General features: G+C 44.4%; 4 protein-coding genes and 1 long non-coding RNA gene across 8 annotated transcripts; 2 read left to right on the top strand and 3 right to left on the bottom strand.

Annotated features, from left to right (window-relative positions):
• Positions 1-5,651: 5,651 nt before the first annotated feature.
• On the bottom strand, positions 5,652-9,859 carry LOC118350897 (uncharacterized). Its single transcript, XR_004805573.2, has 3 exons — positions 9,711-9,859; positions 9,181-9,437; positions 5,652-7,158 (listed from the first exon to the last, which is right to left on the bottom strand). It is a non-coding gene; the product is annotated as an uncharacterized LOC118350897 (long non-coding RNA).
• GIMAP6 (GTPase, IMAP family member 6) lies at positions 6,972-13,135 on the top strand. The gene is made up of 3 exons (XM_025453003.3): positions 6,972-7,357; positions 10,217-10,301; positions 11,401-13,135. Exons 1-3 carry the CDS (start codon positions 7,184-7,186, stop codon positions 12,165-12,167), a joined length of 1,026 nt encoding a protein of 341 aa, XP_025308788.3. The 5' UTR covers positions 6,972-7,183; the 3' UTR covers positions 12,168-13,135.
• A 13,859-nt stretch (positions 13,136-26,994) lies between these two features.
• GIMAP4 (GTPase, IMAP family member 4) lies at positions 26,995-59,647 on the bottom strand. 3 transcript variants are annotated; one of them, XM_049094937.1, is made up of 4 exons: positions 59,586-59,647; positions 34,088-34,133; positions 30,884-30,953; positions 26,995-28,774 (listed from the first exon to the last, which is right to left on the bottom strand). In XM_049094937.1, the coding sequence occupies exons 1-4, from the start codon at positions 59,630-59,632 to the stop codon at positions 27,843-27,845; spliced, it is 1,095 nt and encodes a 364-aa protein (XP_048950894.1). In that variant the 5' UTR covers positions 59,633-59,647; the 3' UTR covers positions 26,995-27,842. The 3 variants fall into 3 exon arrangements, with proteins under 3 accessions (XP_048950894.1, XP_025308799.1, XP_025308809.1); XM_025453014.3 differs by lacking the exon at positions 59,586-59,647 and adding an exon at positions 47,965-48,058; XM_025453024.3 differs by lacking the exons at positions 34,088-34,133; positions 59,586-59,647 and adding an exon at positions 47,965-48,044.
• Positions 39,063-48,089, bottom strand: GIMAP7 (GTPase, IMAP family member 7). Its single transcript, XM_025453061.2, has 2 exons — positions 47,965-48,089; positions 39,063-40,946 (listed from the first exon to the last, which is right to left on the bottom strand). The coding sequence occupies exon 2, from the start codon at positions 40,905-40,907 to the stop codon at positions 40,032-40,034; it is 876 nt and encodes a 291-aa protein (XP_025308846.1). The 5' UTR covers positions 40,908-40,946; positions 47,965-48,089; the 3' UTR covers positions 39,063-40,031.
• A 1,434-nt stretch (positions 59,648-61,081) lies between the features above and the next one.
• Positions 61,082-66,066, top strand: GIMAP1 (GTPase, IMAP family member 1). Of its 2 annotated transcripts, none has more exons than XM_025453039.3 (3): positions 61,082-61,558; positions 63,789-63,837; positions 64,800-66,066. In XM_025453039.3, the coding sequence occupies exons 2-3, from the start codon at positions 63,795-63,797 to the stop codon at positions 65,642-65,644; spliced, it is 888 nt and encodes a 295-aa protein (XP_025308824.1). In that variant the 5' UTR covers positions 61,082-61,558; positions 63,789-63,794; the 3' UTR covers positions 65,645-66,066. The 2 variants fall into 2 exon arrangements, with proteins under 2 accessions (XP_025308824.1, XP_025308833.1); XM_025453048.3 differs by having other exon boundaries at positions 61,082-61,634.
• Positions 66,067-69,943: the final 3,877 nt, after the last annotated feature.

The following is a 69,943-nucleotide window of genomic DNA, read 5'->3' as shown; positions in this document are numbered from 1 at the left end:
TGGTGTGTGTGTGTCTCTAGTGAATAAATAAATAAAATCTTTGAAAAAAAAATAGATGCAGAGAAAGGGGACCTCTCTACACTGTTGGTGGGAATGCAAGCTGGTGCAGCTGCTCTGGAAAACAGTACGGAGGATCCTCAAAAAGCTAAAAATAGATCTACCCTTTGACCCACAATTGCATCACTGGGTATTTACCCCAAAGATACATATGTAGTGATCTGAAGGGGCACTTGCACCCCAATGTTTAGAGCAGCAATGTCCACAAGAGCCAAACTATGGAAAGAGCCTGGATGTCCATGGACAGATGAATGGATGAAGGAGATGTGGTCTATAAATATATACAATGGACTACTACTCAGCCATCAAAAAAAAAATGAAATCTTGCCATTTGCAATGACATGGATGGAACTAGAGAATATTATGCTGTGAAATAAGTCAATCAGAGAAAGACAATTATCATATGATCTCACTCATACATGGAATTTAAGAAACAAAGCAGAGGATCAGAGGGGAATAGAGGGAAAAATGAAACAAGATGAAATCAGAGAGGGAGACAAATCATAAGAGACTCTTAATCATAGGAAACAAACTGAGGGGTCCAGGAAGGGGGTGGTGGGATGGGGTAACCGGGTGATGTAAGACCACTGGGTGTTATATAAGGCTGATGAATCACTGACCTCTACTTCTGAACCCAATAATACATTGTATGTTAATTAATTGAATTTAAATAAAAAATTTAAAAATAATAATAACATAGAATTTAAAAATCAAATAAATATAATTAGGGGGAAAAATGGAGAAAGGGTGTGCACAGCCCCTCCTTCTTAAATAATAGGGAATTGGGAACAGCTTAAATTTTCCTTGTGATTCCCAGAGGCAGAAGCAAGAAATGACCCATGTCCAGCATCTTGGAAAATAAGCCAAGTTAAGCTTTGTTTGTGAGACTACTTGTTTTTGCCTAGTTTTGCTGAGGGAATTGCCAAGCTTGTCTCCGTGTTCTACTTCAATGAGATGATGGGGTTTTTGTTCTTGTGCATCTCCAGGAAGTCTGTGGTATATACTCGATGTCAGCCTATTTCCCAGAAACGTCTCGAATGGTAAGAATGATAGCGTTTGTCACTTGTCTAGACGTGCAGCAACACATTTTCATTTCGTACCTCACCTCCTCCATCTCTGGCCTTCCCTGTCACAGAATGCCATGGTCACCTCACAGGACAGAGCTGGGATGTTGGGCCATTGGCACTTGGAGGGTTTAGAGGGGCCAGGGAGGGACAAAGAGAGATTGCCCTGATCCCCCACGCTGGCCTGGCGAGGGTGAAGCAGGTGCATTTTGCCCTCAATCTCACACCCATGCTAGGGCCTTGGGCACAACAGGTGCAACAATGAGCCGTTCTGACTCTCTAGTGAGCAAACAAGAGACCACTTTAGTGGGCACAAGTGTTTCTGCCCTTCCTTTGCCTTCCAGCTCAAGTGCAAGGTGTGGGCTCGTGTGAGTGACACCTGAGCTGTGGGCAAGCATGCTGCACAGGAGAGCCGCACCTAGCACATGGGGACCCTCCACCACTGGGTGATGGTAAGAGTTTGGGTTGGGCTCTGTGAGTCAAGCTTCTGGGAAACGAGTGCTTACAGGAGGCCCAGGAAATGACAGTGCCTTTGGTGTGTGACTGTTTCTTTCCGTGTCCTTGCTGAAGGGTTTGCCATTGCCCTTTCCACGTCCCACTTGATCTTCATGAAATGACACAACGCAAAAAGGGGCAAACGTGAAAATGGGACCAAAACTGGCAAATACTGTCGGAAGACCAGAAAAGCCAATTTCCCCAATTGTTCCCTGTACAGTTTTCCCCACCTAAGCCCTCACTATTCAACTTTCCATGTCCGGGTGGCCAGAGGGACCCCCGCCCACCTCCCCTCGAAGACTGGGGTGGGGGTGGGGTGGGGGACATCCACCTCTCACCCAGCCTGGCACCCACCCACCTGACTTCAGGGACTCCCTCCCCGGCCCTGGGGGACTGTGCTTGGACCCTGGACCCCTGCCCTCTGCCCTACAACCACGTCTCTGTGAGGCAGATTCTTAGAGGAGATGCTTTAGAGGGTGGAGGGGGGGAGAGTTTAAAAAGTTGGCTCTCAAGTCCCGCATAGACGTTGTGCCGTTGGACTGAAGGCAGAATCGGCAGCTCCTGAGCCAGCCATGTGCCCCAGCAGTGGTTCCCCTTGCTCTTCTACAGAAGCGCCCACCTCTTCCTCTCCCTGCTCATGATTGAACCCACAGGGCAGTCCAAGCTCTCTGTTCCAACTCCAGTTTGGATCCCTTTTCCATTTTTGGACACCTTAGTTAGATTTTCCTCTGTGGTGAAGAAATCCGGAAATACGTGCCCATTTGTCTGTTCTCAGCATTACAGGTCAACAGACAGTAAATTTCATCCCATCTGTGTAATTGCCAAGCATGTTCTCTTGAAATTTTTATTCGATTCCTTCATCATTTTCCCTATAATCATTTTGCACAATTCTTTCATAGTCTTTGCTCTGAACGCTCCACATTGGCAATTCCACCCTCCACCCCACCCCCAAGTCTAGTCCCTGGAATTGGCCACATGCTTGTACCTGCTGCCCAGACCCTGGATGTCTGTTAATAAAACCTCAGTTAAAGGGGCTTCTATTTGGTGATTGCTTTTTTTGCACCATTGGTTCATATTGATTTTAAGCTCCACTAAGAGCTCTAGATTCTTTTCTACTTAAATTATCCTATTTAGAACACCTCTAGTCTAGTTTTTGAAAATTTATTTTTGGAGGAACTCTCATTTAAGAATTTTCAAAATAAGGGGCGCCTGAGTGGCTCAGTTGGTTGAGTGTGCATGCCTGCAGCTCAGGTCATGATCCCAGAGTCCTGGGATCCAGCCCCACCTTGGGCTCCCTGCTCTGCGGGGAGCCTGCTTCTTCCTCTTCCCCCTGATTGTGCTCTCTTGCTGTCTCTCTCTCTCTCAAATAAATAAATGAAGTCTTTTAAAAAAATAATTTTCAAATTAATTATCCAGCTGGTTTGCTGGTTTTAGTGCAGGGTTCTAGCCTGCCATTTTGTTTCCTAGCCTTAGAATGTCTCCTGGCAAGTATTATTTAGAATAATAGTTTTCTCTCTGGAGAATTAAGAGTACATGTGAAAAATAGAAACTTGACTTAGTCTTATTATCCCCAAGCTGCACAGAAAGAGGAAGATAAATTTGATGTCATTATTTTAAAAATACTCCAATCTTTAGAAACAATGAGTCCCTTATGATTAATAATAACATAAGGAGTAACCAGCACTTGGATAAAGAAACAGAAAATCCCAGAAGTCCTCCTAATGCTCTTCAGGGGTGACCTTTAGCTGAACCTCTAATAGCATAGATTAATTTTAGCCATTCTTGTACTTTACATAAATTCTTGTCTCTGGTTTTTGTTTTTTAATTTTTTTTTTTTAATTTATTTACGATAGTCACACACACAGAGAGAGAGGCGAGACACAGGCAGAGGGAGAAGCAGGCTCCATGCACTGGGAGCCCAACGTGGGATTCGATCCCGGGTCTCCAGGTTCGCGCCCCCCGCCAAAGGCAGGCGCTAAACCGCTGCGCCATCCAGGGATCCCTCTGGCTTTTGTTTTTGATTTTTACTTACCATTATGTTTGAGCTTTATCCCTATTATAATATGTAGCAATATTTTGTGCATTCTCATCATTGTATATAAATTGTATTTTCACACTACAGACTATAACCCAATTTATATATGTATAATTTATAATTTACGAGTGAATATATAATCAATACAATTACTCCAATTAATGTAGTCTACATTGTTTTTGCATTTTTGTTTTAAAAACACTTTTTCAGCTCTTTTACTTTATTGTATTTTCCACTATATTGAGGTATAATTTTGACAAATAATAATAACCTACTGACAAGATAAATTGACAAATTGACAGAATTGTATCTGTTTAAGGTCTACAACTTGATGATTTGATATAGGCATACACTGTGAAATATTCACCACAATCAAGTAATTGACATATCCACTGTCTCACAAGGTTATGTTTCCTTCCTTCCTTCCTTCCTTCCTTCCTTCCTTCCTTCCTTCCTTCCTTCCTTCCTTCCTCCCTCCCTCCCTTCCTTCCTTTGTGAGAATACTTACCCCTTGGTGGGCATTTATGTTGTTTCCAGGTTTGTGCTATTCTGAGTGTCACTATAAATATCACAGGCATTCCTTTTCAGGGAACACAGGCACCTATGTCTGTTGGGGGTGTGCTTTCTGGTAGGATAGCTTGGTATTGACTCTATTCCTGGGTACTGCAGACTTTTCCAAAGGGGTTCTACCAACTTCTGAGTTCTATTTCCATAACCTCAGAAGTTTCCTTTAAATAGAATGTTTACACGATTTTCAAGTCTATTCTTAGGCATTTTACTTTTTGTTGTTATTTTTTAAATCACAAGTTATATCTAGTTGGCTATTGTTTTTATGTTAGTCAGTTTGTATGGTTTTTATTTAATTTTGCACTCATTAATTTATTTACTGCTCTTAATAGGAGCTTATTGTGATGTAGGAATGAGTCAGAGACAGATGGCACCTGGCAGGGAAAGATAACGGAATGGCCCAAAGTCAGGCTCCCATAGATCTGTAGGCTCCCATAAACCCCAAGGACACCAAAAGACCCAGAGTCAGGCTCCTACCCATCCCAAGGAAACAGAGATAAGTAAAAAAGTAAAAAAAAAAACAAAAAACAAAAAACAAAACAAAACAAACAAAAAAACCCCCCCCACACACAGAGAGAAAGAGGGACGCCTGGGTGGCTCAGCAGTTGAGCATCTGCCTTTGGCTCAGGGAGTGATCCTGGAGTCCCAGGATGGAGTCCCACATGGGGCTTCCTGCATGGAGCATGCTTCTCCCTTTGCCTCTGCCTCTCTCTCTGTGCCTCTCATGAAGAAAGAAAGAAAGAAAGAAAGAAAGAAAGAAAGAAAGAAAGAAAGAAAGAAAGAAAGAAAGAAAGAAACCCAGCTCCCTAGCTCTAAAATGTTAGGGAGTATCCCCCTTTAGTGGCTACTAAGTAATCACAGAAACTCACCAAACCACAAAGAATATGTCATTAAGGTATTATCAATAGTCCCCGCTCACACCAAGACTGTACAAGAATCCCCAGGCCGTGGGCTCCCTGGCTAGGTTCTCAATAACAGATTGCCACTAAAAGCCCTCACTGGCAACCCTGTTGGGAGCCCTTTCACCTCTGAGAGCTTCCTCTGTATCTTTGCTTAATAAACTTCTATCGCTTTACTCACTCTCCGTTGTCTGCGCGATTCATTCTTCGACTCTGTGAGACAAGAACCTAGCTCTCACGTATCAATTGGTTTATTCATGTTTTTAAGATTTATTTATTTATTTGAGAGAAAGTGTGTGTATGAGCAGGGGGAGGGGCAAAGGGAGAGGGAGAGAAAATCTTAAGCAGACTCCCTGCTGAATGTGGGGCCTGATGGGGGGGCTTAATCCCAGGACCCTGAGATCATGACTTGATCTGAAATCAAGAGTTGGGTGCTTAACCAGCTGAGCCACCCAGGTGCCCTTTGGTTTATTCTCTTGATTTTCTCAGACATATAATCACAACCTTTAGAAATAATGATAATTTTACATCCACTTTATGTTTTTTATACATGCGATTTATTTGTTATTTCTGGTTTTAGTGTATATTTCCTCAAAACATTTAAAATAGTGTTAACATTTTAAACCTCCAGATCTCCATTAAACCTCCGAAATGCTTATCAAAATCTTTTGATTAACAGAACACCTTCCCTGAGGAGCCTTTCAGCTCTAGCTCTTCACAGCAGTTCCTGAGAAAAAAGATGGGATGAAGCATTCAAGTAACCAAAGGAAGTCCATCAAGGCGGGAGCAGAGGGGAGAAGAAAGAGGCTGGAATGAAGTGGTGAGAAAACAGTACAAAGTGACCATATCACCTGGGTCATCCAAAGCAGCCATGGTGGGGAGGAAAAGCTAAATAAATTGTGATGATCACAGACCCACTCAGAAAGGGTGATTTAATTTCAAGATCATGCTTCCCCCTCCCACTCCTACCACCACATTGACAGGGCCTCGGTATAAAAACAGTGAATTAAAGCCAAAAGAACAGCACTGCACAAACTCTATTTAAGAAGGGCTTCTTAGGGAAACCCACAGACAACAGAGAAACGAGACAACAGGAGCACTGAAGGAAACTGAAAACTCTGGCACCTACATCCATGGGAAACATGAACACAGCCCGACTCCTAGACAGATGGACATGAAACATCGCACTACAGCCCTAGTTACCTCAGTTCCTAAACTCTGATAGATCACGTTCAGCTTGGCATGTCAACACAAGCTGTGCTAAGAGGCAAGAAGCACAGTCTGGAGGGGCACCTGGGTAGCTCAGTGGTTGAGTGTCTGCCTTCATCCCAGGTCGAGATCCCAGAGTCTTGGGATTGAGTCCTGCATGGGGCTCCCTGCAGGGAGCCTGCTTCTCCCTCTGCCTAGGTCTCTGCCTCTCTCTCTGTGTCTCTCATGAATAAAAAAATAATATCTTTTAAAAAAAAGCACAATCTGGAGACACAGAGCAAACTAGACTCAGCTATAAGTCAGATATTAGAATTGTCAGACGTGTGTGTACACACATATATAAAAAGATTTATTATAAAGAATTGGCTACAAGGTTTACTCTACAGGATGGGCTCAACTGTGGTTCAGCTGACAAGTCCCAAGGCCCCATAGTCCCAGAAAGAAAATGTGTAAAGGGAGTTGGAATTGAGGAGGGAGGAGGAGATGCCAGGCACCTGCCACTATGGTAAAGGCATGGGGTCTCTGTAGCAAGCAGGCAACTCGCAAAGAAGGGACATCTGTAAAAAATCATTCCCCTGGCACAGCATTTTCTAGAGAATCTGCTGCTTCTTTCTAAGCCTCTGAGATCTCAGTGTCCTAGTGCAGGATCAAAATCATAACAACACGGGTGTTCATGTTTTTCCTGTTTCTACTACCAAAGCCGCAGACAAAATGCAAACGGTGGCGAGTGTCTTCTGATGGAGGAGGGGCTGCCCTGGGTGTTCCTGTTCACTTCCTGACAGCTGCTCTCTCAAGGGCACTTCTCGGAGCTGAGCTTTCTGATCCCATTTTGCTGGAAAAAAAAAAACAAACAAGCCATGTCCTTTATCTATTCCTACACCGTGGACACTTTCCTCCACCTCCTTCAGTCAAGGTCCTCAAAAGTCCACAATGCGTCGGCCCCAAAAGGAGAAACAAAGAATTCACAAGAGCATGTGGCCCCAGGAGACAGAGAACATCGCCATTCCTCCTGCCCAGCAGCTGACAGCGTGGTAAGTCCAAGTGTGTGGGGAAGTGTGTCTGTGTGTGTTGTTTGTGTGTGTGTGTCATGTACCTATGTTCCCGTGTGTGTTGTGTTTTTGTGTTTGTGTGAATATGTGTTGTGTTTGGGAGTGTATGGGTGGAGTGTGTGTAAAGGGTTTGTGTATATGGGTGTGTTTATGTATATCATGTGTTTGTGTGGATGTGTGTGTTGTGTATTTATGTTTCCATGTGTGTATGTTTGTGTGTACGAATGTATGTGTGTTCATTATGTTTGTGCATATATTTGTGTGTTTATGTATTTGTATGTGTATGTGGTGTGTTTTGAGTGTATGTGTGTAAGTGGTATGTGTGACATGTTTGTGTGTATGTGTGTATGTTTGTGAGTGTTGGTGTTGGTGAGTCTATGGGTGTGTGTTGTGTTTGTGAGCCTGTGGGTGTGTTTGTGAGTGTATGTATGTTTGTGAGTGTGGGTGTTTGTGAGTCTGTGGGTGTATATGTTAGTGAGTGTGGGTGTTTGTGAGTCTGTGGGTATGTGTATATTTATGAGTGTGGGTGTTTGTGTGTGTGAGTCTATGGGTGTGTGTATGTTTGTGAGTGTGGGTGTTTATGAGTCTGTGAGTGTGTGTATGCTTATAAGTGTGGCTGTTAGTGAGTGTGGGTATTTGTGAGTCTGTGGGTATGTGTATGGTTGCGAGGGTGGGTGTTAATGAGTCTGTGAGTGTGTGTGTGAGTGTGGGTGTTTGTGAGTGTGTGGGTGTGTGTATGTTTGTGAGTATCTTGTGGCTCTGTGGCTGTGGGTGTGTATGTTAGTGAGTGTGGGTATTTGTGACTGTGGGTATGTGTATGTTAGTGAGTGTGGGTGCTGGTGAGTCTGTGGGTGTATGTACGTTGGTGAATTGGTGGGTGTGTGTATGTTAGTGAGTGTGAGTGTTTGTGACTATGGGTGTTTGTGAGTCTATGGGTGTGTGTATGTTAGTGAGTGTGGGTGTTTGTGACTATGGGTGTTTGTGAGTCTGTGGGTGTGGGTATGTTTGTGAGTGTGGATGTTTGTGACTATGGGTGTTTGTGAGTCTATGGGTGTGTGTATGTTAGTGAATGTGGGTGTTGGTGAGTCTGTGGATGTTGGGGAGTCTGTGGGGTGTGTGTTAGTGAGGGTGGGTGTGGGGGAGTCTGTGCGTGTTGGTGAGTCTGTGTGTGTGTGTTAGTGAGTGTGGGTGTTGGGGAGTCTGTGGATATTGGGGAGTCTGTGGGGGGGTGTGTTAGTGAGTGTGGGTGTTGGGGAGCCTTTGGGAATGTGCTGTGCGTGTAGCGCATGCACGCGCGTCTACAGTGGAATAGAAAGAGCCGTGACTAGGAGGTCAGGAGAACCCTTGCCCTACGTGCCCTGCCGCGAAGTCACTGCTCAATTCTGGGCAAGACGCTTCTGCGAGCTGACCTTCCTGGGAAACATGAGATGACAGGCTGCTCGTGCTCATGCTGGAGGCAAAAACTGCCAAGTGTGGCAAACATGTGAGGTGCTGCTCAGGGCCGGCCGTGGGGCGAGGCGGCGCGGGGCGGGGTGCGCACTCCCTCGAGGTGCCCGGCTGCAGTGCCCGGTTCAGATTCTCTGCCCAGGTGCCTCCCCCGCCTTGCCCACCAGCCCTGCTCATACCTTCCAGGAAGCCTCGCTACAGGAGCCACCAGATTTCCCTGGTGAAGCGCTGCCTCAGTTTCCACCGAGGGTGTAAGGGAGCCAGGGGCAAAGAGGGTGGGGGTCTCCAGGTGCAGAGATAGGAGCGCTAACCTCCTTGTTCCAGAAGCCCCTGGGAGAGGATCAATGCTGTGTCCTCACCAGAATGTTGCTGACCGGTCTGGGGGGAAGCTGTTCACCTGGGCCGGTCACTTTCTTGTCCTGGAAACTCCCAAGACTCACTGGCGGTGTCCACTCTGAGCCTGGGGCCTTGGAGCTGGCAGGGCTGCACACGGCTGACGGTCACGAGGAACGGCCTCAGCGGCCTCCCACCGGCCAGCTGCTGGGACCCGGGCAGCACCGAAGTCATCGCCAGGCCCACAGACCAGGCCCAGTAGCCTTTCGGGGCTGTCCTCATCCTAAATGACGGTGATGGGAGATGAGCTCTGAGGTCCCCTGGCTCCCAGCCAGACTCTGTCCCTGTTGTTCTCACACAGAACCCGGCCACCCACCTCTTGCCCTCTGCAACCCTCACCGCTGAGCCTTTCCCAAAGGTCAGGCATGGATCCCTCTTCTTGGTCCAAGACCCACGTGTCCCCCCACCCCCACCCCCAGCCCAGCCAGCCTGTGGCTGCAACCTCCTGCCAGCGCCCTCCAGATCTTTCCACTGCTCTCAGGACCCAGTATCAGACCTGCCTCTGCTCTCTGCTCCTCCCTCTCCTCGCAAAGCATGTTGTTCCAGGTCCCTGTCTATAAAACGCCACCTGCTCCTCAGCCTGCCGCTGAGGCCATCCCCCTTTTTCTGTGAAGTCTCCTAAACAGACAGTAGAAACCACAGTGGTGGGGGGGCGGGGAGAGAGGAGGGGAAAGGAAGACAGAAAGGAAGTGGGAAATACCAGAAAGGGAGACAGAACGTAAAGACTCCTAACTCTGGGAAACGAACTAGGGGTGGTGGAAGGGGAGGAGGGCGGGGGGTGGGAGTGAATGGGTGACGGCACTGGGGGCTATTCTGTATGTTAGTAAATTGAACACCAATAAAAAATAAATTAAAAAAAAAAAAAGAAAGGAAGTAGAGACCCCTCGGGCCCCCTCCTCTTTCAGGCTGCTCCCCCTCAAACCAATGCTTCTGGCAAGAGAAAGGCAACGCCTCTCCGAACTCTGCTGAGAAACTAACAAGACGCATTATGGTTATCTCTAGCCGGAGGAAGAAGAATGGGAACATATTCTGGAGGAGGACCCTGCAGGAGAGCTGAATCTCGATCCTAGACCAGGCATTTTAGGAGGTAAACCACTTTCTAACAGGAATGAACTTGAGAGAGGTGCGGATGGCGGCATTCAATGTGTACGTGGGTGTGTAGGGACCGGCGGCAGGGCTCATCCTGGTCAGAGATTTGCCCACCTGGGCCGCCATCAAAGGGTCTTTGGGTGGGGGCCCTCCTCTACTCAGCCAAGTAAGAGGGAAAGGTCCCTGACAGGCAGACGAAGGGAGAGAGAGTGCCAGCCACCACCTTGACTAAATCTCTGTGCCAGGCCCAAGGGAAAGGGCCTGTGCCTTCTGGGATTTCGTCCTCAGGAAGGAGGTGCTGATGGTCAGTGTGACCAAATGACTTGCCCAGACCTCGTACAGGTGTCTGGATCCGATGGGAGAGCTCCTGGGGTCCTATGGGCTGCAGAGCACCACCAGCACAAGCAGGATATCCTAGGCCTGCACTTGGCCTTCTCAAGGGCTTCTGTCCCCCCAAAAGTTATGGCATCAGGGTCAGGAGCTGAGCTTCTGAGGGCTCAGTGTGGCCACTAACCTGGGGACACAGAATCTGGGACTGCTGGAAAATGAATGGATTTCATGGCAGCACTGTTCACAATGGTAAAAGGTGAAAACAACCCAAATGTTCATATATGTGTAGGAATAATCAAGAAGCGCCATATACCTACAATGGAGTATTATTCAGTCTTAAAAAGGTGGGAAATTCTGTGCTGGGCTGCAACATCCATGCCCTGGGAACCACTGTGCTAACTGAAATAAGGCCGACACAGAAAAACGAATGTAATTACAATTTGGAAAATGAAATAAAATAATTACAATTTGGGATGATGAAAACATTCTTGAGAGGCACCATGGAGATGATTGGACAACAGCGTGAATGTCCTGGGCGCCACTGAACTGCGCGCCTAAAACTGAGGACAGTGGATAAGTTTGATGTTATACTATACTTTTTATGCTATATAAATACCATGATAATAATAATAAGCGGAACAAAAGCAAGGCAGAAGGGGAGCCCCGCAGGTCACAGTCCAGGGCGAGACGCAGGTCTCCGCGCTGCCCGTGGACCCCAGGGCACGGCTCTCACCCCCGCTCCCTCTGCTTTGTCCCCCTGCTTCCAGGCCTGTGGGAGGCCCCACGGACCCCGCAGAAACTGCGACTGCTCCTGGTGGGGAAAAGCGGCAGCGGGAAGAGCGCTACAGGGAACAGCATCCTGGGCAGGAGAGAGTTCCCGTCCCGACTCAGCCCTCAACCGGTGACCCGGGACCTCCAGCGGGGCAGCGGCGCCTGGGCCGGGCGGGAGCTCGAGGTGATCGACACGCCCGACCTCCTGTCCCCGCAGGCCGGGCCCGAGGCGGCGGCGCGGGCCATCTGCGAGGCGGTGGCCTTCTCGGCGCCCGGGCCGCACGCGGTGCTGCTGGTGACGCAGCTGGGCCGCTTCACGGAGGAGGACCGGCAGGCGGTGCGGGGCCTGCAGGAGGCCTTCGGGGTGGGCGTCCTGGCGCACACGGTGCTGGTGTTCACGCGCAGGGAGGACCTGGGCGGCGGCTCCCTGGAGGAGTACGTGCGCCGCACGGACAACCCGCACCTGGCCCGGCTGGACGCGGTGTGCGCGCGGCGCCACTGCGCCTTCGACAACGGGGCGGCGGGCGCCGAGCGGGAGGCGCAGCTGCGGGAGCTCCTGGCGGCGGTGGACTGCGTCCTGTGGGAGAACGACGGCCGCCCCTACAGCAACCCGGCCTACCGCTACTCCCAGCAGCGCGGCCTGCCCGCGGGCCCGGGCCCCGAGGGCGCAACCGGCCGGGCCCCGCTGCCGGAGGGACTGTGCCGGCTCCAGAAGGAATCCCAGGAGGCGCACAGACGCCTGCTGGAGAGGGCGCCCGTTTAAGCGGAGGCGGGACCGCAGCCCCCGGGGCCGGCTGCCTGCCCGTCGCTTGCGCTCTCTCCCCGGGGCGGGGGGGGGGGGGCGCTCCCTGACCATCCGAGGCTCCTGGGGAGGTGTCCGAGGCGGTCAGGGGCAGGTGCGTCCCAGAGGTCCCCGCTCGCACATCGGGAGCCTGCAAACGAAGCTGTGGAAGGCCTTAAACGCTGGAGGGAGCAGCCTGCCTGGTTGAGGGGGAAACCTCTCAACACGGAGGTGTCTCTCTGGAGGGCTGCTCCAACGGACGGGGTTCCTAAGAAGCCACCTGGCATTCAGAAGAGGCCAGGGTGGCGGTCTGGCTCTGGCCATCTGACTGTGTAGGGAAATGGATGCACCTCAGGTACACCTCAGCCTCTTTGAGGTTCTAGGTTCTTCTGGGGAGTCTGACCTTTGATGGAAACAGAATGGGAGCAGCCAGGGGCAAAATGCCTCCCACTATGCTCTTCTTTTCCTTTCTTGGAGCGGTGTGACAGAGAGTTTCGAGCTGCCTTCTGGGAGGGGTGGGAAGTAGAGGTCAGGGAGACAGTGCTGGAGGACAATCAGCAGAGGACACAGCTCCGGGTCTGTCTGGACACTTGCCCTCTGGTTGGAGATTCTCTACAATTACATGCCCATGGACTAGAGTCTCCAGGTATAGACCCCGTGACACCCATCTCCCCCAGACTCAATGGACTCCTACCAAAGATGGAGCATTTCTTCTGCTAGAAGATTCAGAAAAGTGTCTCAAAACACCACAGAAACTTACCTTGAGTGCATACTAAGATAGTCATTGTGCCAGAGCCATGTACCAAATATGCCCATTTCCCACTGAGCTGAATCAGCTTTATCATGTAGTAAATTTTCATACTCCCTAAGATCTGTGTCAGGATTTTCAATTCTGTTTTTGTTTTCTACTTTTTTTCCGTTGTTATAAATAAAATATTGATTTGATTACAGCGGCTGAGTGTAATATGGCACTCCCGACTTCCTCCTCAACGGATTTCTATTTCCTTTGTTATTCTCAGGCATCTATTCTTCCATGTGAGAGTTAAAATAACTTGTTTACTTTTCAGAAAAGAACCTATGGGCATTCCAGGTGGAATTGTCTTCCATTAAGTTTATTTTTTTTTAAATATATTTTATTTATTTACTCATGAGAGACACAGAGAGACAGAGACAGAGACACAGGCAGAGGGAGAAGCAGGCTCCATGCAGGGAGCCCGATGTGGGACTCAATCCCGGGTCTTCAGGATCACGCCCTGGGCTGAAGGTGGCGCTAAACGGCTGAGCCACCCGGGCTGCCCTGTCTTCCATTAAGTTTAGAAGGATTGGTAGACACCTCAAGGGTAAATAGATCAAGGCCATCGTACTTCTAAGTGGATAGACTTGCAACTTCAGAGCTATTGAATAAAAGCTAATATCATTTGCATTTCCATTAGAAGATTAATCTCTTTAATTTAAGGGATCTTGTTTTAACTGTTAGCTTGGTTAAATTTCATAACAGAAAATATAAGAATTGGCCAAAGACAGTCAGTGGCTCTAAATGGCAAGTCACTGAAACCATGCCATTCATTCAGAAGCCTAAAAGAATTGGTTTAAATTGTATCAAATATGGTGGGTTTTTTTTTCTCCTTTATGATTAAAAGTTAGGGGAGAAAACTCCTATAACATTTCAGGAGGAGGGATAGATGCTGCTCCCCTGTCATCACTTTCTCAGCCTCAGAGAATGGGGAAGGCTTGTGTGGGTATGTTCTGGAAACTCTACATCTATGTACCTATAAGAAAACAGTGATGTGGATGGAGATGGGGGTGGGCTGAGGATGGAGGGTCATCTTGGCTAAGGCTGTGAAAATAGCCACCTTTAGAATTTGTTCCTTCTTGAAACATCTCTCCACTGGAGCAAAGCATCAAAGATAGGGATTTGGGCAACTAGAAGAGCTCAATGCATACAAGGTTGTTTTCTACCCGGTGGGTCAGAGCAGCTCTTTCAAGTCTCAGGGGAGGTTTCCAAGTCCCAGTGCTCCTGTAATAACACTTTATAAACTATGTAGAAAATACAAAATAATAATAATTTTACAACAATTGTTTGAAGGTACTGGGAAGTGACCAAATGCAGGCAGACATTATAGGGAACTGTAATCCCCAGAGAGTCCAGGGGAAATTTTTTCTGGAAGCCTGAAAGAGTTGGTCACAGATGTCAGCAGTTGCCCGTGGCAGCACAGATGGAATCTGAGATTCTAGTTCATCAAACGTTCCACTGAAATACTGTGAAAAGGTCATATTTTATAAGTAAAAACCATACCAGAACAAAGAGATTTGCCCTAAAAGAGGAACAAGACCTAAGTAATCCCTTGCTAGTGATGTTTAAACCAAGCCTTCCCAAAATCAAAGCAATCTGCCAGTAATTTAAGTCCCTGGGAAAACAAACTCAATATGCTTCAGGACATAGTCATATCCTGAGTCGACGTATTATCTACAATATTCTATAAATTATTTTAAATTTTTCTTTTCTTTCTTTAAAAGATTTTATTTATTTATTCATGAGAGACACAGAGACACAGGCCAGAGGGAGGAGTAGGCTCCATGCAGGGAGCCCGATGCAGGACTCGATCCCAGGTCTCCAGGATCATGCCCCAGGCTGAAGGCAGCGCTAAACCACTGAGCCACCAAGGCTACCCTAATTCTTCTTTTCTAACATAAGGATAGAAAGATGTGAATTTTTCCTCTCTGGGTGCCTGGGTGGCTCAGTCAATTGAGCATCAACTCTTAATTTCCACTGGGTTTTTGGTCTGGGGGTTGTCAGGCTCCACACTTGGTAGGGAGTCTGCTTGAGAGTATCTCTTTTCCTCTTCCTCTGCCCCTCCCCCCTCCTCTCTAAAATAAATAAATACATTTTTTTTAAAAAAAGGAATTTTCCTCTGTACATGTGTATCTATGTCTCACAAATTTTTGTATATTCTCTTTTCACTATCATTCAGTTTGAAATATTTTCTATATTCTTTGTGATGTCTTCTTTTCATTCCTGGATTATTTAGAACTATTTCCAAATAATTGAGTATTTTCTAGAAGTTGCAATATTCAATGGTAGCCACTAGCCACGTGTGGCTCTTGAACACTTGAAATGTGGCTGGTACACCTGAAAAAAGGAAGTTGAAATTTTTATTTAATTATAATTACTTTTCACTTAAATTTAAAAACTGGAGCAGTGTAAAAAATTTCACCATGAAACACAGCTTTGTTGTTTAGGTAGAAATAAATTTCCCTCCAACTGTTCTAGCACATATTGTTGTTGTTTTGCAATGCAAAAGTTAGCCGTAAGCACCCTTACTAGTGTTACACATAAACTTATAATTGAGAAGAACATATGGTTCCTGTCTTTTCTTTTATTAATGTGATCTATCACTTTGATTGATTTACCAATGTTGAACCACCCTTGCATCCCAGGAATAAATCCCACTTGGTCATGGTGAATAATCCTTTTAATGTATTCTTGGGTCCTATTGGCTAGTATATTGGTGAGTATTTTGACATCCATGTTCATCAGGGATATTGGTCTGTAATTCTCCTTTTTGATGGGGTCTTTGGTTTTGGGATCAAGGTAATGCTGGCCTCAAATAGTGAGTTTAGAAGTTTTTCTTTCCATCTCTATTTTTTGAAACAGCTTCAGGAGAGTAGGAAGCCATCTGGCCCTGGATTCTTGCTTCTTAGGAGGTTTTTGATGGCTACTGGTCTGTTCAGGTTTCCTATTTCTTTTTGTTTCAGTTTTGGTAATTTATGGGTTTCCAGGAATGCATCCATCTCTTCTAGATTGCCTAATTTGTTGGCAAATAGTTGCTCGTAACATGTTCTCAAAATAGTTTGTCTTCCCTTGGTGTTGGTTATGATTTCTCCTCTTTCATTCATGACTTTATTAATTTGAGCCTTTTCTCTTTTACTTTTAATAAGCCTGGCTAGGGGTTTATCTATCTTACTGATTCTTTCAAAGAACCAGCTCCTAGTTTTGTTGATCTGTTCTATTATTCTTCTGGTCTCTATTTCATTGAGTTCTGCTCTAATCTTTATTTCTTCTCTCCTGTTTGGTTTAGACTTTATTTGTTATTCTTTCTCCAGTTCCTTTAGGTGTAAGTGTAGCTTGCATATTTGAGATTTTTCTAATTTTTTGAAGGAGGCTTGTATTGAATTGTACTTCCCTCTTAGGACTGCCTTTGCTGCATCCAAAAGATTTTGAACAGTTGTGCTTTCATTTTCACTAGTTTGCATGAATCTTAAATTTTTCTCTAATTTCCTGGTTGAACCATTCATTTTTTAGTAGGATGCTCTTTAACCTCCAAATGTTTGAGTTCCTTCCAAATTTCTCCCTGTGATTGAGTTCTAGTTTCAAAGCATTGTGGTCTGAAAGCACACAGGGAATAATCACAATCTTTTGGTATCGGTTGAGACCTGATTTGTTACCCAGCATGTGGTCTATTCTGGAGAAGGATCCATGCGCAGTTAAGAAGAATGTGTATTCTGTTGCATTAGGATGGAATGTTCTGTATAGATCTATGAAGTTCCTTTGGTCCAGTCAAAGCCCTTATTTCTTTGTTTCTTTGTTGATCTTCTGCTTGGATGATCTGTCCTTTGCTGAGAGTGGGATGTGGAATGTTGAAGTCTCCTACTATTAATGTATTATTATCTATGTGTTTCTTTACTTTGTTATTAATTGGTTTATATAATTGGCTACTCCCACGTTAGGGCCATAAATATTCATAATTTTTAGGTCTTCTTGTCGGATAGACCTTTTAGGTATGATACAGTATCCCTCTTCATCTCTTTCTACAGTCTTTGGTTTAAAATCTAATTTATCTGGGGACACTGAGGTGGCTCAGTATTTGAGCACCTGCCTTCGGCTCAGAGCTTGATCCTGGGTTTCCAGGATCGAGGCCTGCTCAGGCTCCCTGCAAGGAGCCTGCTTCTCCCCCTGCCTATATCTCTGCCTCTCTCTGTGTGTGTGTCTCTCATGAATAAATAAATAAAATCTTTTCTTAAAATCTAACTTAGGGATGCCTGAGTGACTCAGAGGTTGAGCGTCTGCCTTTGGCTCAGGGCATGATCCTGGAGTTCTGGGATCGAGTCCCACATTGGGCTCCCTGCATGGAGCCTACTTCTCCCTCTGCCTGTGTCTCTGCCTCTCTCTCTCTCTCTCTCTCTCTCTCTCTCTGTGTGTGTGTCTCATGAATAAATAAATAAAAATCTTTTTAAAAAATCTAATTTATCTGATATGAGGATCGCTACCTCAGCTTTCTTCTGTGGTCCATTTGCATGGTAAATGGTTCTCCATCCCCTCATTTTCAGTCTACAGGTGTCTTTAGGTCTAAAATGAGTCTCTTGTAGACAGCATATAGATGGGTCTTGCTTTTTTATCCAGTCTGATACCCTGTGTCTTTTGACTGGAGCATTTAGCCCATTCACATTCAGAGTAACTATTGAAAGATATGAGTTTAATGTCATTGTATTACCTGTATAGTCCCTGTTTCTGCAGATTATCTCTGTTTCTTTGGGCTCCCTCTTCGCTTATAGGATCTCTCTTAATATTTCTTGCAGGGCTGGCTTGGTGGTTACATATTCTTTCAGTTTCTGTCTGTCCTAGAAGCTTTTTATCTCTCCTTCCATTTGACTGACAGCCTTTCTGGAGAAAGTATTCTTGGCTGCACGTTTTTCTCATTTAGTACCCTAAATATATCATGCTAGCCCTTTCTGGCCTGTCAGGTCTCTGTGGATAGGTCTGCTGTTAATCTAATATTTTCCACCCTATATGTTAGGAATCTCTTGTCTCAGGCTGCTTTCAGGATTTTCTTTTTATCTCTGAAATTTGCAGACTTCACTATTATATGTCAGGGTGTTGATCAGTTTTTGGGAGGGGTCTTCTCTACCTCTTGGATATGAATGCCTATTTCCTTCCCTGAATTAGGGACATTCTCAGCTATGATTTGCTCAAATACACTTTCTGGTCCTCCCCCCCTCCATACCCTCTGGAATTCCAATAATATGGATTTTTTTTTTCAAACTATGACTTATTTCTCGGAGCCTCTCCTCATGGGCTCTTTTTGGGTTGCTTTTCTCTTTTCCTCAGCTTCCTTCCTTTCCACCATCTTGTCTTCTATGTCACTTATTCTCTCTTCTGCTTTGTTTACCCTAGCTGTTAGAGCATTCAGTTTAGATTGCATCTCAGAGTATTTTTAATTTCGGCCTGATTAGATCTCTTTTCTGCACTAAGAGATTCTCTAGGTCTTTTATGTTTTTTTTCAAGTCCAACTAGTAACTTTATCATTGTAATCCTGAATCTATCTCTGATATTTTACATAAATCCAAATCCATTAGATCTGTGACAGTATAAATTCTAGTTCTTTCTTTTGTGGTGAATTCTTCCTTCCAGTCATTTTTTCCTGTGTAGAATGGCTGTTCAAGTGAGCAGAGTCAAAAATACCAACCACAAGCTAAGCAAAATACACACTGGACAATTCTTAAGAGGTCAGGGAGCAGAAAATAAAAGAAAAAGATAAAAGAAAAAGAAAAACAAACAGAAAAGAGAAACAACGACAAAGGGAGGAGGGGAGAGTATATAATCTCACAGAGTAGACCAACAGTCCACTGGTTCTGAGTGTATTTTTGTTTATATGTTAGAAGGTACTAAATTCCAAAATTATAAAAAAGAAGCAAAAATTTATATATTTATAAATTCAATATTTATATTTATATATTTATTTATTTTACATATATACAAAATAAAATTGAATATGGTAAGAGGAAGCCAAAAATGAAGACTATAACACATAATTGTAAAATATGAAAGTTAAAAAAGAAAAAAGTAAAAACAAGGAGTTGATAAAATGAGATGGGAAAAAAGAAAGAATAAAAATTTTAACCTGAAAGATAAATCATGAGAGAAACCTCGAGTCCTATGTACTATTTCACCCCTAGTTCCAGAGCTTTCCTGTCCTGTGTACCCTGTAAACTTGCTGTTCCCCTGCTCTTCCAGCTGGTCTTCTGTGGGAGGGGCCTGCTATGCTGGCTCACAGGTGTTCATGCTTGGGCGGGACAACAGGTGGCCAGGCTCAGTGTAAGCAGTTTGCCATGTGAGGTCTTTGTCCTTGGAGGCTTTCGCCTCTCTATTGGAGGTATAAGGGTGGGGGGCGGGAAACGGCCCACCCAGCTCTCCAGCCTCGGAGCTGAGAGATCCTGGCGCGTGCCAAACTGCAGACTCCTATAGTGCCCACTCACTCAGATCCTCCTTGCGGACAGGTGAGGGGGACACTGATGTGTACAATTTGCAGGGCCTCGGCAGGGAGAGGTTTTGCCCTCTTGTGCACATACTCTCTTTGCCCACCCCGGAGGGAGCGGAGGGTTGCCCCACTTGTAGCCGTTGCAGGGCCCTGGCAGCGAGAACATTCACCCGGTCAAGTGCGCGCCCGCTTTGCCTCTCCAGGATGAAAGTGATGCGCTGCGCTCTAGGCCTTTGCAGGGACCCAGCACGGAGAGGGTCCCCTCAGTGGGAAGGTTGCAGTTACGGCACAACAGGCTGAACCTTCTCCCGGGCTCGCTGACCTAAACCCCTTTCCTTGCTCTAGCGCTTGGGAACTCTGCCAGCTGAGGTGCCCCTGTTCTTTCTCTACCTCTGGAAATATTGAGACCTCACTGGCCGGCCTGCGAGTGGGCCCCGTTTCACCACTGAGCACTCTTCAGGCGGGGAAAGCTCTCCCAAGAGCAGATTTCTGCAGGTCCTGATTTTGAGCCCCAGGGCTGTATCACTTTCCTGTAGCTGGCTTACAAAGGCTCCCTCCCTACCCCCGTTTATCTTCCAATATATCCCCTCTGTTTCTCTTCTCCACACTCCTATCATGCCAAAAGTGGTCACTTTTCTATTCGTAGAGTTGCAGCCGTTCATTCCTTAGATCTCAGGTTGAGTTCATAGGTGTTTAGGATGGTTTGATAGTTATCTAGCTGAATTTGGGGGACCAGATGAAACCAGGACCCCTACTCTTCTGCCATCTTGCCTCCTCCACCTAATAAATATAAAATCAGCTTCTAGGGGATCCCGGGGTGGCTCAGCGGTTTAGCGCCTGCCTCCCTCCCACCCAGGGCCTGATCCTGGAGTCCCGGAATCAAGTCCCACATCCGGCTCCCTGCGTGGAGCCTGCTTCTCCCTCTGCCTGTGTCTTTGCCTCTCTCTCTCTCTCTGTGTCTCTCATGAATAAATAAATAAAATCTTTTAAATAAATAAATAAAATAAAATCAGCTTCTAATATTAACAAAATAGTAGTAGGGTTTTGTTGAAAGATGACCACCTTATAATGCAGGGTGTTTCTTTAGAACAATTGTCTATATTCTCTCACTTCCCCAATTTGCACGACAAAGCCCATGTCTCATTGGCTGAACAGTGACATTTTATATAGTAGATTTCCAGATAATAAGAGTTGGGAATACTCCGTTGTCTTATAGGGGGAAAAAAAAAAAGAAACAACAACAGAGAGAAAGAAAGGAGAATAAAGCAATGAGATGTGTTTCCCAAATTCTGCCTCTCTAGGTTCAAGAAGCAAGAAGTATACAGGATAATTGAGCTCTAGTCACTTCTTGACCTGTGGTCTAGGGAGTGCCCTTGGGGAAAGGCTTTTTTTTTGGGGGGGGGGGAAGCCTTTTAAACATGGGTATAGTTGTTGTAGTTTCAAGGACAGAAATATCTTTAGTTTCTATCTGGTTTTGGTTGCCCTCCAGTGCCTTCTAGTATTTGATTCTTCATAGTTTATCCAAAGTTTAACTGCAGGATATTTAGTCTGTTACAAACCTCTCTGTTGGTTTTGGAACGGGACTCAAGCTCTGAGGTTTTATTTTCTTGTCTTTTCCTTGGTTCATGCGTGAATAAATAAGAGTTGAGAATTACATGAAAATTTGGTTGGGAGATTGTCAAGGGAATTCACCATGGGGGAAGACCAAGGTCACTGTGAAGTGAGGTGTAGAGCAGATTCGCCCAAGCGACATATGGCACATGTTGCTCGTCATGTGCGTGTTATCCATTTGGCCCTTCTTGCTTACTAACAAAACTACAATTGTGCTTACAAAAGTGATATGTCATGTGGTGCCTGGGTGGCTCAGTCAGTTGAGCATCTGACTTCAGTACAGGCCATGAACCCAGAACCCTGGGGCTCCGTGCTCCGTGGGGAGCCTGCTTTTCCCTCTCCCTCTGCCCCTTCCCTCACTCGTGTTCTGTCTGTCTCTTTCTTAAATAAATGAATGAATAAATAAATAAATAAATAAATAAAATCTTTAATTTAAAAAAAGCGATGTGTCATGTGAAATACTAAATTGCACAATGTTTCATGTGGCTGTGGTAACCAAATGATCCAGAGATAGAAGCAGAAGTCCTGGTGGAGATTTCTGGGTTTGCTTTGCTTTGTAATACAAGTAACATCCCGTCTTCCTTATTGTTCCCTCTTCTTTTCTTCTTGTAAGTCAGATGGGAGGCTGAAAGTGAAGCAACCATCTTGCTACTTTGAGACAAAAGTTACTTGCAAAGGATGGTGGAGAAGGTAAGGAGACAAAAATCAAGGTGTCAAATTCTTTGGAGAGTTACATCACCATCTGTCCTATCAACTTTGAATCCTTTGATTGTTAAGCCACTTTGGTGAAGTTTCTCTCACATGCGGCCAAATGCACTCCAGCTAATAGTCCAAGGCTGAATGAGAGTCCCTGCCAGATCAGCCATAGAGAATTTTAGATGAGCAAGAACCAAAGTGGGGTGAAGCCAGCCAAGGAGCGCCCCAAAAGGGCACTGCCTAAACTGAGAGATTAACTCTGGATTGCACCAGTTTGTGGACTCCTTGTTGGGTACCTGAAGGACTTCAACAACCTGAGAAATGCAGGACATTATCCAACGAGTAGAAGAGACCGGCTGAGGATTGGGACCCTAACTTTCTCAAGAAACTCCAATACCACATAGACATCTATCACCCACTGAAGGAGAGAAATGTGATAGCTGGGGGGAGGGGAGGAGAATATCGAAGTCACCTAAATAGGGAGACTGAACACTGTCTGAGAGGTCTCTTTAACAGATCAGATTGGGCTACTTTAAATAAGATTAAATGTTTAGTTATAGTTTTTCCCTAGAAGTAATGGATAGGAGATAGGAAAGACTAGAAAAATAAAATTTTTTGCATCTTCTCTTTATATTAAATGTAGTCTTTGTTTACTTTTGCTATGTTTACTTTTTGCTATGTACACTGCTCCACAAGAAGCAATTGACTTAAAGTCCTAGGGGGCTCATTTGCATAAGCTTGCTGAAGAATCTTTCCTACAAAAGCAACTATTAACTCAAGAGGAATTAAAAATAGAATTAAAATTCCCCCATCTCATTGTCCTTGCTCACAAAACTGTATCAGAGATATAATGCTTAAGATAAATGTGCACACTGGAGCTCTGGGTGGCACAGTAGGCTAAGCGTCCAACTCTTGATTTTGGCTCAGGTCATGATCTCAAGGTTGTGAGGCGGAACCCCACATCAGGCTCCATGCTCGGCGGGGGGTGGGGTCTCCTTGAGAGTCACTCTCTCCCTCCTCCTCTGCCCCTCCCCCTACTTTTGCTCTCTATATAAATGAAAAAGTATAATTTAAAAAAAAAAAAAAGAAAATGTGCACACCCAGAGCACAGTGGCTGTGTTTATTAAGCAAAAACTACAGAAAATACAAGGAGATATGAGTAAGAATGCCTTAATAATAGCCTTCAATACACCATTCTCAGTACAAAACAAATCGAGTGGGCAAAAAATAAAGAGGTAGAAGAGTCAACAATGTAATGAAGAAAGTAATGGATTATTACTCAGCCATTAGAAACGACAAATACCCACCATTTGCTTCGACGTGGATGGAACTGGAGGGTATTATGCTGAGTGAAATAAGTCAGTCGGAGAAGGACAAACATTATATGGTCTCATTCATTTGGGGAATATAAAAAATAGTGAAAGGGAATAACAGGGAAAGGAGAAAAAATAAGTGGGAAATATCAGAAAGGGAGACAGAACATGAAAGTCTCCTAACTCTGGGAAACGAACTAGGGGTGGTGGAAGGAGAGGTGGGTGGGGGTGGGGGTGAATGGGTGAAGGGCACGGAGGTGGGCACTTGACTAGATGAGCACTGGGTGTTATTCTATATGTTGGCAAATTGAACACCAATAAAAAATAAATTTATATTAAAAAAAGAAAATAAATCTCATGGCTATACTGAGAATGCAGTCTCTTCTCTATAATAACAGAGAATAGGGGATCCCTGGGTGGCTCAGCGGTTTCGCCCCTGCCTTTGGCCCACGGCGCGATCCTGGAGTCCCCGGATCAAGTCCCGCTTCGGGCTCCTGGCATGGAGCCTGCTTCTCCCTCTGCCTGTGTCTCTGCCTCTCTCTCTTTCTCTCTGTCTATCATAAATAAATAAAAATAAATCTTTAAAAAAATAACAGAGAATATACTCTTTCTACAGACACACATGGCATATTCACAAAAATTGATTATGTATTAATAAACATTAGCACACATCAGTAAAGTTCCATGAAGTAGAAGTCTCACAAACAAACTTTATGACCACAATGCAATAAGACTAGAAATCATTTTGAACAGTAATCTGGAAGTTAAAACACCTTCTACTAAAAAACTTTCATTGAAAAGAAAAATACTAACCGAGGCTTTAGAGTTTCTTAAAGACCATGATAACGAAAATCCTATCTAGCAACAGATCTGGGACTCCTTTAGAGAAATGAGGGGAGGAAAATGCATTGTACCCAAGACTTCTTATTTCAATAAAAATAATGGAAATGAATCAGTTCAATTCCCACCTCAGGAGAAAATTGGAAAAGTCCAGTGAAGTAAAACCAAAGGAAAAGCTCAAGTTTGCAAATAATAAGGATAAAAACAAGAATCACTGTAGTAGAAAATACAAAACACTAACTAGCTAACAAATTAAAATTCTTGTTTATTGAAAAAAAAAAACTATTAACTTTTTCAAGAAAAAAAAAAGGGAAGGCAGCCCGGGTGGCTCAGCGGTTTAGTTCTGTCTTAGGCCCAGTTTGGGATCCTGGAGACCCGAAATCGAGTCCCGCATCGGGCTCCCTGCATAGAGCCTGCTTCTCCTTCTGCCTGTGCCTCGGCCTCTCTCTCTCTCTCTGTGTCTCTCATGATAAATAAAGTCTTAAAAAAAAAAAAGAAGAAGAAGAAGGGGAAGAGGCACAAATGAAATTTTCAAAATGATAAGAAGTAATGATCCCTGAATTAGAGGAAATTTTAAAAAGTTAAGATCTCTTTGCAAATAAATGTGAAGACCTGGATGAAATGGATAATTTTCTAGAGAAATACAGATCACCAGCACTGTCTCCACCAGAGAGATAAAGTTGAAATAGACCAATTTACATGGAAAAGATAGAGAAAGCCATTCAGGAACCAGGCCACAAAATAAGTACCAGGGCTGGGTGGTTTTTCTTGGAAATCCTTCCGAACTTTCAATGTCCAGATAATCCTAGTGCTCTTTAAATTGTTCCAGAATATTGGAAATTAAGGAAAATTTCCCTATTTGCTTTTTAAAAAGAAGTATAGCATTGATACCTAATCCTGACAAAGACTATACAAAAAGATAAAACTATAAACCATTATTTCTCTTGAGTATCAATACAAAAATACCACACACAAAAATTAGCAAATAGACTCCAGCACCACATTGTTAAATGTGGTGCATCAAGACCAAATAGGATTTAAAACAGAAATGAAAAATTGGTTTGTTATTAGAAAATCTAAGAATATCATTCACCTTATTAATAGATAGAAGGAAAAAGAATCATAAGGTTATTTCCGTAGATGATTTTTTGAAAGCCTTGACAAAACATATTAGTCATTCAGGCAAATAATATGATAGCTATTCACTCAAGAAAAAAGTGGTTGGAGAATACTTTCTTAAAATGTTTCTACACACACACACACACACACACACACACATTATATACTACTGTAGACAGTGCCTCACTTCACTGGAAATCACAAAAGATATATCAGGATAAAGCAAGTGTGGCCATCCACTATCATTAAGCATCATGATGGAGGTTTTAGCCAATGCAGTGAGATGAGAAAAATCAATTAGGGGCAGAAGACTAAATACAGAGGGACACCTGAGTGGCTCAGTCGATTGAGTGTCTGCCTTTGGCTTGGGTCATGGTCCCAGGGTGCTGAGATCGAGCCCTGTGTGGGGCTTCCTACTTGGTGGGGAGCCTGCTTCTCCCCTTCCCTCTGTCACTCCCCTTGTTTGTGCTCTCTCTCCTTCTGTATCAAATAAATAAATAAATAAAATCCTTTAAAAGAAGAGGAAGAAAAAGAAGATGACTAAGTACAGAAGTGACAAAGTGTGGTGCATCCATCAAATGGAATCCTAACCAGCAATAAAAGAAGACAAGCTATGGACACATACCACTTGGATGAGTCTCAAAATCTTTATGCTGAGTGAGTGAAGCCATTCTCAAAAGGAACTTGGTTTTACTTATCTCTAGATTCTCCATGTTTTCTATGATATAAAATCTACCCCACAGTAAAACAATCAATGAATATTAATGAATGGATGAAAAGCTATAAACTCCTAAAACTCAAGGGACGGGAATATGCCATGTCTCATTTCCTATTGTATGAACCACAGTGTGTAGTATTTATCAAGGACCTCCTCTCTGTCTTCTACCCTGGTAGACAAATGGGTAACACTGCTCTCAGGGTACTTCATGTGGGCCTCTCATCTTCCCCTGCATTTCAGAAGCAGAACCTTTTCTCTGCTCCACCTACAGCATTAGCCTGAAGGCAAAGGTGAGAACAATCGAATGTATTTATACTGGAAAGAATCACTTAAAGACATTTTTTTCAGATTAAGCCTGCATTTACTTTTTCTGGGGAGCTATACGTGGCTCTTTGATGAAATATTTGCTTACAGAAGGTCATAACACAACAGGATGTTAAATTCATAATGGAATTTTGCCTGAAACTCCAATGATGGAAACGGTACACTCAAAGTGCACCTATGTTCTGCAGAGTGCAATCAAATCTGTCTCCCTCTGAGTGGCTATTTCAAAATGTAAGTTTTCTGTGTTATGCTTCTCTTATCCTCAAGCCTTTGCTAACTTTTAGTAAATGTACAGTCCAAACTCATTTGTGGTTTGGGAAAATAAGGGAGAGGCATATTTAAACTTTAAGAGAAGGTTTGCTTTGCTTTGCTTTAATGAAGGTTTACATTGCTTTAAAGGGAGGTTTATATTTAAGGTTTAAGTTTTATATTTAAACCTTCATTCAAAGCAAAGTGGCTTGCCAATTTCAAGATGGCAGAGCAAGGAGAGTTGGCATAAGTCACATATCTCCACCAGGACATGTTGGTAGAACATGGAAATGTGCTTTGGGAAGCCCTAGAAATGATTAGGTGAGAAGTACCCAGGAGAAAAGGGATAGAGGCACCTCTTACTTTTGTTATCCATATCACAAAGGGGAATTTTTGCACCAGGAAAACCAGAAAGGTCTCTGAAATCTTGGTTACACATGATTTCTATTAGTGCAGAATGAATGAATCAAGGAGAATGTGGTGTTGGACTGGTGGAGGGGCTGAAACTGTGGCTGGAGTGTTCCGGGAAAGAGGAGGAGAGATGTCTTGAAGGTTGATGAAGACTAGTTCCGAAATCATCTTGAAATTTTACAAAAAAAAAAAATGAAACTCATCCCTGTGTTCTTAGAAGATATAGCAGTGGTATTTTCCAAGAAAGAGTGGACTCCAATTTTATACAAATATGAGAGAACAGAAAAGATTTATTGTAGTAACAGTAAACAAACAATTCAACTGGGTGGGGGTGGGCAATGTGGGGATGACCTCCAAAGCAATAAGTAAGCAGTAAATAATCAAGATGTGATGGCAACAATTGGTTTCACAAGGAAAAGTGGTTATTCAGCAAATACTTTTGCATTGAGGTTGGTCAAAGAGCTGCTTTGGATGTCTGAACATTGCTCTCTTATGTGTTGAATCTCTTTCATCCACTCTTTCTGGAATTTTACTTAGTTGAGTTCTGAGAGATCTATTTTCCAGATGCTCCATTGTTCTTCAGGGGGCAGATGGTAAGGAACAATTTGAGTCCTTCTGTAAAAATATAATTAAACACATATTTCCAATCATGTGGAAAGAGTTCTATAAGTATCTCCATCTATAGATTACCCAACACACAGAACTGATCTTTCTAACCAACCCTATGGCTAAGGTTATCCTCACTATGTCCTAAGGGCAAAAATAAGTGGTAGAAGCAGCAGAGGGAGATGATCCAGCAATCTAGAAAGAATCTAGAGGAGAAACTTTTATGAGGGAGCAATAGAGAAAGTTCGAGGTCATCTTCTTTGAAGAATTCACAAGGCAGAGGGCATCAGTACTTTCTGCTTTGGAGTTCCACAAACTGAGAATTTATCCCTCTTCTGTTAAGTCAACCAGACCTCTACCAATTGCTGACAGTGAGCTTTATTACACACTTTAGTTGGGAGAGCCTGGGACACACAACTCGGAGCACTCTGACTTTGGTGAACAAGTTGGGAGGTAGAGGTGGGGCAAGACCACCAGGAAACACACAGGGAATAAGGAGATCTTTTCATTCAGTTTAATCTTCCTTAAATAGGTAGAAGAAAACATGGAAAGCCATCTCCAGTACTTTCATGATGATATCAAGTATCCCACTTTCACTCTCAACTTCATTTCTGGCATTCTGCTGCTTTAGAGCGTAGAAAGCCTCCCTCTCTGCCAACTTCATCTCCATTTCTTCCTGTCGTTTTTGCTGCTCCAGTTTATCCTCCAGCATTCTGATTTTCTCTCCAAACTCCTCTCTTATCTGCACTCTCTGTCTCTCTAGCTCTGCTCTGTAAAATTCTTGTAACACTTCGATTTTTTTCTGAATCTCCTCTTCAGCCTTTTGGAACATCTTATTGGTGTAACATCCTCCTTCATTCTCCATCACCACGCGCTGGACCAGGGTGAGTAGCTGCATTCTCTGAGCCTCCTGCTCAGTTCCTGTTGCTCGATTGTTGAACACACAGTAGCGATCCCGGAACATGTCCACCAGCTCTTGGATATCTTCTGAAGCATCCTTTAAGTAGTCCTGGAAATGCATGCCATCCAAGTCATCTTTCCGGGTGAATAAGAGAATCATATACCTCCGAGCTCGGGGTCCAAACATTTGCAGAATCTTCTCCATGGCCTTGCGTTCTTCCTGAGTATACCGGCCCAGCGGGACCACCAGGAGCAGAGCGTGAGGCCCCGGGGAGGTCAGGAGGATGCAGTGAGCAATCTCTCTGCACGTGTCAGCATCCTGTACCTCGGTGTCGAAAATGCCAGGCGTATCCACGACGATGAGTTCTCTCCCATGCCACCTGCTGCTCCCTTTCTTACAGACCTTGGTGACAGATTTTGCTGCGATGCTGGAATGAAACACTTTCTCTCCAAGGATGCTGTTGCCTGTTGCACTCTTTCCCGCTCCAGTCTTTCCCACTAAGACAAGTCTCAGTTGTGAGTCTCTGCAGTCTTGGGATCCAAGCCCTTGGATATCAGGAAACAGAAGCCACAGCATTAAGATGGACCTCTAGCTGTTTCCCCAGCAGGGCCCCTGTCCCCCTCATACAACCCCCTCCTCTATTGCCTGAGGCTCCCCTCCTGTGAGTGACTTCAGCACCCTTCTATAGAAGCCTATTGAAAGTCTATAGACAGCCTGAGGTTCCTCTTGCAGCGCTTGGAAAAGGGCCAAATACTTTCCAGGATTCTCTTGAGCTTCTTATTCTTACCTCTTATAGCTAAGTAGCCCACAGAAGAGGAAACAAAATAGTTCAAGAAGAGAACTCAGAGCTGCTGCTGGTAGCTGGTCATCAGAGCCATGCAGGAAGTAACACGAAATCTGACTTTGGGACCTCTCAGTGGGAGTTCCTTCCCCAAACTGTATTCAAAATGGAACTTTTCCTCTATCCATTAAGGAGTCAAGTGGGCAGGTCATACAAACCATCCCATCCTTGCGAGGTACAAAAGGGATGCCAGGGCAGAAAGACAAAGCATCCCTTTCTAGTTCCTATGTGTGACCATCCTGTCAGGGATTGTGACCCAAGAGAGAACAGAATACCTTCATTTAAAGTTAAAGACCTTCAGGGTCCTGGGTGGCTCAGTGGTTGAGTGTCTGCCTTTGGCTCAGGTCATGATCCCGGGGTCCTGGGATCGAGTCCTGCATCGGGCCCCCCGCAGGGAGCCTGCTTCTCCCTCTGCCTGTGTCTCTGCCCCTCTCTCTGTGTCTCTCATTAATAAATAAAGAAACTCTTTAAAAAAATAAAGACCTTAGATTAGAATCTACCTACATTTTTTTTACATTCTAAATTAAGACATTAAAGAATTATAGCCAGAAAATATTGACAGTTCTCTGAAGGGACTATAAAATTCTTCGATAGATCAAAAAAGAAAGAAGAAACCCATACATCGATGGAGTTATCCTCTCTTATTTTCACCAGATGAAGCACATTTTCTTCCTAGGAAAGTCGACAGCTAACACCTGCACAGCGCAGCCTAGCAACAGAAACTCTGTTCTCGGAACAACCACTGAGCCTTGAGTGCAACTCCAAATCATCTATGCAGTTCTTCCGCACTGGTATTCAGTGATCCTCTGCACATCTTACTGTGTCAGTACGGGCCTGGGCTTCAGTATTTGTTAAGCACAGAGCCAGGACCCCTGGGATGGATAAACAGGGCGCAATCACATTTGAGAGCCTGTTTCTCCGAGAAGGTGGACCCTACCTGCATAGCCCTTGAAGGAGGCTGATTTCTGCATGAGGAATCCTGTATCACAACCTTCCATTTTGGCTTGAAGATGATGCATACATCACCACACTCACAATTCCAGACACTGTTATAAGCCCCATCTTATTTCTCAGGGGGAATATTGCCATTCGGACCAAAAATCTAGGCACTGCTCTTGATTCTTCTCTTTCCTTTACTTTCCACATCTGGCCCAGCAGCGTGTTCTCTTGACTTCACCTGCAAATCTGTGCCTCTCTCCACTTGGAAGCCCACTACACTAGCTCAAGCTACCATCAGCATCCATGCTTCCAGAGGCTCCCAGGTGGTCTCTCCGCTTCCATTTTGTCCCCTTCCATCTACCCTGTCAATTGGAATATTCTTTTAAAAATACCAAATAGAGGAGAGAGATTGCAGAACCCCAACTCTGGCTTCCACGAAATCTATAGGGAATCCCCCTCTCCTTCTGAGGATTAGCAGAACCAACCCTAATGCAGAGTTGCCTGCATCTGATAACCAGAATCCTGGGGTGAGACAAGTGACTTCCAGAAATCAAGAACATCGAATACAGGATGGTGAGGATTATCTAAGGAAAAATGTAGATGGGAGTTCAGATGATTATTCAGTTAGCAGCACCATGGAAGACTCCAACCTCAGGACATCCTGAGGGCATTGGTAGAGAGGGAGCAGAAAATCAGGGGAGGAGAAACAGAAAGGCCCTTTACCAGGAGAAAGTGCAAGAGGGTCCAGAGTGAATGGAGAGGAAATCAGACATGGGGATGGGGTACAGTGCTCCAGCTGGCATGAGGGCTGGTGGCCAGTGCAGGAGAACACCCCCTAATAGCTGTCCTCCCTCTGGGCCGGACACCCTCTCACCGAAGCTGCTCAGGGGTTCACTGGCACCGGAGCTTGCACTGGACATCAGGGCTGCCATTGCAATGAACTCCTGGACAGAAAGAAACATGACATGTCATTTTAGGGAAATAGAAAGTAAGTAGAAACCTCAACCCCGCGTAGCCATCAGTTTCATTTTTTCTGTAAACTGGCTTCTTGCTTTCTCCTCCTTGATTTCCCAATGCTTCTCCACTCTCCAGATTGTTCCTTTTTCTCTACACAAACAAATGTTTCGAGGGCTTCGAGGACTTCATAGGCACTGCTTCCAGGTGCCCTTTCCTGGCAATCCTAAGGACTGTCTCAAGCCAGCAGTGCCTAAACAATGCATTCCTTGCTAATAAATTCCTTTCTTCTTCTATTTTAATGACCTCTCTCTGCCCTTGTGCCTTTCTTTTGTGTAGGTCAGTGGTTGTCCCCTCTATTTGCTGGATAAGGTGCTGCCTGATTCAGGAATCATTAATAAGACCAACTGGATCTTCAAATTTACTTGGTTGAATTTTGTTTCCCTACACAGAACTCTTATTGGAGCGGACTTTGACTAGGACAGGCTGAAAATACTAGTTGTTAAGGCCAGGCTCATCTGATAAGAAGCCATCAAAAAAAAAAAAATCTAAATACTATTACAAGGACAGATATTTCTTTTGTAGGAAGAGTCGTTCATTTCTTTATCCCGTAAGGATAAGGAATAAGAAACAGCTTCTTGTACACTGAGAAGAGAAATCACACAATTTTAAAGATCAGCTTTGGCCACAAACTTGATGTTAGTGATGGGTGCTAGGGAGTAGGTAGGTAGAATAACAGAAAAGGAAAACAAAAGGTTTTGGGGTATTTCTTAAGGTCCTTCTTCCAGCATGTGGGCTCTCTCTCTCTCTCTCTCTATATATATATATATATATATTTTTTTTTTAATCTTATTTAAGTGAGTCAAGGGAGCTGCAGAGGGGGTAGGAGAGAGAACCTTAAGCAGGCTTCATGCCCAGCACAGATCATGATGCGGGGCTCAATCTCATGATCCTTAAATCATGATCTAAGCCAGATGTTCAAGGGTCTAAGTCACCCAGGTGCCCCTGGGTTCTCTCCATTCTGCAGTGCTGTGCTGTTTATCCCAATTCCGATGTAAAAACAGAGGACTGTACTTTTGTGGCACTGACTCTGGGGGCTGAGTTCTCCTACTCCCTAAAAATAAGCATCCAGGGGAGCCTAGGTGGCTCAGTCAGTCAAGTGGCCAACTCTTGATTTTGGCTCAGGTCATGCTGACATGGGGCCCGTTTAAGTCTCTCTCTCTCCCTCGGTCCCTGCCTGCCCCCTCTCCTTCTCTAAAACACAAAACAAAAAACCCACAAAACATAAAAACAAAACAAGCATCATTGGTCCTTAGCTCCTCCTGAACTGCCGAGAGTCACCTGAGGGCGGCGGGGTGGGGGGTGGGGGGACATCTCTGTCATCCCACCTCCTAAGATTCCTTTTCCCCAACTCTGAGCGAGGCTCAGACCTCCCTCTGGAGGCAGGTCTGAGTAGGCACTTAGGTTAGCTGGGTAAGAGAGCCTCTGAGGGATCCCTGGGTGGCGCAGCGGTTTGGCGCCTGCCTTTGGCCCAGGGCGCGATCCTGGAGACCCGGGATCGAATCCCACGTCGGTCTCCCGGTGCATGGAGCCTGCTTCTCCCTCTACCTGTGTTTCTGCCTCTCTCTCTCTCTCTCTCTGTGACTATCATAAATAAATAAAAATTAAAAAAAAAAAAAAAAAAAAGAGAGAGCCTCTGGGCCTGACCTAGGTGCTGGCTTTGGGGCAGGTGACAGTGAGCTGTACTTCTCACATCTCCCATCTGCTCCCCACGGAGTGACTTCTGTCTGCTTACCCAACTCTACCCCTGAAAGCTTTAAGTTTATTTATATATTCTATAAATAGTTAAAGTGATGAAGTTTTGGAATATAGGTGAGGGTTGGTGGGGTGAGGTCTGGAGCCGACGACCAAAAAAGAATTCTTGAGATGTCTTTGGTGCAAAATGGTGGTTTTTTTTTAAAGCCCGAGGCCAGGACCTGTGGGCAGGAAGAGCAGTTGACCCAGGCCCCTGAGGGGTGGCTCACTATATACCTGGGAGTCAGGAGGGGTTTGGGGACAGCGTGTTCTCTAAGGAATTTTGGAAGTAGGGTTTCCAGGACTGTGAGGGGGTAGCTATTGTTGGGGAAAGGTCACTGATTCCTGTCTAATTAGGCCTGAGTCATGAGACCCGTCAGATGTGTAGGGGTGCAACATGTGCTTGGGGGGTGATCATATACTTTGGGGGGTTTAGAGACAAAGGAAATTTCCAAAGGAGTTTTTTTTTTTTAGCACTTTCTTTTTAATTTTTTTAATTTATTTTTATTTATTTACGATAGTCATCACACAGAGAGAGAGAGAGAGACAGAGAGAGAAAGAGGCAGAGACACAGGCAGAGGGAGAAGCAGGCTCCATGCACCGGGAGCCCGACGTGGGATTCGACCCAGGGTCTCCAGGATCACGCCCTGGGCCAAAGGCAGGCGCCAAACCGCTGCGCCACCCAGGGATCCCCCAAAGGAGTTTTTATATGTTAAAGTAGACCTACAGGCTCCTGGGGGTCGGGCTAAGATGGACTTTCACCTTCAGCACATTATGAACATGGAGGCAGTTGAGTCCCTAGAAGAATGTCCCTCTACCTGTCTCAAGGGCTTGCCCATGAGCTGCCCCGGCTTGTGCCTTGTCCCCAGCTAGTCCCCTGTTCCCCTACCATAAGGAATCACTTATTTTAACAAATATCCTTTGGACAGCAACCCCTGAAAGATGCATTGATTTGTAGGGCTCAGCCTTCAAAACAGATTATAGGGGTGTCTGGGTAGCTCTCTGGGTTAAGCATCTGCCTTTGGCTCAGGTCATGATCCCAGGACCCTGGGATCAAGCCCCACATCAGACCCTCTGCTCAGCAAGGAATCTGCTTCTCCCTCTTCCTCTGTCCCGCCCCCACTTGCACGGAGGTGCTCTCTCAAATAAATAAGATCTTTAAACAAACAGATTACAACCTAGTATCAGCAAAAACAAGAAACAGGTAGTAACAAGACCTATACCTTCTGAGAAGGAATATACCAGTAGGTTTAAGATCTACACCCAAGGGAGAGGTCCTCTGTCCACCAAATCACGTTACCCTCTCCCCAAATACCCCTTTTCCTCTTACCTGGAAAATCTGGGTGCTGCTCCCTTCTCTAAGTTTGAAGGCAATTCTAAGACAAGATGTTGAGAAAAAGAAGAGAAGAGGAAGTGAGAGGAGGAGCCGTCCAAACATGCTAGAGTAAGAGACCTGCCCACTTCATCATCCAGTGGTTGCAAACAGAACTTTCTGTAGGGGTCCTGGGTGACTCAGCTGTTCTGAAAGCCTATAGTCCCCAACCCCACAACTCAGCATATCAGGCCTTCCAGCCTAACATCTGCCCCTACTGCTTTAAGCCAGTATCAGTGTAGGCAGCCCTACTGCCTCTCCTTCCTCCCAGTGTCTGAGGGAGAAAGAGCTGCTATTTCCAAGGTCTCATCCGCTCAAGCAAGAGAGGGTAAATGATCTTCATTTAATTAATTATATGGGTACAAAGTCACCCTGTGAGATGGTGCTCAGACCATTTGCAATAGGCTAATCATTGACATCTGACACTACCTGCCATGAAAATGCAAACTGTGAGTATGGGGGGGGGGGGATCCCAGTATGAAAGCCAGTTTACTATTACACCCCATAACTGAGACTTTATTTCTTTCCTTTTTTAAAAAAAAAAAAGATTTTTTTTATTTATGAGAGACACACACAGAGGCAGAGACACAGGCAGAGAGAGAAGCATGCTTCCTGCAAGGATCCTGATGTGGGACTACATCCCAGGACTCCAAGATCATGCTCTGAGCTGAAAGCAGACGCTTAACCGCTGAGCCCCCCAGGTGTCCCTGAGACTTTATTTAAAGTTGCATAGCACTTGAGTGATTATACAAACTGCTAACAATTCCAAAGAGATAAAATAGAAGATATAAGTATCTCTGAGGATAGTATGGGGTTGGCCTGGTGTATATAAGCACCGGATGATGACTACATTAATTATTTATTTATTAGAGCTTTTATTTATTTCTTCATAAGAGACACACAGAGAGAGGCAGAGACACAGGCAGAGGGAGAAGCAGGCTCCATGCAGGGAGCCCAATGCAGGACTCAATCCCGGGACCCTGGGAATCACAACCTGAGCTGAATGCAGATGCTCAGCCACTGAGCTACCCAGGCGCCCCTGATGACTTCTTTAAAACAGGAGACAGGGCAAAGGAACAAATCATGCACTAGCAGTGAGGATAAAGAACATTCCAGAACAATAGAACCTAAATAACAAGCACGACTCAGCCCTTAGATGAAATAAGCAAACGAAAGCAAGTCAGAAAAACAAGCAGAGTATGAACACATATCTGTGATTCTGAAGTGATCTGAAGAGAGAAAGGATAGGATTATATTTCATTTCTAAGCTTAAGCCCAGCTAGAAGGTCTGTATCATTCTCTATTTAAGTGTGGGAGTGGGAGCAGAGATTGATGTAAAATATAACAGAAATTTTAAGTACTATTAAACCCCCAAACCATTACTTAGATATTCTTTTTTTTTTTTTTTTTTTTAATTTTTTTTTATTTATTTATGATAGTCACAGAGAGAGAGAGAGAGAGGCAGAGACACAGGCAGAGGGAGAAGCAGGCTCCATGCACTGGGAGCCTGATGTGGGATTCGATCCTGGGTCTCCAGGATCGCGCCCTGGGCCAAAGGCAGGCGCCAAACGGTTGCGCCACCCAGGGATCCCATTACTTAGATATTCTTTATTTGGGTCACAAGCATCAATACTTACAAGGAAATTCTCTGTGATGGTTTACATTTGTAACAACACCCAGGTTCATGACCTGAGCCGAGGTTAGACACTTGACTGAGCTACCCAGGCACTTCTGAAATGTATGTATTTTGCTTTCATTTTTGACAGTTATTTCCCTGAGTGCAGGATTTCAGGCTAGTTGTTATTTTCTCTTAGCACATTGAAAATCTGCCTCCACTGTTTCTCTGGCTTCCTCTATCACTATGAAGAAATCAGTGGAGGGGGTGCCTGGGTGGCTCAATGGGTTAAGTGTCTGCCTTCAGCTCAGGTCATGATCCCAGGGGTGCTGGATCGAGCCCTGCATCAGGGCTCCCTGCTCAGCAAGGGGGTCTGCTTCTCCTTCTGCCTATGTCTCCACCTCTCTGTGTCTCTCATGAATAAATAAAATATTTTTAAAAATACATTTCAGACAAGAGAGACTGAGATTTCTTGCCACCAACACAGTCTCAGATGAGAAATTTATAGGGAATATATCTGAGGCAAGAGGAGAGCAATCACAGTAAAATCAGAGGAGGAGGAAAATAAAAAAAGACTAAGTTTAAACAAATGTAAACTATATAAAATACTGTTAATACTTCCTAGGGTTTAAAAAGGAAAAAAATAGGAAAATTAAATATTCAACAATAACAATATATAGATTGGGGTGGAGAGTGGGAACAGAATTTAAATGTTCTAAAGTAATTTGTTGTATAGAAGAAAATTAAAACATAAATTTCTTGTGACTTTGAGAAGTAACAACTGTGTTTTATAATCACTGGGTGACTACAGGAAAAGTGTAATATAATTTCCAAACTAATAGAGAAAAAAATAGAATGTGGGGGGCAAAAACCGAATAATTCCAATTAAACCACAAAGAGGAAGGGGAAGAAAGTGAAATATGGAATAGGCTGGACAAGTAGAAAGCTTACAAAATGCAGCTAAAGCAGTAACTGCAGATTAAAATTTAGCTTTCAGTGTACATAGTAGGAAATAGAAAGAATGAAAAATAATCAGGAAAATATATATCTGAAGATAAGCAGTAAGGAAATAAATTTTTTAAAAAAGAGCAAGCTACAAACTGGGAGAAACTATCTGCAATTCATATACCAGATAGGGATCCCTGGGTGGCGCAGCGGTTTGGCGCCTGCCTTTGGCCCAGGGCGAGATCCTGGAGACCCGGGATCGAATCCCACGTCGGGCTCCCGGTGCATGGAGCCTGCTTCTCCCTCTGCCTGTGTCTCTGCCTCTCTCTCTCTATCTGTGTGTGACTATCATAAATAAATAAAAATTTAAAAAAAAATTCATATACCAGATAAAGAACTTAGGTATATATTTGATAAAGATTGGACAAAAAAATAGAATGTGTAAAGAGCTCTTAAAATTTATAAAAATACAAAGACAATCCCATTTATTTATTTATTTTTATTTATTGGAGAGAGAGAGAGAGAGAGGCAGAGAAGCAGGTTCCTCGCAGGGAGCCCGATGTGGGACTCGATCCTGGATCCCAGGATCAGGCCTGAGCCGAAGGCAGACGATCAACCGCTGAGCCACCCAGGCATCCCAAGACAACCCCATTTAAAATAGAAAATACAAATATCTTTGACATGTAATAAACCACACATAATTAGAGAATGCAGTTGAATAAATGCTCAAGTATGTAGACACCAGTGAAACACCATCACAAACAACGGCTGTGGGTATGAGCCACAGATGTTCCTCATGTGCTGTTCACTTACCCCTGTCCCCAGACAGCCACCTCCATGTGTCCCCTCTCTGTACAATATGCATAACTGACTCCCACCTCTGTGGCCCACATTTAATTTATGAGCAACACTTACTTTTCCCCTGCAGTTAGTGAAAGTTTTGACTGTTCCCCAGACAGCTACCTCCATGTGTCCCCTGCTCCCTCCATAGAGCACAGCAACATCTCTTCATGTCCTATGTCCCATGGGACCACTAGAGAGCAAAGCCAAACTCCAAGGGACACAGATCAAGTCCCCTCAGGAATCTCGGAACATACGCAGCCACACTCTCTGGCAACATCAAGGTCCAGAGGCCACCTCACTTGGTTTGAGGCAGAGGGAACCTCCATCTGCTGGGCAGGGCCACAGATCAGAGTCCCTAGGGTCCCTCCTTTATTTAATCCCACAACTACACCTGGTCACTTTTTGCACCAGGTAGGTAGACTGTTCTCCAGATGAACCCCTAGAATTAGGTCATTGTCCCTATAACTGAAATGATCTCTTTCAAAAAGTCTTTTTCTCTTGGGGTCCCTGGCTGGTTCGGTTAAAACAGCATGTGACTCTTGATCTCAAGTTCTTGAGTTCGAGAGCCCCAAGTCGAGTGAGAGATTACTTAAATAGGTAAAATTTTAAAAAAATTGGGGGTGCCTGGGTGGCTCAATTGGTTGGGTGACTGACTCTTGATTCCAGGTCAGGTCCTGGTCTTAGGGTCTTGGGATCAAGCCCCCTCATCCACCTGCCCCCACCCCAGTCAGGCTCCCTGCTCAGCAGGGAGACTGCTTCAGGATTATCTCTCCCTCTGCCCCCTCCCCTCTTCACATGCTGCCTGTCTCTCAAATAATAAATAAATAAATAAATAAATAAATAAATAAATAAATAAATAATTCTTTTAAAAATCCTTTCCTCTTGACTCCTCCAAATAGCTATCAAATTAGTTGAAGAACTAAACCTCACAAAACTGGTTCTTGCTCCTTCCTTTGTAAGTCTTACATGGATCTTCTAGCATACAGCTTTGGACGGTGGGGATATTGGCCAGGTGGGGATATTGAAGACCCAGGTGAAATTGAGGGGGATATTTATATTTATTTATTTTGGGGGGGGATATTTATATTTATATACTATCCTACCATTCATTCCAAGACTGTCACATAATCTTCAGACCAAAATTTCAGGTTAATGCAGTTCATTTATATTGGACCCTTTGACAACTGATATTCAACTTGTCACAAACCTAACTGAACACTATTGCTCCTGACCCTACCCTTCCCCTGACAACCTTACCTGTCACCTTTAACTTTCTCATTTCTGGAAGAAACTCATCACCCATGTGGACACATTCTCTGCCTATGTCTCTGCCTCTCTCTGCGTGTCTCTCATGAATAAATAAATAAAATCTTTGAAAAAAATCCTAGTTTAAGTTCCACATTGTGGGTCATGACTATCACACATTACAATAACAAGTTTCATGCACACATAAAAGGCTGGAACTTCCAGAGTCCTCATCATGTGGAGATAGTTGGGATACAAAATATGTAGATAATTGAGTAAGCAATATTTCGTTTGACAAGTAAAGAGATAATGATTTATTTGATTTACTCATTTTTCCTCTGGTATGTTTTAATCTTCCAAAATAGAATATGAGGTTAAGAGAAAAAAAATCAACTCACAGAAGTTGTATGTTCAATAGTCCAGAGAAAGCCAATGCTTCCCTAAAGGGGACTCGTAGACAAGCCCTAGAACAGTGCATGTTACCAGTGGCACTAACACTTAATGTATGCAGGATTTCTTATTTGAATTTTCCTAAATGGAGTCTTTCAACTCTATATATCATTGCCTGAGCATGCTAATTTTGTAACTTCTTCAATTTGTTGACCCTGTAAAGAGGGACAGGTGGGAACAGGAGGTGGTGGCAAATGGAGCTGGGAAGGGGCTCCACTCTGGTTAGCTGTCACTACATAACAAACCATTCTGAAGCTCAGTGGCTTAAAACAACCACCATCATTTTTTTTTTCTCTTCAATCTGCAATTTGGAAGGGACTCATCTCTGCTCTTTGCAACTTTGTCTGAGGTGGCAGGGCAGCCAGAGAGCTTCCTTCCGTGTTGCCTTGCTTGCATGGCTTCCAAGTTGGTCCGGCTAGGAAATGAAAGATGAGCCAGGGGAGTAGGCCAGCGACGTCAAGCCCTCTTCATGGGAGCCTCTCAATGGACAACATGGCCTTTCTCATAACATGATGGCTTAGTCCCAAGGGCAAGCCCCCCTGCAGGGCAAGGGGCATTTTCCATGTCTAGCCATAGAGTCACAAGAGGTTGCTTTAGCCATCTGCTATTTATCAAAACAGTCACAAAGCCTGTCTAATTTCAAAGTAGGAGACACAGACCCTGCAACTCAGTGGGAAAAGTAACAAGGTCAGATTGTAAGAAGAATAAGTAGGATAGAATATATTGTTAGCTATCTTTGGAAAATACAATCTACCACTATTACAAGCCATAGTAAATTCAGAAGCAAAAGTAAAATTGACATTATTACCAAAACATATGCCATATTCTTGAAAGTACCCTCATAATACTATTTAAAACATCTCCAAATATTCCCTTCTCAGCTTCTTCCCTTAGATTTTTTATTTGTTCCTCATACTTCATCCTCAGTACTTTTATTTTTTCCTCTCTTTCTTTCTGTGATAAATGAGCATATTCCTTTTCTATTAGTTTAATTTCTTTATTTAATTGATCAGTGTAGATTTTCTTCAGGATTTCTGCCTTTCGTTTCAGCCTTTCCTCTGTGTCCTTGTAAATGTCATCAGAAAAGTAAGCCCCGCCATTGCTCTGCACCATCTGCTCTATCAGCTCCACCAGCTCCTGCACTTGAGCTTCCTTCTCGGCTTCTTTGGCTCTGTTGTTGAAGGCACAGTAGCGGTCCCCACACTCCTTGGTGATGTTCTTTAGCTTCACATCTGCGCTCTCTATAAAGTCACTTAGGCTCTGATCCTCTAAGTTATCTTTGCGAGTGAACAACATGATCATGTGCTTCAAGGCTGGCTTCCCAAAGACAGCCTTGATCAATGCCACGGTCTTCTGCTCTTCCTCTGTGTAGCGGCCCAACTGTAGAACCAAGAGGATGGCGTGGGGCCCAGGACAGGAGGAGATAACACACCTGCTGATTTCCTTGCAAGTAGTGTCCAGGGTCTCCTTGGTATCAAAGAGCCCTGGGGTGTCAACAACAAGAAGTTTCCTCCCTTCCCATTCCCGGGATGCTTTCTGACACTCTTTGGTGATAGCATGGGCTGCAATTCTAGAGTCAAATACTTGTCTCCCAAGAATGGTATTCGCTGTTGCACTTTTTCCACTTCCAGTTTTCCCTACCAGAACAATCCTCAGAGTGTTGTCCTGAGGGTCAGCCATGTTAATATCAAGAGGCTTTAGGGCTTAGTATCCACAGACCTTAAGGAAGGCAAGGAGAAGGTAAAGGATCAATGTAAGTGGAAAATATTACGCCCTCTTTTCTTTTTTTTTGTTCTTCCTTGAAAGTGTATAGTAGTCTATTATCCATGTTGATCCCATAAAGACAGAGATGAAACAGTTCAATTATTGTGGAAGAAATAATAAAATAGCTAAAGAGTTTCCACACAAAAGAGTACTAGATCCAGATGGTTTCATGGGGAACTCATCTAAACCCTTAAAGATCTAATAATCTCAATGCTTCTTAAGCTATTCCTGATTATTTAAAAAAGAAGGGAAAAATTTCAGGCACCTTGGTGGCCCAGTGGTTGAGCGTCTACCTTTGGCTGAGGTTGTGATCCCGGGGTTCTGGGACTGTGTCCCATATCGGGCTCCCTGCAGGGAGACTGCTTCTCCCTCTGCCTATGTCTCTGCCTCTCTCTCTGTGTCTCTCATGAATAAATAAATAAGATCTTTAAAAAAGGGGAGGGGATTTCAATTCTTTCTATGGCAGAAGTATGATATTGATCCTGAAGACTAATGAAGATTTCAATAAATAAAGCTACAGACCTGTCATTTATGATACTAATACAAATATCCTAAACAAATTATTAGACACTAAAAAAGTAATACACCATGATTAGATGTGATTTCAGAAATACTAGGGTAGTTCAATATGAGAAACTTGGGTTGTTATAATACATTCCCATGAATACATAAAGAAAAAAATACCTAGACGCAGAAGACATGTCACCAAATTCAACACTGATTCATGTTTAAATCATTTCATAAAATTTGAGTTAATAGATACTTCTTTTATGCTATTTTATATAAATTTAAAATTTTTTGTTACCACTTTTTTCCCCTTACACCTAAAAAGTTGACTAACAATTCATCTGGATGCGTAAAAAAGAAAATTAGCCTGGACAATCAAGAAAGAGAAAAACTGGGCAGCCTGGGTGGCTCAGCGGTTTAGCGCTGCCTTCCGCCCAGGGCATGATCCTGGAGCCTCGGGATCGAGTCCCACATCAGGCTCCCTGCATGGAGCCTGCTTCTCCCTCTGCCTGTGTCTCTACCTCTCTGCCTTTCTGTTTCTCATAAATAAATAAATAAATAAATAAAATCTTTTTAAAAAAGAAAGAAAAACTATGAGGGATGACTGGCTCTACAGGATAGTAAAGCATTTTAGCCTCTAAAATTAAGGCAGTATGATGTCAGTAAATGAATAGAGAGAACAGTGAAACAAAACCAGAAAATTCAAAAACAGATCAAACTTATCATACTATATTCCTGAATATTCAATTCAATTATATTATGCCACAATTATATTCAATAAGACAGCATCTCATATCAATGGGGAAAAAGATGGACTAATAACCAGCATTGGGGTAACTATAAAACCATATAGAAAAACACAAAACTGCCTCCACTGTCTTATGCCATTCAAATTCTAAGTAGATTAGAAATCTAAACATAAAAATTAATTCATAAAAATACTAGAAAAAATGCAGATAAATTCTTTGTAACCTAGGGGTGGGGAAAATATTTCTAAGATTTTAAAGAGAGTAAGAAAAAAGACTCATAAATTTGATGACATAAAAATCTAAAAGATAATGTGAAGCCAAGAACACTGTAGACAATTAAAACACAAATGTCAAAGTAGGGGAGAAATTTTTCCAACCCATATCAAAGAGCGTTAATTTTCCTATTAGACAAAGAATAACAATGATGAATAAAAGAGAAAATTAACCTACTATACAGAATTCCTAAAAGTAGAGAAACAAAAGACCAACACCTTGATAGAAAATGGAGCAAGACATATGAATGAACAGTTCAAAGGATAAAAATGTCCCTTGAATATATAAAAAGATATTAACACCCACTTAAAGTAGAGAAAAATAAATCAAACATAGGAAAAGTAAGATAACTAAATTAAAACAATTAAAATTACACTGGAGATACTATTTCTCACCTACAGGTTTGGCAAAAATCCAAAAATTTGCTAGTATAATCTGTTGGTAAAAGTTTAGAGGAAATAGGTCCTCTTCTCCATTTCTAATGGGAATGGAAAAACAGTCCAAAACCTACAGAGGAGAAGTTAGTAATATCTTGCAAAAGTACATGTGTGTTTATCCCTAGATTATTTAGACCCAATTTTAGGATACATGCCTGTATATAAGGGCAGGCCACTCCAAAATGTGCCACTTTGGCATACTGATTATTTTAGATAAAAGTTACTAAAGAGACAGCCTGTGCAAGAAAGACACTCAGACCGTCTTCTATCCCCCTGTAAGTAGGAAATTAATCTCCCATGTAAAAGGTGCCTTCCCTGTCCCAGGAGCTAAAGAGACATCCTTATGACCAGAGATGGGAGATTTAGAGCCAAGAAGGCTGTACAGACAACTCCCGTTCGTTTTTACTAATTTTCTATCACAGCCCAAAGTCTGTTTAGAATTCCTTACTAATTGAAACTCCCAAAGTTAAGATTTCTTTGCTTGTCAATTCCTCCCAGATTCATTGTCTCTTTGTCTAAAAAGTATAAAAATTGCCTGCCTTGGTTATTTCTTTTGGTCTCAACTTCATTACTGGGCCTCCAGGCACACTTTGTCTTTTCTCTCGTTAATCTGTCTCAAGAAAATGTAGTTCTTAGTCCAGCTGGAAGACCTTGAAGGGTAGGGGAGGAATTTTTCCTTCCCTACATCTCAAAGCTACACTGACAAAAATACAGGATAAAAATTATGCATAAGTCTATTCACTGCATCACCATTTGTAATAGCAAAAAAACCCAAAAATCTACCAAATACCTATTAAGAAGGGACTGGTTGAATAAACTAAGGTATATTTACACAGAGAAGTGTAGAAAGGTCTAAGAAATATCTCTATATGCCAGTATGAAGAGATATCCAGGGTATTTCATTAAACAAAAAAGGCAAAGTGAAGAAAATAATGCACACTTTCCTACAATTTCTCTAATTAAGGAAGAACATGAACTATATGTATAAAATATAATATATATGTATATATATGTATTTCATGTACATGAAAAAGCAATGGCAGGAAAATCTGAAAAGTGAACAAACAAAAAGGTTACTTTTGTGGGGATGGGAAGAACAGGGTGAAGGGAACAAGAATAGAAGCTGGGAAATGCATTTCTTTGAATATACTTAGACTTCACAGATCTGATCTCAAACGCATGTACAGGTTATTCCCTGCTGTTTTAAAGTTCAAATTATACCACTTTGCTCTTATGAAAGACCTACTTCTGTGCCTGTTCTTGCTAGCCAAAGTAAATTTGAAGAGAATTTTCATTTTTACAAAAAAACTGAAAGCAAAACAGCGTTCAGAGTTTTTTTACAGTTAGATGAGCCACTAAAGAGGCAGCACACATCTTAGGCAGCAAGAGTGGTGCTGCTAAGCCCCTTTCTCAGGAACTCCATACAGCATCCCAGCATCCAGTGGATAGAGCTTTGAACCATGTGAGCGTGTGGGCTTCACCTCAATTGATTTTGTGCATCTGTTAGCAAGTTGTGTCTAGAAGTATCAGAAATGCATAAGGGAAATTATTTGGGGGGAATCTGGGGATACCCCAAAATGTTTCCATATAAATTAATAGTAATTGTTTCTCTGTTTTATGTCATTTTGGTTTATGAAAGATTTTATAGGAACATTCTGCTTTCAGATAGTAGGGGAGACTTGTAAATAGTTTATATAATCATACAACAAAAACTGTATTTTAAAATACTAATAAGGGATGCCTGGGTGGCATGTTAGTTAGGCATCTGACTCTTGATCTCAGCTTAGATCTGGATCACAGAGGTTCCCTGGGTAGCTCAGCAGTTTAGTGCCTGCCTTCGGCCCAGGGCGTGATCCTGGAGTCCTGGGATCGAGTCCCATGTCTGGCTCCCAGCATGGAGCCTGCTTCTCCCTCTGTCTGTGTCTCTGCCTCTCTCTCTCTCTCTTTCTCTGTGTGTGTGTGTCTCTCATGAGTAAATAAATTTTTTTAAAAGTCTTTAAAAAAGATCTTGATCACAGAGTCATTAAGTTCATACCCCACCTTAGGGTCCAGCGTGGAGCCTACTTTAAATAAGTAAATAAATAAATATTTCTTAAAACACTAGTAAAAATCAAAAGCAAATGAAACATATAGTATTTCATGTAATGGATAAACCACACAAAAGTTGCAAAGAAACTTGAAAAATGCAGTAATTTTGTTGTCCACCCTTAATGGGGTATATCATAAACCCAAAAAGGGAAAAAAATCTGCCAAAAAAAAAATCTTAAATTTTTTTAGGAATCCTATCCTGTACTTGTGTGTGTGTGTGTGTGTGTGTGTGTGTGTGTGTTTAGTTTTGAAGACCAGTGACAAACCCAGTGGCAAAGAGAACCCTTGGTGACCATACTGTGCTCTTCAAATGCTATTTCCCACTAAACACATTAGGACTCTTAGGAAAAAGTACTGATCCCAGGTCTGGGCCAGAAAATGTGCAAGTGGATCCTAGACTGTCTTGTCATACTATAAGGCAAGGGTGCTATCAAAAATTACTCAGACCATGGAGCACCTGGCTGGCTCAGTTGGCAGAGCATGCAACTCTTGATCAGGGTCACATTCGGTTTAGAGATTACTTTAAAAAAAATTACTCAGAACTTATCAAAAGGACTAAAGCATCAAGAAGAGGCTCTGACAGATGGGCAATTTGGGATCAATAAGAATAATATTTTCAAAAAAAAAGAATAATATTTCCAATGGGTTGAAATATATCAAATATGTTGAAATCTATGAATTCATAACAATATCATCTTCTTAAAAGAAGTCAGTTGTTCCCTTTGTAGTGTGCTAGGAAATAATTACATCATTCTGAACAAGGGAAAGAATCAAGCATTGCTTTCATTTTACATAACTGTACCTCATGGAAATGAAAGAATTGTTAAGGGGGAGTTTCTTTTTACAGGATTATTCCATCCAATAAATGAAGAAAGAAGGATAAAATAAGAATATAATAATTTGTGACCCTTAATGAAACAATTTTACTATAGGCTGTCATTAGCATCTGCTAAATCACAGGAAGAGAGAGAAGTGAACATAATATGCTGATATGTTTACAACTGCTCCTATGAAATATTCCAAAAAACCAGGCAAACCTTAATCTGATCAAGTCTCTCCTTAAATTTAAATTCATACACTGAATTTAAACACTGAAACTGGAAGAGCATGTTAAATAACATCTTGAGGGTTTAATCAACAAAATGTACACTGTCCAATTCTTTTGGACAAAAGACTGCCCTTTTCTGAAACAAAAAAATTTCACAGAAAGAAACAGGAAGGTGGAAACTTATTAAGCTAAACCTAAGAGATATCAAACAATTGCAATTTATGAACCTTATTTGGATCTGATTTCAAACAATTTTTAAAATTATGAGACCACTGGGGAATCTGAACACATCTGGTAATATTTTAAAAATCCTAATTGCTTTTCAAAGTCTGAAAAAGTCATATTTTTAATGGTCTTTATCTTTCAGACTTACATATTCAAATATTTACTAATAAAGTGATACAATGTCTGATATTTACTTCAAAATAATCTGGGGCAGATGAGAGGGGTTTATAGATGAAACAAGATTGACATAAATTGATAATTGCTGAAGCCTGGTTTAGGTACACAGAAGTTATCTTTGAATGAGTTAAAAATTTCCCTCAGTGAAAAATTTAACTTGGGGACGCCTGGGTGGCTTAGTCGGTTAAGCATCTGCCTTCAGCTCCGGTCATGATCTCAGGGTCTTGGGACCCAGCCCCCCATCTGGCTCCTTTTTCATCCGGGAGTCTGCTTCTCCCTCTCCCTCTGCCTCCTCCCTACTGCTTATGCTCATGCTCTCTCTCTCTCTCTCTCTCTCTCAAATAAGTAAATAAATAAAAATCTTTTTAAAAATTTAACTTGTTTGTAGTGTAACAACTATTAAATGTATACAATATACCAAGCACCCTGATAAATAGTTTTTATACGTTATTTCCTTTTCTCCCAAAAATAGCCTGCAAGGAAGCTAATTTTGTTATTCTAATTTTAAAAGTTTATTCGCTTATTTAAGTCATCTCTACACCCAACGTGGGGCTCGAACTCATGATCCCCAAGATCCAGAGTCACACACACACGCTCTTCTAACTGAGCCAGACAGGCAGCCTTAATCTAATCTTTTTAAATGAGGAAATTGATGTAGCTCAGAAATGCTGAGAGACTTGCCCAAGGTCACAGTGCTAATAGGCATTGGGCAGAGGAGGGACCAAATCCAAAGTCTGACTGACTACTACGCTCATGCATAACCATTACAAACTATGGCCTCTTTCTGGTTCCTTCTCAGGTCCTTGATTCTACATTTCTGTCTACATTGAATCAGAAAGATCAGGGAAGGACAAGGGAGATAGTGCACATTCTTTCCGGAAACGTAACTTATAGCAGGCCTGGAATTAAGGAAGGCAACGAAAGGATTTCATGCACTTTGTAGAATAGCTACTCCCGCCCCCATGGCATTCCCGCCTTGCCTCATCTGCTACACTATCAATCATACAACTTCCCTCCTTAAATGTTGTAAGGACTCAGCAACCTGAGTTTTTACTTCTTATGCCATTAGTGACTGGGCTATCCTTGGGAGATTAACAAAATCACATTCACACAGGCTTGGATTCAGATTCTTTTTCAGGAGAAAGAGGGATTTAGATCCAGGGGTCTCTAAATTGCCTTCTGGCTCTAAAGACCTGCCTTGAGGACAACAGCTGTCCTGTCACAACAGCAACTAATGGAAGGTGTATCATGCTATTCAGCAAGTTTGTCCTGTTAAATATGAGACAGGTGGACATTGGGTCAACGAGTCCCCTTCCTCCCACCCTACCCTCCACTACCCCTCTGACAGCATCCTCCTTGCTGTGCTGCTGGTACAGGACCTCGTCCCCTCTCACCCCAGAATCCACCCCCATGCATATCCCCATGTCCCACTGCCTCTCACAGCTCCATTGCTCTGAGGCCAGGCTCACCTTCTTTTGAACGATGGGTTCTCAGGTTTTCTCCAAAGAAGACTTCCGAAGCTTTTGTTCTAACTGTGAGGAAAGTGTAGCTAGCCTTTGAAACCGCTGAGCCAGGAAGTTCTGATTGGGTGGAGCTAGTGAAAGAAAAGTTTGCCTTTAAAGAAACAGAAATACTGTCCCATAATTTGGGGAGTGTTATGAACAGAACTGAAGGCCCTTCTGAGAGAGGAGGAGAGTTCAGAAAACCCTAACTTCATGTTTTCTATCCCTGCAGAGGGTCTGTCCCCAAACCCTGAGAATGGCTAGACCTAACTAGCAGATATGAAAGTTCTAGGACTCTTGATTTCTGGCTCAGTGTCTCACCCTCTGTCTAATGCATCTGAAAGTACTTCCCTCCTACATCTTCAAGAAATAAAAATCACAAAGGGGCACCTGGGTGGCTCGGTGGTTGAGCGTCTTCCTTCAGCTCAGGTCCTGATCCCACATCGGGCTCTCTGCAGGAAGCCTGCTTCTCCCTCTGCCTAGGTCTCTGCCTCTGTGTGTCTCTCATGAACAACAACAACAAAAAATCTTTAAAAATAAAAAGAAATAAAACCCACAAACTTTTGACAGGAAACTCCACTTCCTTCGGCCAGAGATCAATGTAGGGACTGATACAGGGCTTGATCAGTTTGTTATTTAGCAAGAAGGTCAAACAGACCACAGGTGAGGAAAGCGGCCAGCGATATTAGAGGCTTCTATCTTGCCACCTAAATAAAATTAGTTACTTCTCCTTAAGAACAATCTCCTTCAAGTAAATTGTTGGATGTCACTCAAGCTTCCTGAGCTCTCCCCACTCACTCCTCCTCCAAAGGGTACTGCATGAAAATGAAGAATCAGCACCTCCACAGCCTGTCTACCAGGGTAAGGGACCTGGAGTCTCTTATTGTCTTTATTGAAATGGCTCCACGGACATCCAAAGAGAGATGCTCCCTGCAGTCTGAGAGCAGCCTTGTAACAGAGATAGAGGGGCTACGTGTGCTAGTGCGCTAGGGGCTGGATCCCTCAAAGGAAATACCAATCAAAGCCTCATGAAATAAGGACCAGCCCCCCAAGAGACTTACTCTCTTCCACTCTGATATATTTGGTTATTCTAATGAGTTAACCACAATCATTCAGTCCTGCCATCAAACAGGTTTCTGCTTCCATCTAAGGCTCCTCTGAAGACTCTGCCAAAGACTACCATTCCGGATCTGTGTCTTCATCAGAGAAGCATAGTCTCAGAGCTTCACAGGAAAACCGTAGGAGGTACTCCGAGCTATCGTTACTCCAAATAGACTCTTAAAAAAAAAATAGACTCTTCAGAGCAGGTTTCCAAGATGGAGTGCTTAGTCAATGCTCAGACTGTGCCAATGAGTGGAGCCAGGACTGCTGGGACTCAGTCTGGAAGCATATGTCCCTCATGAAATCAGATGACTGGTTCAAGATCCAACAGAGTGAGAATTAATTACATAGGACCGAGTGAACTGATTAAGGAAATTGCAGTGTGGTTATTTGCTTGGAATACTGATGGCGTTATTTTCAATGTTCTACTTGTACAGATATATGAGGAAACTTCCCTTCTTTCGCTGTAAACTATCTCCCATTCACAATTTAGTAGATCATGTATTTGTAAACTGATACCATTTTTATTTTTTTTAAGATTTTATTTATTTATTCATGAGAGACACAGAGAGAGAGAGACAGAGACACAGGTAGAGGGAGAAGCAGCCTCCATGCAGGCAGCCCAACATGGGACTCGATCCTGAGTCTCCAGGATCATGCCCTGGGCTGAAGGCAGCACTAAACCGCTGAGCCACGCGGGCTGCCCTGATACTAACCATTTTTAAATGTTAGCTGATCTTCACTTAACCTTCAGAATTCCAAAGCAAATACTTCTGCTGAGTTTTGTTCCACTTTTATATTGATATTTATATTGTATAGGTCCATTAAAAATCTATCTTCTTTTTTACAAAGATACAATTGAAAAAAACCAATTCTGCACCAAGGTCATCTATATGGTGTGTTTTGGCTTTTTTTAAGGAGGAGGGGAAAGGGAGAAGGAGAGAAAGAATTCTAAGCAGGCTCCATGCCCAAGGCAGAACCCATCATGGGGCTTTGATCTCACGACCCCGAGATCATGACCTGAGCTGAAATCAATAGTCAGACACTTAACTGACTGAGTCACCCAGGTGCCCCTATAGTGTGATATCTGAGAGTGATTTTTATTTAATCAAGGATAACCAGACCACTACTAGGGAGCAATGGTTGGTGTTGTATATGGAGCAAACGCCTATAAAACCCTCCCGAGAAAACTAATATGACGTCTGGCTTCCAGGATCTGTCTCTCAGGTAATAAGGAAGTCCACTCCCTGGCAGTCCAGAACCCTTGGCAAATTTTGGAGACCTCAAGAAGAGGAAAATTCACTGAGATTTATAGGCACAATATGCAAATTTTATCAGAGAAAGTCTTTGGGTCTCGGCTTCCTACCCTTGGGATAGAAGAATGATAGAGTCTGATTCAAGATTTGTCTTGAAAATTTCCAAAATGAAGTCTGTTCTTTGGAATTAAGAGTTGCTTAGTACTGTTAAGCTGAACAAATTCAAGGAGGCTATTCCAATTAATTAAGATTTTTGCTGCATCCATGTAAATAATCAGGCCACACATAATAAAATCAATCTTTGAAGATCAACAATAATTGTTGGGGGCTGTTCATTATCATGACGTGGAGAACACCATTAAAATAGTCCAAAATTTAAAAATAGGTAAGAGAGGGCAGCCCTGGTGGCTCAGCGGTTTAGCGCCGCCTTCAGCCCAGGGCGTGATCCTGAAGTCCCGCTATCGAGTCCCATGTCCAGTTCCCTGCATGGAGCCTGTTTCTCCCTCTGCCTGTGTCTCTGCCTCTGTGTGTGTGTGTGTCATGAATAAATAAATAAAATCTTTAAAAATAGGTAGGAGAGATTACTGAGTGTTCTTTCTGTGTGGCCTGTGCTTCACTGTCGTCTGAGATATTTTACAACTCTATAAGGAAAGAGAGGTATTTTGCATATTTCTGCCTTATAGATATGCAAATAATTTTCTGTCTAATGGAATGTATAACTCAAAAGTTACATCTTATTACTCTCTTGGAGAGTCAACCCTAGATTCTTAAATGAACTTTGAACCAATTCTTGTATCTTGCCAGTTCCCTCATTAACCAATGAGTTGAGCAAAATCTTTGTTTATACTTGCACAAGAGTCATGATTTTGCTTTTTTCTTTTTTAAAGTAGGCTCCATGCACAATGTAGAGCCCAATACAGGGCTGAACTCATGACCCTAAGATCAAGACCCAAGGTGAGATCAAGAGTAGGCCACTCAACCGAGCCACCCAGGCACCCAATGGTTTTGCTTCTGTTTATTTTTTTATATTTTTTAACGCTGCACTCTAAGAAAGAGAGGGGGGCAGCCCTGGTGGCTTAGCAGTTTGGCGCCGCCTTCAGCCCGGGGCGTGATCCTGGAGACCCAGGATGGGTCCCATGTCATCGGGCTCCCTGCATGGAACCTGCTTCTCCCTCTGCCTGTGTCTCTGCCTCGCTCTCCTTCTGTGTCTCTCATGAATAAATAAATAAATAAATAAATAAATAAATAAATAAATAATCTTAAAAAAAAAAGAAAAAAGAAAGAGGGGGGAAATAGTAGGACACAGGTAGAGAACTGCAAACAATTTGGAGTGGAGGAATTATTACCAGTCTCTATTGAGCACCTACTGTGTTGCAGGCACTGACCTTCATATCGTTACCACTTTTGATCCTCACAACAGTAAAACAGATATCAACAGGAGTGATGACTAATAATTTGGATATGCAGAACTCCACTGAAACTACTGTATTATACTACTTCTCAAGGAGAGAAATAGAAGATTGGCTTTGGAAGAAAAGTTGATGCAGATTGTAATGATTGTTAAGTACCAGGCCAAGGAGTGGAGTCTCAGCCCTAGGCAGTAGAAGGCTCCCCAGAACCAGTGACATAAGAAAACTATACCAATGGGCTTAACCTAGTAACTGCAACTAGGGTGGAAAAGGAAGAGATGGGAGGATGGTATTTTACCCTCCAACTGCATGCACTTTCCCTTTCTTACCACCCAGGTTCAATTGTGTCCTCCTCAAAGATATGTTCATGTCCTAACTCGTAGTACCTGAGAATGTGAATTATTTGGACTAAGGTCTTTGCCATGTCACTAAGTTTAGATTACGGTGAGCCCTAATCCAAGACTGGAATTATTCTAAAATGAGGGAAATTTAAACACAGAGACACAGGGGCACCTGGGTGGCTCAGTGGGTAAAGTGTCCGACTCTTGATTCGGCTCAGGTCATGATCTTGAGGGTCAGAAGACTGAGCTCTGCATCATGCTCTGTGCTAGGTGGGGAGTCTGCTTGAAGATTCTGTCTCTCTTCCTCTGCTCCTCTACCCCCCTCACCCCTGCTCATACACACTCTCTCTTTCTCTCTAGAAACAAACAAACACAGATACAGAGAATACCATGTGACAAAAGGGGCAGAGATTGGAGTGATATACTTATAAGCCAAGGAACACCAAGGATGGCCAAGCAGCCACCAGAAGCTAAGAAGAAGCAAAGAAGGATTGATCCTATCCCAGAGACCCTGAAAATGTCCTGATTTTGAACTTCTAGCATCCATAACCATGAGACAATAAATTTCTGCTGCTTTGAGCAACCATTTGTGGTCATTTGTTACAACAGTCCTGGGAAATTAATATAGATTTTGGAGCCAAGAAATGGGGTGAAAATCACCTTAAGTGTAGAAGTGGTTTTGCAATTGGGTAATGGATAGGGGAAGGAGGAATCCTGGGGTACAGGACAGGAAAGGCCTAGATAGCCCTGAAGAGACTATTGATGGAAAGATGAACATGAAGGGCACTTTCTGGTGAGGTCCCAGATCGAGGTGGGGACTACATTGCTAGACACTGGAGGAAAGGTGGTGCTTGTCACAAAGTGGCGAGGAAATTGGCTGAATGGAGTTCTACTGCTGGGTGGACAGCAGGCTGTGTGAGCGATGAACTGGAATATTCAGCTGAGGAGGTTTTTGAGAAAAGTGAGGAAGGTGCACACCTTGCTGGTTTCTCCTTGCTACTTACCGTAAAAATGCAAGAGGAAAGAGACTGGCGATGCATCTGCCAGCCAAGGAGCACTAAGATGGCCAGCGACTAGCAGAGCCCAGGACGAAGCAAGCAAGGCTCTCCCCCTAGAGCCTTCAGAGACAGTGCGGCTCTGCTGCCATCTCGCTTTTGGACTCCGGAGCAGAAATCACATTCTGTTGTTTCAAGCTTGAGTTTGGGGCAATCTGTGAGAGCAGGGCTAGGAGCTTTCTATGTCACCTTCCCCCCTCCTCTGCCTTTCCACCGGCCTACATTTTGTCCCATCCTCTTAACACCCCAAAGTTCTCCCCTCTGCACTACACAGTGCGAGAAAGGGTGAATTCCATTGACCACGTTCTTCCTCATTTTCCACAACATATCTGGCCCAGATGGACCACGGATCTCAGTGATAAGAGAAGCTGTGGCTTTCTCAGGAGAATTTAGATTTAAATCCTCCAAAGTATTTAGTCTTTGTCAACAATATACACAACACCAAAACAAAAACTAAAAATTGTTTCTTTTAAAGAGAAAGAGAAGGGTGCCTGTGTGGCTCAGCCAGTTAAGCATCTGCCTTCAGCTTAGGTCATGATTTGTGGGTCCTGGATGGAGCCCCGAATGGGGCTCACTGCTCAGGGGGGAGTCTGCTTCTCCCTCTGGCTCTGCGTCTTCCCCTCCCCTGCTCATGCACGTGCTCTCTCTCACATACATACATACATACAATCTTTTAAAAAAGAGAATGAGAAGGAGAGAGAAGGAACTTAAGGCCTGGCAGTACAGGTAAGGCCTCCTGAACTCTTCAGGGGGGCAGGCAGCCTATTCAGGTGGAGTGAGCTGAAGGGGTGATAAGCCCCCTCTGCCTAAAAGGTAGAAGCATGCCCCAGCATGCCCCAGCAAGAGCCAATCCCACACTCTTAGAGAATACCAAAACCACTCAAAAGAATTTTTTATCTTAATCAGCATGGGAGTGTCTCTCCCACTAATATGTGAAATGCAGTCAGTGGGAAGTGTGTGGGTCTGATTCAATCTATGGCTTAGAGATTATCAAAAAACAAGACAAAAATCCATAACCCCTGTGAGCCCCAGTATCTTTATTGATAAGATGATAGGGAAGTACTAGATTATCTAAACTTGACGCCAACTATAGAATTATATCATATGATAATATTCGGGCCTCGCCCGCTAAGGATAAATCCCCGGACTCTCCCACTGGTATGAGCCGTAAGCCCTGACCCACTCAGCCACACGACTTCTCAGATGTTGGTTGGTTATAGTTATAAACCTCCACTGTGGAGCAGGGAATCTGTGGTCCTCAAAGGGAGACCACAAGCAGGGGCTGGGGCTCTGGGCTTGAGGGGTCTGCCGGAAAGGAGCAGTATGAGGCTGGACCTTCTTCTCCCAGTGCTTGTGAGTCACTAGGGCCATCAGAATGGACAGTTATGGACAGTTCCCAAAACCAGCTTTACTTACCACCTGGCACCAACAGCCAAAAAAGCAAGAAGCAAGGAAACAGGCATGTTTCTGCTAGTCTCAACATACACACACAGTTCCCTTCCTCACTTGTCCATAGACTTTTCTGCCCCACAACTCCAAACCCCACAGTGTTTGCTTGGATAGCCCCCAGATTCTTAACCATTCCATGGTGGAAGAGGCCACTCAGGACAACAGGAATCAGGGAAAGAATTCAAAGCTGCCAGAACCAGCCCATACACTCAGTGACTTGCTCTCTCTCTTCTGGGATTTACAATTAAGTTGGCACACCCTGTGCTATTACCGTAATTTCTTTCTTTTGGTTTCAATGCACGTCTTTTGTTGCTTCACTCCAATCTTCCTGTAAGATAGTGCTTCCAAGTGCTTTACCACAAATGATGAACATGATAAATAATACTCTGACATGATAAATAAAACTCTGACAAGGGGGGCAGGTGATGCCTGAGTGGCAAAGTTGGTTAAATGTCTTGGTTTCAGCTCAGGTCGTAATCTCGGGGTGGTGCACCTCATCTGGTCCCGTGTTTGTTGGGGAGTCTGCTTCCTCTCTCCCTCCCCCTCTGCCCCTCCCCCCGTGCTCTATCTCTCTCTAAAATAAATTTTTAAATCTTTAAAGAAAAGTGAAAAAAATGCTGACAAGGGACAAAAGTAATGTATATGTCAACATCACAGCTTAGTATTTTCTCGTTCCCATAATCCCCTATAATTTCAAGAAACAAGCAACCTTTATTGTAAATTCACTTGTGTACAGAAACACATGCATCCTTGATGGCATGAACACTATATATATATATATATATATATATATATATAGTGTCAAAAAATATATTTTTTTTCCTTTTTTAAAATTTAAATTCAGTTTGCCAACATATGGTAGAAAATAAAATAAAAAAGAAACCCATGCATCTTATCTCAGGTGCAGCCATTTCCTGCCTCAGCTCCCCGCGAGTCTGTTTCCTCACCACTTCCTCCCTGAGCTGCGGCCACAGCACAGGTCCCAAAGGCAAGCTTACAGGCCCATGTCTTCCTCTATTTTTTAAGATTCATTGATTGATTTTTTGATTGATTTAACAGAGAGAGTGAGCAAGAGAGAGCACAAGCAGCAGGAACAGGAGAGGGAGAAGCAGACTCCCCAGCTGAACAGGGAGCCTGACTCCAGGCTTAATCTCAGTACCCTGTATCATGACCTGAGCTAAAGTCAGAAGCTTGACCAACTGGGCCCCCCAGGTGCCCCCATGCCATGTTCTCTTATTTGTGCGTGCTGCTGTGCTCCCAGGGGGGGACTGGAGGAGGAAGGCAGGACCAGGGAGCCATTCCATGATGAGGATGGCACTGACCTCTACACAGGACTCTCTCCCCTTCCATCTGCAGGCTGATGCCAGGTTGAGGACGAAGAGGGGTTTTCCTGGGAATCTCCAACCCACATAAGGGCCTGGGTCTGAACAAGCACAGCATTTTAGACTCTGACATGAGCTGAACCAAATCAGCTCCGCTCTACATGGGTACAGGTGCACCTGGAGGTTGCTATCTTTCAAAATTTTAACAAATTTTAACACAAAGCCTAAATAGCTAAGAAACAGCTGAGCAGCCTCATTGTTCTTGACTATTATTTAGTCAAGAAAGAAACGGAACTTGAACATTGTGTTTACGTGACTCAGTTTTAAGCTGTGAAAGAGCACACGTGACTATTTGGAGATGGAGGGTGACACCAGCATTTCTCTGGCCCTCTGTAAGGATTCCAGATCTGCACACAGCAGGAGACCGGGACTCCAGATACAACTGCCACCTGGCTCTCCATGTGGCAACATTTCCTTCAAGTACAACAGATATCAACAGCACGGTAGAAACAAAACTATACAAAATCCAGCACCCAGAAGCAAGAGGGAAGCAAGGTGGCTGGGGTTTGATCAACTACTGACATGCTTCCACTTCCAGAATGCACCGTGAAGAACCAGGCAGACTTCTTACTGGTGGAGAAGCTACAACTGGTCAGTTATTTCAAAAAAAACTTAGTCTCTAAGAGTTGTTCCAAGGTCATATAGCAAACAAAGAAATATTTATTTTTTTAAAAAATACACTAACCCTTAGTAAGAACAGTGAGTCTGTGACACTTAGGCCATAACCTGCTTCTTCCCTTCCAACTCAGCTCATCTAGGAGGAACCTGCATTCTGGGCAGGTGTGGCCAAGAAGGTGGGGCTCCCGCTCTCCTCGGCTAACCAGTAAGACTACCGTATCTTAGAAATAGGTGTGAGTGCGCAACCTTTCTCATCCCCTCTGATTCTGGTTGTGGAAACTAAACTCTTGGTGGGTGCAGCCAGCAGCACCCTCCTGTTCCTCTACTCACAGGGCAGCGGCCGCACCCCAGAGCCAGCAGGCTGCCAACACTGGCGGCCCAGCTGCCCACAGTCCAGTTCGCTCAGAGGACAGCAGGTCCACGGTGGGAGAGGCAAGTTGAAAAGACCAGAGGCTATCATCCCCTGCTCTGGGCCTAGGCCTCCTTTACTAGGAAATTCAAGTCAAAGGCTACTCTTTGAAAAGAATGAACATTTTGTGGGACAAGCAATTTAGAGGAGACTGGTAACCCTACAAGCGATTCAAGAAAAATCACAGGCCAGCCAGCTGGCCAGAGAGAATCAAGAAAAGAAGCATCTAAGGAGAGTCCTTTTAGGGTCAGAGAAAAGCTGAAAGACTGGCCACAGAAGCCACTCTCTGTGGATTTAGTTAAATCAGACTGTGGAACAATTTATGTCCCAAGGCCTTCTAAACAACCAGAGAACAATCAGCTGGCAATTCGTAGGCTTACAGCTGAGTGTTGTACCAACAGAGGCATGCAGAGTAGCAGAGCGATTAGGGAAAAGAGATAAGAGTACTGCTACAACTACTGTCACTCCATGACTGTGTGCAGGTTCCAGGTTATACCTTGTGAGGGGCGCACCTGAGGTTTCACACCACAGGAGTTTAGCCAAGATGGTAAGCACGGCCACACAAAGCTGAAATGAAGTGACCAGAGCAGACATCCCTGCCTCATTTCCGATCACAGGGACTAGGCTTTCAGATTTTCGTCATGAACTAGGATGCTAGCCATGTGATTTTCCATAGACGCCCCTCACCAGGTTATGAAAGTTTCTTTCTTCCTTTCTTTTTTAAAGATTTTATTTAATGATTGATGAGAGACAAAGAGAGAGAGGTAGAAATACAGGTAGAAGGAGAAGCAGACTCCCTGCAGGGAGTCCAATTCAGGACTTGATCCCAGGACCCCGGGATCATGACCTGAGCCAAAGGCAGACGCCCAACCACTGAGCCACCCATGTACTCCTGGAAGTCTCCTTCTATTTCCAGTCTGTTGAGTGTTTTTATTATGAAAGGCTGTTCAGTTTTGTCAAATGCTTTCTCTGAATCTATTATGCTGAGATATTGTCTCCATAGCTTTCTTTATTTCTCTAAGTGTGATTTCCATCAGTTCCTTAAATGCACTTATAATTGCTGCTTTGAAGCCCTGTCTTCAAATCCAATATCCAGGGGCTCTCACATGCCATTCCTGTGGCCTGATTGTTTCCAGTACGTGGGTCATACTTTCTTGTTTTGATGTATATCTTGTAGTTCTTGTTAAAAACTGGGCAGCTGAGGTAACATAGCATATAGTAGCTCATCTGCAAACTGATCCCCTTTCTGCTTTTCTAGGCCTTGATTTGCTATCCTTCGCATGTCAATAAGAATACAGAAATTATATTTTAAGAACAAAATAGAAATTCTCCAGTTGAAAAGTATAATAATTGAAATGAAGAATACACCTGTGGGGCTCAATAATAGATTCAAGCTGGGTGAAGAAAGAATCAGTGAATTTGAAGCTATAGTAATTATAAACATATATGAACTTCACAATCAAGCCCTGAAACATACAAAGCAAAAAAATAACAGAAGTCAAGGACAAATAGACAATTTGACAATAAGCTGTAGGCTTCAATACCCCACTTTGAACAGTGTGTACAGCAACTAATCAGAAGGTCAAAAGAGAAAGAGATGTGACCAACACCATAAACCAATTGGGCCTACCATTGGAACAGTCTACTCAACAAAGTAGAATACATATTTTTTTCAAGGGCACAAAGAATGTTCTCCTAACTATGATCAATAGGCCATAAAATGAGCCTCAATAAATTTAAGAGGCTTAAAATCAGTATGATGTGGGTAAGCTCCTTTACATCAGTCCTGGCAATATTTTTTTGGATTTGACCCCAAAAACAAAGGCAATGAAAGATAAAATAAATAAATGCAATGACATCAAACTAAAAGCTTCTGCACAGTGAAGGAAACCATCAACAACATGAAAAGGCAACCCAATGAATGGGAGAAAATGTTTGCAAATCACATATGCGATAAAGGGTTAATATCCAAAGTATATGAAGAACTCATATAATTCAAACATTAAAAAAAAAAAAAGCAATTCAAGAAGCACTTGGGTGGCTCAGTTGGTTAAGTATCTACCTTCAGCTCAGGTCATGATCTCAAGGTCCTGGGATGGAGCCAGAAACAGGTTCTCTGCTCAGTGGGGAGTCTGCTTCTCCTTACCCCTCTGCCTTTCCCCCTCATGCTCACTCTCTCTCTCATATAAATAAATAAAATCTTAAAACAACAGCAACAACAACAAGCAATTCAATTTTTAAAAGGGCAGAGGAACTAAATAGACATTTTTTTCCAAAGAAGACATACAAATGGCTGATAGGTAACATGAAAAGTGTTCCGTGTCATTACCGTCAGGAAAATGCAAATCAAAACAACAATGAGATGTCCCCTCATACCTGTCAGAATGGCTGTCATCAAGAATAGAAGAGACAGCAAGTGTTGGCAAGGATGTGGAGAAAGGGGGACCCTTGTGCACTGCTGGCGGGAATGTAAATTGGTGCAGCCACTGTGGAAAGCAGTATGGAGGGCCCTCCAAAAATTACAGATAGAATTACCATGTAATCCTGTAATCCCTTCTGGGTATTTACCTAAGGGAAATGAAAGCAGCATCTTGAAGAGATATCTGCACTCCCATGTCCGCTGCAGCATGATTCACAAGGGCCAAGACATGGAAACCACCAAAGTGTCCATCTGTAGATAAATGGATAAAATATATATATGTATATTGATAGGTAGATAGATAGATAGATAGATAGATAGATACAGATATATAGATATAAATGTTATATTCAGCCACAAGAAAGAAGAATCTTGTCATTTGCAACATGGGTGGAACTTGAAGGCATTGTCCTAAATGAAATAAGCCAGACACAAAACAACAGATACGTACAATATCACTTCTACGAGGAATTTTAAAAAGCCAAACTCATAGAAATGGAGAGTATAGTAGTAGTTACCAGGGGCTGAAGGACAGGGGAATGGGGAAGATATTGGTCAAAGAGTACAAAGTTCCAGTTATAAAATGAGTAAGTTCTGGGGGTCTAATGTGCAGCACAGTGGTGAGAGTTAATAGCACTCTATCTATAAGAAGTTGCTAAGAGAGTAGATGATCTTAAATGTTGTCACTCAAGGGCAGCCCGGGTGGCTCAGCGGTTTAGCGCCGCCTTCAGCCCAGGGCCTGATCCTGGAGACCCGGGATCGAGTCCCACATCCAGCTCCCTGCATGGAGCCTGCTTCTCCCTCTGCCTGTGTCTCTGCCTCTCTTTCTGTGTCTCTCATGAATAAATAAATAAAACCTTTAAAAAAATGTTGTCACTCAAAAAAAAAAAAAAAGCAATGGTAATTCTGTGTTGTGATGCAGGTGTTAACTAATAATCCTATGGCCTTAATCATTTTGCAACATGTAAGTGCATCAAATCAACACTGTGTCCTCTAAACTTACACAGTGTTACAATTCAATTATATCTCATTAAAGCTGGGGAGAGGGACAAGATGGAGGGTAGTGGGGTAGGTATCATCACTAGAGAGAATGAGCTGGCGAGAATGGGTAAAAAGATCCCAGCCATTTAGCTTTGGTTGAAGTTAACTCCAGAAAGTTTAAGTGAGTTAGGCAAGATCTGAGCTGATTAATGACCTACCCAGTTCCAGGGTCCGTATCACCATATCCTGTTGTAGCCTTCTCTCCACATAACGGCTGGCTATTTTACTCACCTCCCCCATGACCCTCCTGAGAGAGGAAACCGAAATTCAGGTCTGAGGCTAGTTTAAGCCTTGTATGAAAAATTTACATTCCCTTCCTGCTGTCTGATCTTTAATAACTGGAAAAGTCCTCCTTCTCTTTAAGAAAGATGAGACTGGCATCTGGGCAGCTCAGGGGTTAAGCATCCACCTTTAGCTCAGGGCGTAATCCCAGGGTCCTGGGATTGAGTCCCGCCTCAGGCTCCCAACAGGGAGCCTGTTTCTCCCTCTGCCTATGTCTCTGCCTCTCTGTGTCTCTCATGAATAAACAAATAAAATCTTAAAAAAAAAAAAAGAATGATGAGACTCGCAGAGAAGACCACACCAGTGACCCTGTCCACACTGATCTCCAGTCAAGCCTCCTCCCTGAATCCTGCCCTGGGGAGGGAGACTCTCAGGAGGCCATTTCATAGGAAAACACCCCCAAGAATAAAAGGCAACTGGAGATACGATTCGTGGGTAGAGGCTGGAACTGAACACAGGCCTCAGAAGTCTAAACTGCTCTTCTCTTGAGGTTACAGCCTGTGCTGGGGACAAGATGGGGTGTCATGGGGACCAGTGGGAAACATCACCATCATCTAAAGCAGGGGGTGAGGTTTGCATGGGAAAGGATGTAGAGGTGCCACTGGCTGCCCCATGTTCCTGTCCCTTTAAGTCGGCACCCCTGGGCCCTCCCTCTGGGGCTCTGAGCTCTGAGAGGCCCTGACTTCCTCCCTGCGCTGGGAGGAGCAGCATTCTGTGCTCAAGACCAACTGAAGGGAAAACACTAGGTCAGGGGCCTCTCCAGCCAACGTCAAAGCCTGTCACCATCGCTGCTGGAAAGGTGAGCCCATACGGGGAAGGGGGTCGCCCAGGTGTGGGAGCTGTGAAGACTTCAGGACCTGTGTGTAGCTCACTGAGTGAGTACCCGCACCCTACCCGCACCCTACTTCCTCTGAGGAGGGGGCGTGGGATCTAGAAAGGACACCTTCACACTTCCAGGCTTTTGAGGATGCTTTGAGTTTCAAAGAAAGTAAGTTCAGGGCACCTGCATGGCTCAGTCAGTGAAGCATCTGTCTTGGGCTCAGGTCATGATCCTTGGGGCTGAGATGGAGTCCCGTATCGGGCTCCCTGCTCCACCTGTGGAGAGTCTCCCTCTGCCTCTGCCTCCCTCTCTCTCTGTCTCTCATGAATAAGTAAATAAAATTTAAAAAGAAAAAAAAGTAAGTTCAGAAGTGGTAAGTATCTCCTCCAGCTGTGGAGTGCACACCTTCATATTTGGGACTCAATCCTTTCTCCTTCCCTAATCCCCTACTAGTAATAAAGGTATTTGCTAGAAGGAACTGCAGGAACACGGCACCCCAGAGAAGCCTGCAAAAACTCCCTGAGTGCATATGCAGCAAATGCCAAAGGTATTACTGCGGCCTGTCTGATCTCAGAAGGCATTACAAAGTGAAAGTTATGTATGTGAGCTGGATCCTCCTCAAACACTCCCCCTCCTCAGCCCTGTGCAGACAGGGACTTCCAGGAGCCAGCGACCATGATGAACAAGGTCTTCAAATCCTTGCCCTACATGTGCCTTTACACATCCCTTTCCCCGGGGCCCGAGCCACCCAGGGCTCTGGGGGCTGCGGGCCCTCTTCACACTCGGCTGTAAATGATGGGGCTGGACAGGAGGAATGGCTCAGAAACTCAGAGTATGGACCAAATGCATTACAATGCATTACAATGCATTACAACCACTCACTCCAATCCCAAGGGCTGGGGCGAGACATCCCTATTTTATTTTTAAAGTACAGATCTGTTAATTGAAATGTCAAAGAATTATATATTTTAAAGATTCCCTAGATACTTCCAAAAGATAGCAGGTTCAGAAGCACTGGACTAAATAATCTCCAATGCCATTTAAGATTACAGGAGTCTCCATGTTTTACATTCTTCTATGACTACGACCTTTGTAACCCCAGATTACAGCTCTCAAAAACTCTGGAAGAGCTTTCCAAATCCCCATCCAAACCTTGTAAGGGGTTCCAAAGAGCCCAGGAGTTCAGTGAATTGCCTACAGCACACTTTCTCATTTCCAGCATTGACAAGGACTTCATGCTGTAGCTACTTTCTTGTTCTGTGCACTGAATCTTCTGGCTGTTTCTTCACTTCTGCTCAGGGGTCAGTTATAGGACTTTGCTGATTTGGATGCATAAGATAACTAATCACCTAAGGCCTGTGGAGTGAACTTTACTGAGGACTTTGGGGACGTGGCAAGGGTGTTACTGCAGAAACACAAAAAGCTTTGGACTGAGTATCAGGCAATCCAGGGGCACAGGCTGTGTGCTTGTGTCCAGGCACTCCGGTGCTCAGGCAAACTTGTTCACTGAGTGTTTAACTGCATTAAACCAGGTCGGAATTGGGTAAAATCACTTACTCTGAGAGGCCTCAGATTCGGGGCAAGGACAGTAGGAGCCAGAGGGCAGTGGCCCATGTCTCCAGCACACAGATCATATTCAGACAAATTGCACAAGCAAAGTGTTTGGTTTTCTGAGAGCTGATCATAGGCTCTTCAGATCAGATATATTCTCTTTCTAATTTCCAAAAACAAAAGGCAAATTCTCTTCTTGCTTTTTCCCCAGGCCAACCACCCTCAGGCGGTTCCCCAAGTCACTGAGCAAATTCCTGATTCCCAGGGTTTTCCAAAGTCTCCCCTGGCTGTGGAACCTCCTGGGAAAACTTAGTACCCACAGCTTAGGTCACTGACACAGAACTACCTGGGAAAACTAGCATCTAAAGCTCCCTCGCTGACACAGAGGATGCGCTATAATCTGCCCTCTGCTTTCTGTATTTGGGGTCCCTGGAAAGACAAGACAAGCCCCCAAAAGTTCTCACGGTATCCTTCCAACGCTAGCCAGGTCCTTCCAATGTTTTTCGCTAAATTCTGATGTTCAGGGGAAGGTAGGAACCGTGCCTTTTTCACTGTGGTGTCACCAGCTCTTTGGACCTTGCCTGACCCATTGTAAGTAGGGGTGACAGATGAATGAATGAGCGAGTGAACCAACCAATTGTGTTTGGAACTCTTTCAGGCAAGCATGGGAGGACGGAAGATGGCAAGAGATGAAGAAAATGCCTATGGTAAGAACCTACATCCTGGGGTGTACTTGCCCCCAGGTGCCGCCTCTGGGGAAGCCGGTGATGGGATAACTCAGAACTGGGCAGAACCAAATCCTGAGGTGTCTCCAGGCTGGGGTGAAGCAGCAAGAGCCCCGGATTTGCCTTTTCGCTGCATCTCTGCCCCTGCCCCACTGTGAGATAGTAAGTTCTCTGACTAGTCTGTGCCTCCAATCCCAAAGGGTAAAATGAGGATAAGACATCTACCGTGACACCACCCCCCCCCAGAAGAGGATGTGGAGGGTACAACACCATGTAGTAGGTGGAACACGATTCCACACAGGTAGAATGTGCGAGAGAACAAGGATGGGGGCGTCACAGGTATCTTCTTGGCAGCAGGTTTAAGAGCCAGGGAGGAACGGAGGGGGTGGGTGGGAAGAAGGGGAGAGACCCTGGGAGAAACAATTCTGTCGCCACTCCCATTTGTGCAGAAGGGTCTAACACTCAGATTAAGCAACCTGCCCAGGGTCACGCTGCTGGCACGCGCTGGGGGCTGGCATCCCAGCCCGGGTGCCCGGGCTCCAGGCAGCACTTCACCTGGACGCCTCCCGCGTCCTCCGCCTCTCCTGGCCCGGACCGGGCGCCTGGGAGCAGTGGCCCAGAGGCCTCGGGAGTTGTCAAGTGCGCCACAGCCCTGCACGGTGCGCACCACCCAAGACGCCCTGGGCTGCAGTCTCGGGCCTGCCATCGTCCAGGGGTCCACCTCCCCGCCCCCGCCACCGATGCGCACCGGCCGGGGGGGCTGATCCAGGTGCAGGTGCACAAGCTGCAGCCAAAGAAGGAAGAGAGACGCTAAAGACGCCCCAGGTCTGACCAGAGCGAGGGCCTGGGAACAGCCCGGGTGCAGAAGCAGAAGCCCAAGGCGCCGGTGCTCTCCTGGGTTCCCCGGGGCACCGCGGCCCACGCCTCCTCTGCCGTCCCCACAGGTCGCGAGGACGGGGACGACGCGCCCCCCGCACGCGAGCCCCGGCTCGGGCTAATCCTGGTCGGCAGGACCGGCGCGGGCAAGAGCGCCACGGGCAACAGCATCCTGGGCCACAGGAGCTTCCCGTCCAGGCTCGCCGCCGCCCCGGTGACCAGGACGTGCGCCCTGGGGAGCCGCCGCTGGGCCGGCTGGCGCGTGGAGGTCACCGACACCCCGGACCTCTTCAGCGCCGAGGGCCGCCGCGCCGACCGGGGCTGCGCCGAGCGGGGCCGCTGCTACCTGCTGTCGGCGCCCGGGCCGCACGCGCTGCTGCTGGTCACCCAGCTGGGCCGCTTCACCGCCCAGGACGAGCAGGCGGTGCGCGGCGTCCGCGAGCTGTTCGGGCCCGGCGTGCTGGCGCGGGCCGTCGTGGTCTTCACCCGCCGCGAGGACCTGGCGGGGGCCTCGCCTCACGACTACGTGCGCGCCACCGACAACCGCGCGCTGCGGGCCCTGGTGGCCGAGTGCGGCGGCCGCGTGTGCGCGCTGGACAACCGGGCAGAGGGCGCCGAGCGCGAGGCGCAGGCGGGGGAGCTGCTGGCGCTGGCGGCGCGGCTGGCGCGGGAGCACGCGGACGCGCCGTTCACCAACGACGTGTACCGCCTGGCGGTGGAGCTGCGCGGCTCGGCCCCGGACGGCGGGCTCCGGCGGGTGTGCGAGCGGCTGGCGGCCGGCGGCCCGGGGCGGGGGCGGCGGGGGCGGGGGCGGTGGCGGCGGGTGCTCGTGCTGCTGGGGGGCGCGCTGCTGCTCGGCCTGCTGCTCTGCCGCCTGCGGTCCCCGGCCTTGCAGGAGATCAGTCCGGACTGACCCTGCAGCTCGGACCTCATCTCACCCGATAACCACTTCGCCGCCGGTGGGGTGCCCCTGCACGGCCCCGGGCTCGTCGTGCCCCATCCCTACCGGTACGACCTGTTCAGAGCCCCACCGGGGCCGCTCTCCCGGGAGCGGGAGACCTCCTGGGACGTGACCTTCCCTGAGCTCTCCTTTCACTGACACCCAACCTCCAGCGTTGGCTTTGTCTCTTCTCCACTGACCTCGGGGGGGGGGGGGGGGGGGGGGGGGGGGGCCTTTCCCTGTCATTGGATAGTCTTCGCTCCTTTTTTTTGCCCTGGCGTCCCGTGGACTCCCCGAAAGCCACAGGGCAACAGGCGTCACAGAGCAAAGCCTCACTCCCTATTCGTGTATTTGAGTTGAATCTGAGTTTAATAAATACATATACTAAAGAGTCACTTCCCGTTAAAGGAAATCGATATTTCCATTGGTGGTACATGTCTTTTTTGCCTTATATTCCCATTAAACGACACGACTCCTGTTATTCCTCACCCTGTCTGCAAAAACCACACACCCCAGTGCCCGTGCACACACGCACACATGCAGGCATATGATCCTAAGAATACACTGGAGTAAAACCATCTTTGTACCAGCAAGGCAATGTCTCCCTGGGCATGGCCATTCCTGCCCCCTCAGCAGCCAAAGGCAGATGGGTGTACAGGTCCAGAAGAATAGGCAGAGAGCCCTAATTCCTCAGGGGTTATTAAGAGCCTGCAGAAAGTTAACTCCCAAAGAGGAGTTTGTTCACTGGCTCACACACTCACAGGGTAAGGTTACACTTTTCAACTCAGGGATAGATAAAACATTTGGGGCACCTGGGTGGCTCAGGGATTGAGCATCTGCCTTGGGCTCAGGTCGTGACTTCGGGGTCCTGGGATCAAGTCCTGCATGGGGCTCCCTGCAGGGAGCCTGCTTCTCCCTCTGCCTCCGTCTCTGCCTTTCACTCTGTGTCTCTCATGAATAAATTCCTTTTTTTTTTTTTTTTATAAGAGGTTTGGAATTTTTTCTTTTATTTCAATCTCAGTAAGAGGAGGGCAAACAGTCTTGTAGGCCAACTGGTGAAATGATGTGAGGTGCAGAGTCATCTTCTTCATCTCCGGTGTGTCTCTGGGAGGGTCAGCTCTCTGGTCCAGGTCAAATGAGCCGGGTTAGCCTACATCAAGCCCCCTAACTCCCTATCTCTCCACCCATGTTTGCTTTGTCTGGAACACCTCCACCCTCATGCACAAACTCAAGCTCCTCTCTGATACTGCTGCTTCCAAATCTCTTCCTTCTCATGCCCCCTACCCAGTTGCCCTCACAGCCAGGGATTTTCAGATTACTGATGACCTCAGATTACTAATGAGATGCATATACATGAGCACAAATTGCAGAGAGAGGCCCACAGTCCTGCATGGAAGCCATGCAGACACTAACAGGAACTCTGATGCCAAATGCTGAGATTTTAAATTCCCCCGGCTGCAAAGGTCATTTTGGCTTAAGGGGTTGTGTGCAGATCCCAGCAGAATACCTGATAGGGAATCTTGATTTTGGTCTTATTCATTTTTCAATGTATTCTTGCGCTGTACAAATAGAAACAAATGAAACAAAACTCTGGCATTGTCTCTCTGCTGAGAAAGAAGATGGTCACTAGCAGAAATGAATTAAAAAATAAAAATTAAAAAGGAATAGCAAGGTGTCCAGAGTGAACAATGGAATGTTTTAACCCATAACCCCCCAAAAGTCGATTCTTCTCTTTAGGTGGGAAGGTTGGGAGCCCAAGAAGCTCCCAAGGGATTGAAGTGATGGAAATTTGGGAAGGAGCACTCTGGGGATCCCAGAAGGCAGGCATGTCCCACTAAGACTGCAATCTAGGACACACTGGGAAGAAAGTGTGTTTGTGGGCACCATGTTAGAAGCTGTCTAATACAAGGGATATATGTGAGAGGATAGAGGATGGCATGAAAAATATCCAAAACAGATTAAGGAACAAAAACAGCATATCAAAAAAATCCCAGCATATCATGCTAGGACAACTGGACATCCACAGGCAAAATGTGAATTTGGATCCCTGTATCACGTACATATAAATATTTGTATGCAAAGTGGATCAAAGAGCTAAACATAAGAGTTAAAACTGTAAGATACTTTTCTTTTCTAAGATTGATTGATTGATTGATTTGAGAGGGAGAGAAAGGGAGAGAGAGCATAAGCAGCAGGGCAGAGGAGAGGGAGAGAGACTCTTGATCAGACTCTACACTAAACCAAGAGCTGGATGTGGGGCACTATCCCATGATACTGAGATCGGAACCGAAGAGTCAGGCACTTAAGTGACTATACCACCCAGGCGCCCCAAAACTGTAAGACTCTTAAAACACAGGTATAAATCTTTATGACCATGAGTTAGGCAATGGTTTCTAATATATGACACCAGAATCACAAGCAACTAAAGAAAAATAGATAAACTGGGCACGTGGGTGGCTCAGTGGTTGAGCGTCTGTCTTGGGCTCAGGTTGTGATCCCAGAGTCCTGGGATCGAGTCTCACATCAGGCTTCCCACAGGGAGCCTGCTTCTCCCTCTACCTATGTCTCTACCTCTTTGTCTCTCTCTCTCTCTGTCTCTCATGACTACATAAATAAAAATTTTTTTAAAAAGAGAAAAATAGATAAACTGGATTAAAACTTTTGCCCATGATAGAACACTATCAAAACTGAACAGAAAACCCACAGAATGGGAGAAAATATATGCAAATTCTGTGTCTGATAAAGATCTAGTATGAGAATAAAGAACTCGGGGATCCCTGGGTGGCTCAGTGGTTTAGCGCCTGCCTTTGGCCCAGGGCGCAATCCTGGAGTCCTGGGATTGAGTCCCGCGTCAGGCTTCTGGCATGGAGCCTGCTTCTCCCTCCTCCTCCTCTCCCTCTCTCTCTCTCTCTCTCTCCCTCTCTCTATGTCTATCATGAATAAATAAATAAATAAATCTTTAAATTAAAAAAATCGTTTAAAAAATGTTTTAAAAAAGAGAACAGGGATCCCTGGGTGGCGCAGCAGTTTGGCGCCTGCCTTTGGCCCAGGGCGCGATCCTGGAGACCCGGGTTCGAATCCCACGTCGGTCTCCCGGTGCATGGAGCCTGCTTCTCCCTCTGCCTATGTCTCTGCCTCTCTCTCTCTCTCTCTCTCTGTGACTATCATAAATAAATAAAAATTAAAAAAAGAGAATAAAGAACTCTCATAACTCCACAATAAAAAAACAAAAACTCAGTTTTTAAATAGATAAAAAAAATTGATTAGACATTTCTCCAAAGAAAATACACAAAGAGTCAATAAGCACGTGAAAAAGATGCTCACCATCATTAGTCAGTAAGGAAATGCAAATCAAAACCAAAATGAGATACCTTTTCATATTTGCAAGATGGTTATAATTACAAAATAAAAACAAAAACTCACAAATACTAGTGAGGATGTGGAGAGATCGAACCCTTCTACATTGCTGGTAAGGGTGTCAAATGGTACAACCACTATGGAGCATAGTCTGGCAGTTCCTTAAAAAAAGTACCACATGACTCAGTAATTCTGCTCCTAGGTATGTTACTGAGAGAACTAAAAACGTGTTCAAACAAAAACTCATACATGAATGTTCCTAGCAGCAGAATTCATAATAGCCAAAAAAGTAGAAGCAACCCAAAGGTACATCAACTGATGAGTGGATATACAAAATATGGTGTATCTACACAATGGAACATTATTTAGCCATAAAAAGGAAGGGAGTACAGATCCAGGCTACAATAGGAATGAAGCTTGAAAGCATTAAACTATGTGAAAAAGCCAGACACACCAAAAAATCACATAAAAGTATGATTTAATTTGTATGGAGTGTCCAAAAACTGGAGTGGGCCCATGAGAATTTCCTTGAGAGGATGTGAGTTTTAGTTCCTTTATACTCTGTTAACATTTATATTCAACTTCACTTTTTGAAATGTGTGTGTGTGTGTGTGTGTGTGTGTTAAAGTAGGCTCCACACCCAGCATGGAAACCAACATGGGGCTTGAGACCAAGACCTGAGCTGAAATCAAGAGTCAACTGCTCAACAAACTGAGCCACCCAGGTGCCCCTCAATGTCACTTTTTAAGCTTTTCTCCCCTCCTGTGGGTTGAACCATGTTTCCCTTCATAAAGATATGTTCAAGTCCTAACCCCTAGTACCCCTGAGTGTGACCTTACTTAGAAATAAGGTTAGGTTTGCAGGTTTAATTGTTAAGATAAGGCCATTGCAGTGGGCCTCAATCCATATGACTGG

This window comes from Canis lupus, chromosome 16 (assembly GCF_003254725.2).
Source record: "Canis lupus dingo isolate Sandy chromosome 16, ASM325472v2, whole genome shotgun sequence".
Classification (NCBI taxonomy): domain Eukaryota; kingdom Metazoa; phylum Chordata; class Mammalia; order Carnivora; family Canidae; genus Canis; species Canis lupus.
This window is presented reverse-complemented; position numbering and strand designations above follow the sequence as displayed.

What these genes read in the sequence shown, in the direction of transcription:
- GIMAP7 (XM_025453061.2), bottom strand. Translation starts at nt 40,907, where the DNA reads ATGGCTGACCCTCAGGACAACACTCTGAGGATTGTTCTGGTAGGGAAA.
- GIMAP4 (XM_049094937.1), bottom strand. Translation starts at nt 59,632, where the DNA reads ATGGGAGTGCAGATATCTCTTCAAGATGCTGCTTTCATTTCCCTTAG. An exon ending in GCTGCTTTCATTTCCCTTAG is followed by an intron (nt 34,134 to 59,585) that starts GTAAATACCCAG and finishes ATCTTGTCTTAG; the next exon opens with AATTGCCTTCAAACTTAGAG. An exon ending in GCAGCACCCAGATTTTCCAG is followed by an intron (nt 30,954 to 34,087) that starts GTAAGAGGAAAA and finishes CTTTCTGTCCAG; the next exon opens with GAGTTCATTGCAATGGCAGC.
- GIMAP6 (XM_025453003.3), top strand. Translation starts at nt 7,184, where the DNA reads ATGTCCTTTATCTATTCCTACACCGTGGACACTTTCCTCCACCTCCTT. An exon ending in GCCCAGCAGCTGACAGCGTG is followed by an intron (nt 7,358 to 10,216) that starts GTAAGTCCAAGT and finishes GGTTATCTCTAG; the next exon opens with CCGGAGGAAGAAGAATGGGA. An exon ending in TAGACCAGGCATTTTAGGAG is followed by an intron (nt 10,302 to 11,400) that starts GTAAACCACTTT and finishes CCCTGCTTCCAG; the next exon opens with GCCTGTGGGAGGCCCCACGG.
- GIMAP1 (XM_025453039.3), top strand. Translation starts at nt 63,795, where the DNA reads ATGGGAGGACGGAAGATGGCAAGAGATGAAGAAAATGCCTATG. An exon ending in AGATGAAGAAAATGCCTATG is followed by an intron (nt 63,838 to 64,799) that starts GTAAGAACCTAC and finishes CCGTCCCCACAG; the next exon opens with GTCGCGAGGACGGGGACGAC.